Source organism: Tenrec ecaudatus, chromosome 5 (genome assembly GCF_050624435.1).
Source record: "Tenrec ecaudatus isolate mTenEca1 chromosome 5, mTenEca1.hap1, whole genome shotgun sequence".
Lineage (NCBI taxonomy): Eukaryota > Metazoa > Chordata > Mammalia > Afrosoricida > Tenrecidae > Tenrec > Tenrec ecaudatus.
This window is the reverse complement of record NC_134534.1, coordinates 55,106,922-55,179,010: the sequence shown is the minus strand read 5'-3', so window position 1 is coordinate 55,179,010 and position 72,089 is coordinate 55,106,922. Positions and strand designations below refer to the sequence as shown.

The 72,089-nt window shown below is 37.3% G+C and overlaps 1 protein-coding gene across 1 annotated transcript; it reads right to left on the bottom strand.

Moving 5' to 3' along the window:
• Window positions 1–40,911: 40,911 nt before the first annotated feature.
• On the bottom strand, window positions 40,912–57,252 carry LOC142449093 (uncharacterized). The gene is given in 3 exon segments (XM_075550833.1): window positions 40,912–42,491; window positions 42,903–43,473; window positions 57,195–57,252. Coding segments are annotated over 3 exon segments (2,157 nt in total). The 3' UTR covers window positions 40,912–40,963.
• Between the last annotated feature and the right edge of the window lie 14,837 nt (window positions 57,253–72,089).

Sequence of the window (72,089 nt, the reverse complement as noted above, 5' to 3'; positions counted from 1 at the left end):
AATGTGTTTTTGATCACTGATAACCTTCAGGTTACCTAGAGCACTCTGTATGAGAAACTAATCTATTAATACAAATAATGAATGCAATTGATATCTCTGGTTACAATACAATATTTAAGTTCTTAAAAAACATCTTCTAATTTCCTGAAAATCATTTACAAAATGCCATATACCAAACCAACTACAACAAAAGATGAAAACAAAAACAAAAGAACCCCACAACATTCCAAACGTTGACTGGCAGTCAACCCATTCAAGAAATCTGGAGGGAATTTCCATTATCATAAGAAAAACGGACTTAGTGTGTGAAAAAAAACCTGAAGCGCATGCAGGCTGCACTGGCAAAAGTAAAGTTATTGAACTAAATTTATAAAGGAGCTGTGTGCATATCTTTTTGATACCATGCAGTTTAGAATCACAACATTGTACTATCCAGAAAACTGGCTTCACAAAAATGAAAATCAATCAGTATTTGTCATCTAGGAAAAAAGCAACTCTTTGATAATTTAAGTGATGTAGGAATATTTCAAGTTAAATTTTGGAACATGTATAATGGATATATCTATGCTGTTATTTGATTTATAAATAGTAATACAGCGTCTGTTTTGTCCCCTAAGATTTTATTTATAATTTTATGAATTATATTCAATATTCTATTCTGTGTCTGTCCTATTTATTTACAAATATTTCCTTTCACTTCCATTCTAAAATGTATAGTGTAAGAAGACATCAAATTATTGAAATTAGTAATCATCAACTTTTCATATTCAAAACTTTACTTGTTCCTACATGAGTACTTCTGATTACCACCTGCTACAACGTTCTGTAAGGGATGCTATTAAATGCCCAAAGGACACACCGTTCTTCTCTAAGCCTCAATCAAATGCTCAGTTCCAGATCCACAGAGCAGTGAATCCAGCTCCCAAAGTAAGTACTCAGATTCTCCACTCCACAAGCCCCCCTCCTGTCCCAAAGCACTCAGCTGTACTTTCTCTGTGGTCTGGGAAGTCCTCCACTCGCTCTCATGTTCTAGCTCTTGGTCTTGCTGCTGCTGCTCTTCTGTCACTACTCTGGTGTTAAAACTTTCTTCCTGATCAAAGATTCACGCAATAGAAATCTGTCCAGAGGATGGATTCCACTTCTGGCTCCTTTTGATAGTAAGATCCCCTTCCTGCTTCTCAGATGGCTAAATTTATACCCTGTAGGATGGCAAGCACTCATAGCTGAATTGTATATATAATCAGCCCCGCCCCCACCACTCCCACCCCGCTATCTTCTTAACATAGACCTGTCAGGGAAAATATTTGGTGGGAATAGCAAAGACCATGGCAAGAAGAATCATACCAAATTATTAATTACCTTTCATAAATAATTCCTTATATATAAAAATAATTCAAATTGTATCACAGACCTGAAATTTAAACTAAAAAATATGCAGCAACTGGAACATAACCTAAGAAAAAAAAATCTAGGTCATTTTGAGTTTGATGATGAAATTTTTATATAAAATTCCCCAAACATTCTACAAATAGCATTGTTTGGAGAATGAAAATACCAACTACAGCCTTGGAGAGATAATTTCCAAAGTATGTATTGAATACTTTATGCAATACTTTATGTATTGACTCTTATGCAAGATATGCAAGAATTTCAAAACTGAATAAAACAATAATAAGATCAACCTGATTAAAACGTGGAAAAAGATCTGAACAGACACCTCATCAAAGAAGATACATAGATGGAAAATAAACATATAAAAGGATACTCAATATTATTTCTCCTTAAGAAATAGCAAATTAAGACAACAATGACATACTAGTGCACATCGATCAGAATAGCTAAAATTCCAAGCTGTGAAATATCAAAAACTAATAAAAATTGGGATCAGTGGATGCCCTCATTTTCATTGCTGGTGGACAGCAGTATAGAACAACCATTATGAAAGAACAGCAGCAAAAAGCTGTGTCCACAAAGTTCCAACTGTCTGACATTCTGACAAAGGCCAAACTATAGAGATGGTCAACATATCAGTGGTTACAAGAGGTGAAGAGCAAGGGAGAAGCGTGCCCAGGGACAGCACAAACGTGTCAAGAGCAGCGACACCGTTCTCCGTGATCCGACAGTGGTGGGGGGATGCCACTGTATGTTAGTCCAAACCCAGTGAATCCCAAACAAAGAATGAAGAGGGATAGAAGCTAGAGACTTCAAGTAATAGCTCAATATTAGTCCATCGATTGTATCTACTGTACCGAGATTAAAATAAGATGTCGTTAATAGGAGAAATTACATACTAGGAGGCTGGTGTGCAGACGGCTGCCCTTCGCACCTTTAGAAGAGAGCTACTTGATCAGCAATGAAGGAGCTTCCTAGCACTTACCCTAACAAGGCAGTGGATAAGAGATTGAGTAGTTGAGAGACCAAGTACCAGAGAGAGACAAACCTGCCTGCCTGATTAAGAAGAAGGGTCATGGACAAAATAATTGTATTCTTAAGTTTTTGTAATTTGGTAGCTCTGTTATGATCACAGCCTGGGAGTTCTGTCCGCCATGGCAATGGGGAATCAAACTCTCGAGAGAAGTAGAGTGCTGGGCCAGAGCGTTGGGGCCAGAATAAGGTCAAGAGGCTGGCACAGAGGTCCTCCTTGGACAGATATGGAGGTGAATTCTCCCCCCTTCTGAAGTTGGTTTTGGTTTTTAAACCACTTCTTCATTTTGCATAATAAAATACCACCAAAAACTCAATGTCCCCTCACCCATCATTTGTGTGTCAGAGCACTGTGAGCAGTAGTTAACTGTGGCAGGTAGATCTTTCCTATGTATATTTGGGATAGGAATATTTAATATACATTGTAAGGATCAAAGGAAATGATATAAAGATACAGAAAATGAACTTCCCATGGGGTGAACTTTTAATAAAATTACCATGTATCTTTGCTGATATCTCACGATAATTTGATACACTACATCATTATGAGATGTTTTTAATGCTGATTAAAAATTATCTTGATTTTGATGGGGTTAAAATATCACTTGAATATCTAGTAATGTTTCAATTCATTGTTTTCCAGGAAAATCACAGGAATGGTTTAAAGTCCATTGAATACATGGGCACAATCACAATCTATATTATCAAGTAATTTGTATATTGTTTATTAATTTTACTTTGCTTTCAATGTATCTTCTGACCCTCACAGTAAAACATTAATATTCTTTTCCCCAAAGTATGCTCTATCTTACTCTTTGCATTTTCTTAGAAAGATCAGATAGCTAAAGCAGTAAGAGAAATAAATTGCTAATATAGGAAAGGTTTCTTTTCACTTTAATTGCTGCATGACATTTCTGTTTTCAGGTAATACATATCTTTAATCTGAATAGCACAGCCTTTAACTTGCTAGAGTTAAATGCTCAAAAAATGAATGACCTCACATTTACAAACGGTAACCAGGGGAGAGAATCTCAAAGCTGAAACATTCATCTTGATAATAGCCAGGAAGTCGATTGAATTTCTTTTCTGAAGAAGAACTGAGTTACACTAAGCTAGTTTTAATGAACTTTAGATTTGTTCACTCAAGTCAAGGCCTCATAAAGTATTGTGTACATACTGAAAATCGTTACCGTACTTTGGTCTTTGTGGTTATTAGGTTCCATCAAGTTGGTTCTGCCTCATAGCAACCCTGGATCTACACCACAATGAAATGGCACGGTGCTAAGCTCTCCTCAAAGCTGTTATAGTTGAGCCCGTGTTTGTAGCCATGGTGTCCGTCTGTCCGCTGAAAGGCTTCTTTTTCGCTCCCCCTCCAGTTTCCCAGAGGAGCTCTGGTTGCATTGTGGGTCGTGAATTGGGCTGTTGAACTCAAAGTTAACAACTCAACCACCCCCCCCACCCCCCACACACACAGTGCTCCTCTGGAGAAAGACCAGGTTTTCTATTCCTGTAGAGACTAGAAACCCACAAGGACAGGTCTATTCTGTCTGTCTGTCTGTTTGTTTGTTTTCAGATGCAGTGGCAGTGGGATTCTGAGTACTTACTTTCCTAAGGCTGAGGTCCCCCTCCAGGAGGGGCATAATGTGTCCAAACTATGTGAGACAGATTCTCACCATTCTTACTTCTAAGGAGCACATGACCCTACTTCCTTCAAGATATATTTGTTTCTTCCGTAAGCAGTCCCTAGTATTTTCAATGTCTTTCATCAACAACATAATATAAATGCACCAATTGTCATGTGATTATCCTTATTAATGGCATTTTCAATCACCTTACAGGCATGTGAAAGTTGGCAATTGCATAAAGAAGAATATCGAAGAATCAATGCATTTGAATTAAGGTGGTGGTGAAAATATTGAAAGCGTGCATAGCCAAACAAACGCGCAGAATCGTCTTGAAAGCAGTACAGGCAGAATGTTTCTTAGAGGCAAGGATGGTGAGAATGATCTCAAACACTTTGCACATGTTCACGGCGGGGGGACCAGGACTGGACTAAGACACGACGCTTCGTGAGGCAGAGAGCAGCGAAAAGGGAAGGCCCTTGGCAAGATGTACTGACCTCGGGACTGCACCGATGGACGCAAACATAAGAAACAGCGTGAGGACAGCGCAGCTCAGGGTGGTGCTTCTCTCTGAGGAGGACCTGACTCGGGGCGCCTCCCAACAGCATAGCAGCATCCTTACTCACTGGGTAGCTTTCCCCGGCATCTGAGCCCACTGAAAGATCATGGCTGGAGCCAGGCACACACTAGTCTTCCAAGTGACTTTCTACTCTGCAACCCTTTAAAAGCCATCTTGTGCACATTTGCCCAGCGCAAGACATCCTTTGATTTATTGAATGCTGCTTCCATGAATGTTGATTCAGGAAGTGTTAATACATTCTAAAAAAGAAAGTAAGAAATGCTGGATAGCTTCAATCATTTTTCTCTATCGTTCTGTTTTCTACTGGGACAGTGGTGAAGTTTCCCCCCCCCCAATCCCTCTCCCCCTTTGTTACACTGAGTTGTAATCCACATTGAAGTGTATAAATGTTCTTATTTGTCAGTAAGTATTTCAGGTTTCTTTGCTTTCAGCTAGGCTGTGTCAACTGAATAGCAGAGGTTGTTAGTAATCCTGATAGGGACTTATCTTTCATATAGGTCAACTTCTTAAGACTATTTGCTTAGCAAACAGATTAAATAAATTTGTTGAGAGCATAAAACTTTGACTCATGTATTTCCCGTGTTTTATCCCTACACTATTCTCTTATTATCTTCTAAGGGCCTTTTCAGCTACGTAAAGATGTCTCAGAAATGCAATTAAGTGTTCTGAAAGTCCCATCTTTGAAATGCTATCTGTAGTTTCAGTTGAATACCTTTTTATAGTAAATAAAATACAAGTAAACATTTCGGATAGTCTTTGCAGTCAGCAAAACGTCATCTGGCCTGAGCAATGATATCCTTTTTTTCATTGCCCTCTGCTAACTTTGACTTGAAAGCTCTTTATCAACCAGTATGGAATTAGCTTCAGTGAAATTTTACTGGTGTGTGATACTAATAACAGAACTCACTATTTTCTACATTTTACTGAGAACTTCTGCTGCATCAGTTTTTTGTATCCTTTCTAATGATATTCTGTCAAATTCTGGAGACATTTCCACTTCAAATGCCTTCATTGCAGCTTGGACTTGTTTCTTCAATGTCATTGGGATCATACGTTGCCTCTTGAAAAAGTTGAATGTCAACCTATTCTTTTTTGGCACAGTGATTCTATGCCTCTGTATTCATTCCATCTTAAAAGATATTCTTCCTATATTATTTAATTTTTGCTTACAGAATCATTCAACATTGGATTTTTTTCTTAACATTTTTGAGCTTGAGATATGTTTATCATGTTCTTTCCTTTGGTTTTCTAACCCCAGATCACCACACGTTTTATAGTAATACTTGGTCTGCGCTGCATTTTGAAGTTTTCAGTTTAGCTCTAATACTTTCTCATTTCTTTAAGGTTTAGCTATTCCATGTTCAAGAGAAGTTCTATAATCCCCTCTGAAAATAGACTTAGTCTTTAAAAAATTTCATCACTACCCTTTTTAATGGCCGTTTGCTTTCTTCTAGTATGCTGTTCTTGATGTCATCCCATCGTGTGGTCATCAGTCATGAGTGTTCACCGCATGAAATTTGTTCTTGAGGTGGCCTCTAAATTCAGGTGGGGTATACTCAGGGCCATCTTTTGATCCTCATGGATATTTTCATTATCTTCAACTTCAACCTGAACTTCAATATGAGTAGTTACATAATTTGGTGTCAATTTGGGACTTGGGAGTATAAAGAGTGAGGGGGTGGAGTTTAGTTTGTCAATTGGATCATAGTCAATAAGGATTCTGGGTGGGGATGGTGTTCTCCTGAGAATTCTGGGAATTCCTGTGTTTTCCTCCTTGGAGGCGGGAAACACTGTCTCTCTCAGCTCAGAGTCTTGGAGAAGCTCTACTGACAAAACACATGGCCCTACGCTGATAAACCCCATGCCCTTGGAACTGGAGGAACCACATGGAGACCCCTGCCAGCACTGAGATGCTTCCACCACCACTGAATCCAAAGACTTCCTACCCCCTGTCCTGTGATCATTCTGCATTCTGCATCATCGCATGTGTTTCATGAGTCTGAAGAGGACTTTATAGATTGGTATCAGATATCTGGGCTAATATCAGACTTATGGACTTGATTTGGACTGGGCTGGAATGTTTTCTTAATATCCCATTACTCTTGTATATAAACCTCTTTCTTATATACATGCGAGAGTGTCTATGAATTCATTTCCCTGGTCTACACAGACTAACACAATGGGCAATTGAAGATATGTTCCATAGCTGTCTTTTGCTCTTCATCTGACAGATGATAGTGAGCTACTCCCTTGTCACTTCCCACTGCTGTTGAAACATATTTGCAATAAAGAAGACATTCTTGATTTTGCAAAATCTTGTCATGTGCTATACAGCTTTGCTTCACCAAGACTGTATTTTCAAACTACGTTTCCTTTCCTATTGTTTCCAACTTTTAATTTCCAATCACCAGTAATTATTACTACATCTTGGCTACATGTCTATAAGTTTTAGATGGAAGGAATCGATATGATTCTTCAATTACTTCTTCATTGGCTGTAGTGTTTGATGCATAAATTTGAATATTTATTTTAATAACTATTCTTTGTGTGTGTATATATAGATAGATAGATAGTATTCTATAACTGATAGAATTCTACTTCATTAGAGATCTTGAATTGTTTCTTGTTTAGTGATGAAGGTAATAATATTCCTCTTAAGTTTATCATTCCTGGCATAATAGGTCACATGATTGTCTAGTTCAAAACTTTTAGTAGCAATCCATTTCAGTTAACGAATGCCTGAAATATCAATCTTTATGGATTACATTTAATTTTATTAGATTCATATTTCACACATACCTCATTTGATTATTTATTGCTGTAGTTGTTTTCTCTCCTTCTGAATCTTGCTGCATCAACAATAAAGGTCCTGAAAGTTTGGCTCCATCTATGGCATTAAATTGGACTCTGAGAAGGCAGTTCTTCCCTAATCATATGTTAGTGCCTCAGTCTGAGAAGCCGATCACCTGACATTATATCAGACAATGTTTTGATACTATTCCTAAGTTTTCAGTGGCTAATCCCTCAGGTTGAGCCACCTTTTCCTTTCCTTGGTCTGTTCTTCGTCTGTAAACTCATTTGAAACCTGTTCACCATAGGCCTCTAAGGTAACTAGAGTCCAGGCATGCTGGCTTCTGAATCACTGGTGGCACGGCTTCCGGGATCACAGTGACACACAAACAAAGTGTGGCAAACTGACAGAAGAGTGGTGTAAGATGATGTCAGAGTTGCTCATATTGCTTAAGTTCTAGTGATACCTAAGAAAAGCATAATATTTTTATAGTGAAAACTTTTAAAGCAGAAAAATACAAGCTGACATACAGATAAGAAAATCCCCTCTGTTCTTGCTCCTGGATGCATATTTCTTGTTCGTTATTGTCCAAGGTAGTTCTCAAGGAAGGAGCTTGATGCTGTCACTCCTGCCGCTCAGGGTGTCTGCTGCCTCCATTGGTTCACTGCAAAATGAGTGTTGATTCACCTCTTACGTTTATTTTCATGAAAGGGAAAGTTCGTCCTAGATCCTTTAGTTTGTCCTTACATGTCTTCCATATAAGTGAAGTGGCAAACAACGTGGACTTTGGAAAAGCAAGGAATAGCCCTTATTGGATCCTTTAACAAAAATACAGAATTAAAAATATCTTACAATCACTAATAATTAAAGAAAAACAACCAGGAATGCATAGAAGAGTAACATATGATCCAGGTCGAGGATAAAAATTACTCACAACTGCCATTTCTGTCACTAGACACTGTTTTGATGACTTAGTGCTCAACCACTACATTATGCTTGAATCTAGCCTTATTCCACTGAGAGAAACACAGCTTCCCACCCAAACACATCCACTTCAAAAAGTGCTGCTGTTCACATGGCTACATCTATCTTCTGTGTGCCTCTTCTACCACAGGTCCTCGTGTTTTTATTGGCAAATAGACATCATTTGGATTTTTTATGCATTCATCTTGGATTGTTGATCCTATAGTTTCCCTTCACCCAGTATTTTAAGTATCTCAGTTTATAATTGATAGCTGAAAGTCTATAGGGTAATAAGAGACTTTGTGGATTTTGTCAGTGAAAATAAATTTTTAGTAATGATATGCTGAATGTGATTTTATACAACAGTTTGTCAAAATAAAAACAACAGCAGCTTTGAACATGAATCTAAAAGTAACACATGGTTAATAACCAGAGAATGAGTCATTTGGAAGAAAGAGGTAAATTTAATCGACATATTACAAGAAAGAACACATTTGCAATGGTAAGTGCTTGAGTAATGTGTGGGTAAGTGGCAATACTCAAAATTATCTTTATGAGGTGTACTTTACATCTTTGGTGTGCTGCAGTTAACTTAGATTTGTGTCATGCTTCATATTTGTAGTACATTTCAACCATGAAATATAAATACCATTTCCAATCATCAGAAAGACTATCATCTTTTCTTCATTTGGTAAATATTTCTTACAATTAAGGAAATTGCTTTCAAAATTAATTTAATATTCATATTGGAATAAAGCATCTGTTGTGGCAGATGGGGGCAAATGACATCAAGTTCAGCTGTTAAAATAACCCTTAAGGATCAACGTGTAGTTTGTAAAAATAATTTGTAATTCATTTTGGATTAATTTGAATTTATGGTGTTCCATAAAGGCAGCCTACAGCTGGTCCCAGTACTGAATTGATTTTATTAAACAGATTTCTCCTCTTAAAACATGCATCATGCATGTGGATAGAGAGAAGATAATTATTCCCAATATTTGTTTTTTCTCTTTTCCAAGATGTGTTTATTGGTTATTGGTTGAAGATTGTGGTATCTACAAAACACTGACAAAATAAGTTACCTGAACATGAAAACACATTTGCATAATTATGCAGAGATTTACATTTCCGTACTGAAATTTATTCAATTTCAATGTAATATAAATATACAGAAATACAAGTGTTTTATTCAAATTTCCTTTGAATACACATTTCTACATTTCCAACTGACCTCTACTCTTCTACAAGATTTAGAGAAAAATAGATGTGTATTTTGTACTTGTAATGAGGAGATCTGAGGCAATTTAATTCTATTTTAAGATAAGTTTTAACAGAAATGATAGCTATAATTTAGCTCCAAATTTAAAAAATACAAATGCAATCATATATAACATGATACTTCATTGCCTCTTGTAAGAATTTATTAAGTATTAGAGCCATGTTTCAGTCTTCCTTGGCAGATATTTTTATATTTAGAAAAATTATTGAAAAATATACTTAGAAATATAGCCCTTAAAAAAGTTTCAGTATATAAAATTGATAACATGAATTTTGTTAAACTTTTTATCATACTAGATGTACTTTGCAATAAACCTTTTTAACATTGTTTGGTAGTTACATAATCTGGTAACAATTTGGGACTTGAGAGGATTAAGATGAAGGGGTGGAGTCTAGTCTGTCAAGCAGGCCATAGCCAATGAGGCCTCTGTGTGGACATGGCCTTCTCCTGAGAAGTCTGGGAAATCTTGTTTTTGCTCCTTGGAGGTGAGAGAGAGTCTTTCTCTACTCCCTCCCTGAGGGATGCTTTACTGACAAGACACGTGGCGCTATCCCGTGGGAACTGGAAGAGCCACATGGACTTTCCCGGATGAAACCAGGACCTCTGGCCAGAGAAGCCATGTAGAGACCCCTGCTAGCGCTGAGATGCTTACAGAGCCACTGGATCCAGAAGACATGCAACCCACTAGCCTGTGATCTTCCAGCGTTCTGTGTCATTGCATGTGCTCAGTGAGTCTAAAGAGGATTTTATTAATTGCTATTGGACGTAGGGGCTAATATCAGATTCATGGACTTGATCTGGACTGGGCTGGGATGTTTTCTCAATATTCAATTGCTCTTATATATAAATGCATTTCTTATAGACATAGTAGTGTGTCTATGAATTTGTTTCTCTAGTCTACCTGGACTAACACGCATCGTTAGCTCAGATTTTCTGCAATGTACTCTTCTGCTTTCTTCGTCACCTAAGATCTTGCATTTCAGAGACTAACTCTTTTTAAGAGCAGGTAACATCATCGTCCTCCCATGGAGTCATGGGTCTGAACAGCCCCTCTGGGAGCTGGTTGTATTGTCTTAATTGGTGTTCTCTGTGTATCTCTGGGTTCTGCTATCATTATAATGACTACACAGAACTCACAGACAAAATTATTGATTAAGTTATATATTAAGCAAATTTAACAAGGTAAAAAAAATGGCGAAATGTTCAGGGACATGTTTCAAAGTTCTTTCAGTTTTCTAATGAATGTCTGAAAGGGCGTACTAACCCACCGGAAAGCCTGAACCCAATCTAAAGACATTCAGCTCAAGCTCCATAGGTTAGCACCACCAGCTCCCTGAATCAGGCTTTCAGAGTAACCCCACTCCAGTGAACTTCAGCCTACAAGCACTCAGCTACATTTCCACATGAGGAAGCCCAACATCTTCAATTAAGTGCTCAGAAGTACCTCACTCTGCCTGCTAGCCTCCTGCGTAAAAACGCTCAGTTCTACTGGCTCTGTGGGTTGGCACATCCATCACTTTGTGCCAGGCTCCTGGCTCTGCTGCTGCTTCTCTGAGTTATCGCTTACTCTGGATCCAAAGGTTCTCTGTGCGGGGATCTCAGGTCCAAAGAACACACAGCCCTCCTAGATCTTGCTGGTAAAGAAATCCCTCCTCCGTTTGCTCAAAGAGCTCATTTTATGTGACAGGAGGAATTGCAGGTTACCCTGCTCACAATGACTCACAGGTGGATCAGTACCTTCTCCCACCTTCTTAAGAGACCCATGTAGGAAAAAGTCCTTCAGTGGGAGTTAGAGGTTTGGGCTAGAAGAGCCACAGTAAAAAATCCTCTGTCCTTCCAATAGTAACCCAAGACCTCACTTGCAGCACCCCCGGCTTCCTTATTTGCCACATATTTTTATTTATTTGCAATAAATATAGATGCTTGAAAGTACCACACACTGTCAGACCAATAAATTGGTCTTGGAAATAATATAATCAGAATGCCCTTTAGGGGAGCAGTTGGTGAGACTTTGTCTTGCTAGTTTTGACATGTCATCAAGAGAGAATCGCAATGCGAAGGACAGCAAACTCGGTAAAGTGGAAGGTGAGCAAGAAGTCGGACCCTCACTTTGTCGGACTGCCATCGTTGAGAGGCCTGCAGTGATGGGCTCAAATACCACAGCAACTGTGAGGATGGCACAGGGTTGGGTGCTACTTTGTCTGTTGTGCATAGGATTGCTAAGAGTTGGAATTGACTCAACATCACTTGAAGAACTACATAATGACTGTCCAGGATTGTAAAAAAATGAATATCACCACAAGCTATATTATTTCAGCAGAAAGATGATGAGTTTTAGTACATTTTTCAATGACAGTATTATAGGTCAGCTAACTCTGAGCACCTTAAAATCACCACTGTTGAGTTGATTAGTCATCTTCCTATTTGTCAAAGAAGTTTTAATGGTACTGTGATTTAAGCATTTAGCTGCTAACCACAAGGTCAATGGTTCAAAACCACCATCTATTCTGCAGGAGAAAAATGATGCTGTTTGCACCAATAAAGATTGATAATTTCAGAAAAATAAAGTGGCAATTCTATTTTGTCTTCTGTTCATAATCCATAATGTTTCTATGATACAAAGTCAACTGGATAACAGTGGGGTTTCTACTGTTTTGTCACAAAAGCTTCAATTACCTCATATCTATATATATATCAAGATATTTAGCCTTCAATGTAATATATTAAAGTATGAGGGGGTGCCCCCAAAACTCAATTTTTTCAAAGCTATACATTTAAAAATTCTTACAAAACAGTCTTACCATCTTCAAAGTATTCTCTATTACACTTAATAGATTTGTCAAATCTGCGATTCCGTTCTTGGAAACATTTTTCAAACTCATGTTTGGATGGCTGACAGCACCTTCCTCGTTTTTTTCTTCACCTTTTGTATGCTGTCAATTCCTGTCCTTTCATGTCCCTTTTCATTTGCAGAAACCAAAAGAAGTTTCACGGATTAAGGTCAGGTGAGTAAGGTGCATGGGGCAAGACAATCATGCAGCTTTTTCCAAGACCGGGTGCACTGAAATGGGTGCGTGAGCAGGTGCTTTGTGGTGGCAAAATCAGTCCCCTGTCTGCCACAAATCAGGCCTTTTTGGTCTCACATTTTTATGCAATCTTTTCTGAACTTCTAAATAAAAAGCTTGATTAGTATTCTCACCTGGTGGAATAGATTCTAAATGCACTATCCTCCTCACATCAACAAAACAAATGAGCATTGTCTTGATCTTTGATTTCACTGGAGGGGCTTTATTTGGGGTGAGGTGAGGATGGCTTCTTCCAAGGACATGACTGATGTTTGCTTCCTGAGTCAGATAGCACTACTTCCCATCACCAGTAGTGACTTTGGAAAAAGTCAATTTGGAGCTGTTCTTTCCAAGCACCATGGCATGGCATGTTTCCACTCAGCTCTCTCTTTCCTGGTCAGCCAGAACCCGAGGCACAAAATTCACAGGGCACCTTCTTATTCCTTAATCTTTCACTAAAATTCACTGAATCGAGCTTGAAAATAGTCCAGATAACTTTCCCATCTCTTCATGGTCGGTCTTGAGCCCAAGTGCACAGATGTTGTCAACATTTTCATCCATTTGGGAAGTTGATGGCCATCCAGAAAGATGTTTGTCAACAACCAACATTTAACCTTTTCAAAATGAGAATATCACTCAGACACTTGAATTTTTCTCATAGTGCTGTCCTGGTAAGCTGTGTTCAACATCACAACAGTTTCTGTGGAATTTTTTCCCAAGCAGGAAACAAAATCTCCCAGTCACACAGTGTTCTCTTAAATTGGCCATCACAAAAAAAACAAGGTTCCAGCAAAACTGCTTTTACAAGGAAATTCACTGTGACCAGAGAGAACCTTCCCAGGCAATGCCACTGGGTGCACTAACTCAGAGCGAGTTGCTTGATGCTCTCCAACAGGGAAAATGTATACTACGAAACCTCTGACAGGGGGATCCTTTTCTGTTCTTGGGGGGTACCCCCTTGTATTCTATGAAAATGCTGAATCTGATTAACATTTTTTTCATCATGTGTCTTTATTTGTTACTGTTTTTATATGAAACCATTATTGGGTCAATATTGCCTTTTTAATTTGGAGAAAATAATTTAATTTTCTGAGAAAGTAACTTATTTAGATGTATCCTTTCTTGCTCCATTAGTGGAAAGTAAATTGGAGTGTTCCTTTTAATTTACATTGTGTCTTTCAGTCCCTCAGCTATTCTTAATCTTATTTTAGATTTCCACCATAGATAATCTCTTAAAATGTTGAGATAGGATAGGTATTTTAAAATATGTAATTTAAATTACATATTTATGTAATTAAAATTATCCAGTATGGTGCAGTTGCAGAAATACTCATGCCTCAATTCAGATTTGTTCCCAATGGGAAAAAAAGAGACCAAACTTCCATTTCATTGCCTAGCAAAGACTTAAGTGTAAAAATTCTACATAGGTTAAAGTATTAATACATGACTTACTACTTAATACACTGAATGAGAAGCACCATAAAAGAGATAATTTGTTTTGCTTCTTTCAACACATTTAAAGTATATTCCATAAACTCAATATTAAAAAATATTCTTGGAAAACATTCTACATATTCAAATAGTTTAATGACATAACACCTTTTAAATAATTATTTTATTTTAAAAGAGCTCCTAAAATTCTTGTTAACACATAAAAAAATAGTGTTGATTAATTTGGTTTTGATTTTTTATAGTGCTTTATATATGTGTATTGAAAATTGAAATATAAACTAGTTATAAAGTAAAAAGTGTTTTATGTCTTTATAACCTGTTAATTATTCACTGACTTAATATTTGACAGAGATCCAATATATCTTCTGATAAACTAAAATTATAAGTGATTTTAAAAATGTTGTTTCAGAAAAAAAGTGTTGTTTCAGATTTTGAAACCCAGGAAAAGTTGACAGATGCAAATATGAATGAGATCAGGGCATTGAGACGGCCGAGTGTTTTTGTTTGTTTGCTTAAGTACATATACAGAGAACAGTAAGTAAAAATATTGCTATAAAATGATATAAACATATACAAAATATGAAAATGTAAATCTATTGTTTCCTACTATTTCTTATATCTAGATCTACACAGTCTGAAAACAGGGTTTCCTTCCCTTTCAAGAATTCTGTGATTTTGGATTTATAGCACATTATACTAGTTTTGACATCATCGAGGAATTCAAATCATATTCCTTTTAAGTTTTGGGAAACAACATTTTGAAGGGACAAGATCAGGGTTGTGGAATGGAAGGGATAAGGTTTCCCAGTGAAAGACATTCTTAAGGGACTGTGTTTGCTACACTTGAAGAATGAGGAGATGCATTCCCCCAATGGGAAAAGATTCCCTCAATACAACTTTTCTGGTCTTTCTACCACTGTAATATGCAGAGTTATCTTGTGCCTTTGGAGAAAATCTATCAAGATTAGCCATTTTAAGATGCCCTAAAACTGTCCAAATAAACTTCCGAGGTGACTTCTCTGCCTTTAGTTGGACAGGCTCAGTGAATCCTTTTGGAAGTCACTGTTTGGATTGGCCCCTTTTCTTTTACCATGCACCCTAATGAAACCAAGACAAGTGTACTGCTGAGAGGACTTACATGGAGGCATGCATCGGCATGAGATACGTTTCAATACCTTTTGATTGCATGAAACCTGTGCTTGTATGTACCAGAACCCCTGTAGCAATACTTTTTGACTCATCTAAATTATGAAATCAAAATCCGGAAATGACTATTCAATATTTAAGGCTAATTAACTATTTACACAGGTATTCTTGCCTGTGCCCATTATTTAGCCAGAAGAAGAATAATTTAATTCCTTTATAGTCTATGCATAATTGGTGCTTTTAATTCAGTAAAGAAGCATAGATGCTCATTAGCATCATGTGAGCGTAGCCCGTACAAAACGCATGACCTAAAGCCTCTTGCATTAAGTCAGCCAACGCATGCCATTCTCAAGGTTAAGTGTTCAGTATTCAATCTCAGTTACCTGATCAACTGTTCAAAAATAGCAACACAAATAAGTGTTTTTTTGCTATGTTTATTTCAACTTCTGCACAATGGATAGTTCTTTAGCTTATTGTGAGTATTGATCTTCGGTTAAATGATAACATTTATAAATATATTAATTCAGCGCTAGGTAATGATTGAGAAAACTGTTGACACCTATCCATTAAACTGCTTAGTGCTGCAGGGACATTATTTATCCAAAAGATGAGGATGCCTTTTTCGCACGCCCCTCCTCCCGAACATAGATCATAACATTTACACCTTAGTAAATAGAGTAACTGACAATATTCCATTGAAGAGAATGTTCAGTTGCATGTCTTAACATAATATCATGCATGAGACAAAAAGTACTTATATACAAAGTATCAGTATGATTATTATGATTAGCATGATTGACATTTACGCAGGTTGCACTTTTGTGATTAAATAGAATCATTCCTATTTGTGATTGAGACAGAAATTTGTCACAACTATTGCTTTGCTGTTTAATTTTTTCCCCTGATCAAACATTTGTGAAGTTGTTAAAAAATATACATTTGAGCCTGTGTTAGTCTGGGTTGACTAGAGAAACAAATTCATAGACACTCATATGTGTTTAAGAAAGAGGTTTAAATACAAGAGCAGGAGACGAGTCAGTCAGGATACAATGTAGCAATGATAAAACATACAACTTTCCTCTAGTTCCTAAGTACTTCCTACCCCTACCCCTACCCCACTATCATGATGATCCCAATTCTACCTTACAAATGTGGCTAGCCCAGAGGATGTACACTGGTACAGACAGGAACTCAAAACACTGGGAACCCAGGACGGATGAGCCCTTCAGGATTACTGGTGTGAGTGGGGATATGGGGAGGGTGGAGGAAGGGTAGGGTGGAAAGGAGGAACTGATAACAAGGATCTACATATAGCCTCCTCACTGGGGGATGGACAACAGAAATGTGGGTGAAGGGAAACATCGGACAGTGTAAGTTATGACAAAATAATAACAATTTATAAATTATCAAGGAGGGGGAGCAGAGAGGGAGGGGAAAAGTGAGGAGCTGATATCAAGGGCTCAAGTAGAAAGCAAATGTTTTGAGAATGATGATGGCAACAAATGTACAATATGCTTGACACAATATATGTACGTATGAATTGTGATAAGAGTTGTATAAGCCCCTAATAAAAAGTATTTTTTTAAAAAACAAGGAATAAATAACCCTATTACTTTCTTGCTTCAAAAAAAACAAAAAAACAAGAGCAATTGAATATTGAGAAAACATCCCAGTCCAGATCAAGTCCATAAGTGTGATATTAGCCCATATGTCCAATACCAATCTCTAAAGTCCTCTTCAGACTCACTGAACACATGCAATGACATCGAATGCAAGAAGATCACAGGAAGTGGGTGGAAGGTCTTATGGATCCAGTGGCGGTATAAACATCTCAGCACTGGCAATGGTCTCTACGGGGCTCCTCCAGCTTAGGACACTAGTGTAGCTCCATGTGTTTTCTCAGCTGGAATGTCTTGCAGGGAGTAAGCATATGTCCTACCTCCAAAGAGCTATTTAATGCCTCCAAATGAGTTCATCAAACTGTGACCTGATTGACAGGCTAAACTCCACCCCTTCTCTCTTAATCCTCTCAAATTGACAACCAATTCTATAACTACCACTCTATCTTTAGCATCCTGTCTCATGTACATTGGACATCTTATCAGGATCGGCCAGTCCTTGAAAACGGGCTTCATGCCTGGTGAAGTGGAGGGCCAGGGAAAGAGAAAGGCACTCAGAAACATGGGTTGACACAGTGGTGTTAGCAATGGGCTCGAACATAGTTGTGAGGATGATGTAGAGCTAGGTAATATTTTGTTCAGTTGTACATAGGGTTGCTTTGAAGAAGAACTGGCAACAGCACCCCTCCAAAATAAACAACCCCCAAACATCATGATGTCCACACAGCACCTCTTTCAGAGTCACTAGGAAAGCACCTGAATGTTGTATAAATGCATCGAGTGATTATTATGATCTGAAACCACTGGCTGGTGCTGGCTTACCTGTCCCTGGGCTTATCTTAGAGTGAGCCGCTCCAGGTGCCAGGCACCAAGGAAAGGCAGAGCCTGGAGGGTACACGCATATTTCTAGAGTTGGTTTTCAGATATAGACAGCTGCCTTCAAAATTATACTCTTAGCCTCTGGGCCTTGTAGCCCTCTGAGCATCAAATGTCTTGTTTATACTCAGAAATGAAATAATAGCTTCTACCATCCAAGATTAGAGTCAGCATTTAAAAATATCTTTTCTCCCCAGAAATTCTAGAATGGTGTTAAATACTTTGAAAACGAATGTTAATCAACTCCGAGTTTGCTTTTTGTTACAAAAAAACCATGGTATTTTCAAGACATTGTATTACTAGAGCCTTCCCCATTGTAAGTAGGCTTCATTCAAGCTGAATAGCTGCAAAAAATCACAGTATTCCGGGACGCCAAGGAAACTGGAGGACATATCTGACCTCCTCCACCTCTACAGGCTAATTGCAAAAGGCAGAGGACAGACATGCTTCATCCCATTACACCCTTATCCTGACACCAACCAACCCTCTCCTTTGCACGTGGGTTAGGAAATCCATTGCAATGAATGGTGACACAGAACTCACAGATGATGCTCATGTTGCGGTTGTTCAGTCCAGACAGTTTCTTCTGTCATGACTGTAGGCAGGCTGCTCTCTGGCCCATAGCCACTTGACCTAGTCTCTGCCCTGCCCAGATACAGTTTCAAAGTACTTTAAGTGATGCCAATAAATCAATAAATATCCAAAGGGCACACTGCTCTGCTATAAGCCTCCACTAGAAGTTATTCAACTCCAACTCTGTGGTTCAGAAATTCAGCTCTCCCAATTAATTTCCCAGAGGAATCCCAGTCCACCAGCCAGCCTCTGGCCCTAAAGAACTCATCTTTACTTGCTCTGTGGGTTGGAAACTCCACAGCTCTGTCTGATGCTTTGGTTCCTCAGCTGCCCCTGTAATGTCAAAGATTTCTCTTGGGTTAAGAAGGTCAGTGAACAGGAATCTTGGCATCCAAAGGGTACATTTCACTCCTGATTCTTCTCTTTTGCTGGCAGTAAGGTCTGCTTTCCAACTTCTGAGATAGTTCATTTTATACTCAGCAGAGTGGCAATTACAATTAACCTTGTTGACAACCAGGGCCGAATCCTATAATTGTAATAGTTTCGACCTTTTAAATCTAGATTCCATGATCTTTTCTAACAGCTGCACAAACTCAGAACTCATGATGTCCATTAGTAAAGGGTTTATTAAGGAAGTCCACCGGTTGTTATTCAGGTGAGGAGTGCTCCGAGTAAGTTGTTTTTCAGGACATGTAACCAAGGCTTGGCAAACCCAATGAAATCACATCTGAACCTGAGCATTTGCTGTTGATAAAACATGCTCCGCATTGTATGTAGCTACCGCAGTTCTAATCAAGACTGTCACCTCTCTGGAAACAGAACTAGTATGGTGTATTGTGCTAGTTTCTTATGCACAGAATCCAGAAGAATATTAATAACACAACACTTGCTGAAACTGAATTGATTCCAACTCTCCCACCAAACAGATTGCATAAAATAATAATGAATTGAGGAAAAGAGTTGATTGAAGACATTAGTTTCAAGTGAAATAATAGGTATTATATAAGTTATTTCTAAAAAGTTACCATTAGAAATAATCAATACTTTTTTCCCCCAACAGGCAGACATCAGTTCTATGTAGTATACAGCATGGGAAATCCTTAACTATTTTGAATATATTTATAATTCAGTTAGCTCATCATATTTATATAATGTTTTATACTTACTGGAATGAGCATTGTTTAAAGTAAATATATTATGACCAGATGGACACTTTACAATTTTACAATATTATGTGAGAGATTAAGCCATCTGGCATGTAAATTCATGTGTTCATAATGCACACATACCAATACACAACACCACCTATTTAAAAAAAGATCTATCATCTATCTATTTATCAATCCCCCATCTTTCTACCAATTAATCAGTATCAACCGTCATTCTTGTCAGAAGAAACCTTTTAAAAGGCAAAAATATCAAATATACTTTTATCAAAGTAAGGATGCTTTAAATAAGATATTAACATAAGAAATTAAGCCTGAGTTTCTGAATAAAATATATCCAAATAGGCTATGAGCTAAAATAATTAATACCTGTTTATGCATTGACTTAAAATATTTTTGTGCACTAAAGTAATATATTTGAAAGTATAGCTTCCTCTAATAACTTTTGTCAAACAAAATTCTTATATTTTATCAGACCTTAGCTCACTTATTTCTTGTGTGCTGTTGTTGAATTATGAATTCACACATGAATGATTAAACAACATATTTAATAAAACAAATGCTGTAGGATATCTGGTTGGTCAAGATAGCGCAAGCTGACTACAATTTAATACAATCTGAATAAATTCGTTTAAATAAAATACGAAAATTAGCTACCTGAGAAATCTTCAGAATAAACAAAGAGATGCATGGGATGTTGCTGGGTTGGAAATGAATGACTGGCACTTGCAGCCTTTCCTGATTTGTTCATTTGTTTCTCTCCTTTGCCTTCTAGCTTTGACCAATTGGTTGCATGCTACAGCTCAATTTCTGGTGGGATCTCATGTTATCATTCACTGCCACTGAGTTGATTCTGACCCATTGTGAGCCAATAGGATAGAGTAGAATCCATCTGTAGGTTTTGTATTTATGACATTTTACATGAGCAGAAATCCTCATCTTTCTGCCATGGAGCTGCTGCTGGCTTCCAACTGCTGACCCTACAGTTAACAAACAGCCCGACTAATAACCGTATGCCACAAGGATTGTTAACACCTGGGTATAGAATACTGGGGGAAGGATGTCCCATAAGATAGGGATTGTGAGAGGAATTTTCAATATATTTATTAGTTTGACAGTGTTGTTAACAGACACACCAAGAAAATACCATTCCAGAGGTACTTCTATTCAATATTTTAGTTAGTAAAAACTTTTAAAGAAAATTCAGTGAAGGAAGCATACTTTGAAAGATTGTAGCTAAAACCAATGGGCTCACATATGTATAAAAATGTGTCTCCAATTAAACTTCAGGCCACTTAAATTTCCCCCACATAACTTCAACCTTCATTTGGTAAATAATATGATCAACACTTGAAACACGATGTTGGTGAATTCTTTCCTCCAATTTTACCTTATATTTTTTCCAATTCTGGATTTCAGATCAAAGTATTGCTGCAATGATAATATCTACACGTATTGATGTTGTTGAGCATTGTGTGAAGTACTGTGTGCTTTCTCTACATTAAGTCATTTAATACAGATTAAAATATATCAACTCAGTTTTCCCCTTTTAAAGTGAGGTTGGAGGAGTAAATAGTCAAAGGTCACACAATCAGTTAGTGTTTTAGTCTATGGTCAAAGGTGTTTGTGTCCTACACCAGAGCTTATGCTCTTAAAAAATGGTGCATGCTGTCTCCTAAGCTTAGTATCAAAGCAGCCATTCTCTGTTTTCCTTTTCACGGATAATTTTGCCAATTTTGTTGCTGTGAAGCTAACATTTGATCAAGTTCCCATTCATTAATTAAAGAGCATGGCTTGCTTTAGAAAATTGCAGAAGCACTTTAACTTTATGTTTTTCTTATTTGGTGCAGTCCAGTGGGATCGCACTGGCAGCGACCCTGCGTACCACAGAGTGAAACCGTGTCCTTTTTATCATCATCCTTGCAATTGTTCCTATGTTTGAGGCTCATTGATGTAGTCACTGTGTCAATCCATGTTTTCAAGGTCTTCCTCTTTTTTGTTGTTCTTCTATGTTACCAAGAATGATATATTTTTCCAGGGAATGGACGCACCCGATAACATTTCCAAACTACCTGAGATGAAGTCCTGCCACCCTTATCTGGTTGTACTTCTTCCCAGACAGATTTGTTTGTTCTTTTGCCCGTCCGTAGTACTTTCAATATTTTTGACCAGTATTACAGTTCAAGTGCAGCAGTTTTCTGTGGTCTTCTTTATTCAGTGTCCAGCTTGCAGTGTATATTAAGGGATTGAAAATGCCATTGGGTCAGGCACACCTTCATTCTCAAAGTATCATTCTTCCTTTTTAACATGGGGGTTGGACAACAGAAACATGGGTGAAGGGAGACAGCGGATGATGTAAGATATGAAAATAGTAATGCTTTATAATTTATCAATGGTTCAAGGGGAGGTGGTGTGGGAAGGGGGGGGGGAAGAGGAGCTGATACCAAGGGCTCAGGTAGAAAGACAATGTTTTGAAGATGATGATGGCAGCATATGTACAAATATGCTTAATACAACTGATATATGGCTTTTGTAAGAGCTATAAGAGGCCTCAATACAATGATCTTTTAAGACACAAATAGAGAGAGAGAGAGAGATCTTTTGCAGCAGATTTACCCAATAAAATGTGTCCTTTGATCTCTTGACTGCTGCTTCCATGAGCATTGCTTTTAGATCCAAGCAAGAAGAAATCCTTGACAACTTCTTTTTTTGTCTCTAACTTTATAATTGAGTTCTATTTTTGTACAGTGTCAAATAATGTAGCTTTATATTTAGAGGATAGTGCTAAAGATATTGTAGTCATGCTGTCTTAATCATCTAAAGTTGTTATTACAGAAAAAACACAAGTGGGTGATTTTAATGAATAGAAATATATTTTCTCACAGTTGTCATTTTTATTGTCACAAGTCATGCAGTCAATTCCTACTTAACAACTTGTTGAGTGGATTAGACCTACCCCATCCATCTTCCTAGGTTGTAATCTTCAAAGGAGCAAATCTCCGGGAATTTATTCCTACTGCAGAACCACTGGAGGGTGGAAGTTGCAGACCTTTTGATTACAAGCTGAATGCCCAACCATTGCACCACTAGCTCTTCTTTCTCACAGTTTAATAAACTTAAGCCTCAATTCAGAGTGCTGCTCTTTCCCCCATTACAAAAAATATGAGACTCTTGTATATTGTGCGTATCTGCTTTTGAAATCCTCCCTGTTCCAGATCATTCTAGCATCCCTCAGGGAAACGCTTTGGGAAACAGGGCTCTCTAGAAAGTCTCACTCTCTCTGTCTTCTCTGGAGAAATTCCCTGGTCTTTTTAAGCTTCTATTCCTAGCTTTTCGGTGATTGTGTGGTGTGCAAGTTCTCTTTGTTTGCACTTTTACTTTTGCTTCATCTTTTCTTCTGTATCTCAGAGATGGAGAAAAAGAAGCACCCTTGCTTACTGTTATAGTCTCACTAACATTACCAGGAACATCCAATCTCAAATGGCAGGGATAGATTGAGGTTAGGGTTTACCAAACATTTTTGGAGTATTCAGTTCAATCCATGACACCCTATGTGAAGAAATGTATGTCATGCTATGACAGAACTTCATTTCTATTTATAAAATGATTTGAACTTGGAGCAGATTTTTCAACAAAGTGATTTGAATAAGAATTTCTAAGAAAGACACATAATAATATTACCGGAATATTGGTTGCTGCTTTTAAAGAGGCTATTTCAATTAGACTTAAGATAGAAGTAATATAAAATGTAGAAAAATATATTATCAACAGAAAAATATGGATTTCCTTGGCTTGATAAGGAACACGCAATGAGCAGCTTAACCTGCTCATTCTCCTAGTTTTATTGAAGAAAATAAAACCCAGAATTGATTGACTATTTCAATGTGAGTTTTGGTCCTAAGGACTTTATACCAATGGTGTTTCTTAAGGTACATTTTCTTAAAACCAGAACTTTTGTCCTTTAACCACTCTCAGCTCTGTTATTGTCACCATCATAGCAAGAAATCAATAGGTGATATCTAATGAGAGATGATAAAGTTTTGGCTTCATTTAAAGATCATTACATTGACAAGCAGGAATGCTACATTTTCATCAAGAGGTCAGCTTTAGGATCATTCTATTTTTTTAATGTGGATATCAAATGGAATATTCCTCTATTTAAGTGAGCAACCAATGTAGATAAGCATAGTTAATTATGGATTTAATTTGTGTCTCTTTCATGGTTTTAGCTTCTTTTATGTGTTTGCAGGCCATTTCAATTTCAAGGAGCTTTCTTTCATTTTTAAATTCTTTAATGTAGGGAATTTTTTGACTCATTATATTCTGATTATATATGATATCTTACAATTCTTAATACATTTCCTTTGCCAAGTCAAATAATTTCCACATTCAGTTCCTATTGCTTTGAATTCTTGATGCCCTTGATTCTGACTAACTCATTTGCTTAGCTTTATTTTTAATAAGATATAAAAAATGAAAATTTGATTATCTGTGAATTGGGACAGGGCAAATTTAACCCATCCAGCTTCCATGTGTCAGTCAAATACAACAGTAAAGTGCTAGAGAGTTAATCTTATTTTATTACTTAAACATAAACCAATTTTAAGGAATTAACCAAGTGGTTAATGAAATTATAAATGTCTGATTCTCTAATTCATTACACATTACTGTGTATTATTTTGCCTTTTCCTTTCAAACAGAAATGTTCATGTCTGATTTAGATTGAGGACAGCTGACTGCAACTCTATAATTCTTATAATGTCTTATATCAGAACCAGTGACTGATCAGCCTTTCTTAGTGCAGAACTGAAGGTGTGTTAGGAACTTCGGTGTGGTTTGGCCCAGCATAACTTGCAGCCTTGCTTAGGATATTTAGTTTAGCTGTATAACAGAAACCAGATTTCACATGGGGTACTGTGCAAATGTGATGCCCAGGAAGTGTCTAGTGTCTTTTGGAGGTTTTACTGGGCCATGGATTAATGAATGCTTTGTGCACAATAAGAGGTAAAAAGTAACTAATGCATCACATAGTTAATTAGCAGGTTCGTATGTGTCTTATATTGGCTAATACCAGTGAAGAAATGTTTGACTCAATAGACAATGCTTTTTTTTTATCTCACACCTATAAGGAATGATAATTCCCTTTCTATTCAGAATAAAGCAACAGATAGATTCCTTTTAAGACAGCCTCTATGAGAGACCATGTAGTCACTTTTCTGTGCTTAAAGGGCTGGGAAATCAATGAACTGAAAATAAGTCTGGTAGGATCTACTTCTTTCTTTCCCTCTATAGAGAATTGTGTTTAAAGTATAAAAGCCTAACCCATGTCTTCTTTTCTATAATGGGTGACTACACTAAAAGATAAGACTTACCATATACCTGAGTTAAATTAATCCATGTTCTATATTCAAATGCCCTCTGTGTGGGTCTTCCAGACTGGCTTATTCAGTGTGAGAAATTGCATTACTTAACCATGTGCCAAGAAAAACTTTCATATGGACAACCAAATTTACCCATCTGCTTTACTCTGGGTCATCCCCAAAGGTGTCAAATCCATTATATGTATGCCAAATATTTCACGGGATCCAGAACCTTCTAGAAATCAGTATCTAGAAATTAAGTCCAAAATTAATATTACACAAATTTACTTTCTAAAATATATGTATATCATTGAATGGAATATAACCTAGAAGAAAGGATGAAAACATATAGGCACAATTCTGCGTTCAACCTAGAACCCTGGTGATATCATTAAACCTCATGAATAAATTTTACTTACAAAGAATTTACAAAGAATATAGATTGCAAGATGAAATATTTTCTCTTCTAAAGAATCTTAATTATTCCTCTATTGTCAAAATCACCTTCAGGAAAGCTAAAAGTATAAGAAATTAATCTTGTCATTTAAAATAATCATTAAGAATTAATTAGTGTTGATGATTTTCATAATACATTATTTCACTTTAATTACTGAGGTAGTTCAAGTTTATTGTGCCAACCTGGCCAATAAACACATGTGAGGTTAATTGAAAGGCGGAGGGATAAAGGGCTCGGTGAGCCATGCTTTTTGAGTTCTTTGGTCTCTTGCTTCACCAGGGTGAAGCTGCCTTAGTTAGTTCCTTGCTTCACCTGGCAAGGCTCACTTCCTGCAGGATATCCCTGAGGAGAAGCCACATGAACCTACTCCAATGCAGCCCTGTGTTCTGGAGCAGCCGTGTGGAGACTGCTGCCAGGGCTGAGATGCTTAAACAATCACTGACTCGGCTTTCCTCCTGCAGTCGGTGTCATTGCGTGTGTTTTGTGAGAAGGAGAAGGACTTTGTGGATTGGTGTCAGACAAATGGGCTAATGTTGGACTTGTGAGCTTGGGCAGCACTGGGTTGGGATGTTTTCTTGATGTGCACTAATATAAAACTTGCTGTTATACATTTGAATTTCTGTGGATTTGTTTCTCTAATGTACTGGGACCAAAACAATTACTTTATTTAATTTATTTGTGGTTTTACCAAATCTCTCTGGATTACTATATAGATTCTGTTCTCTCTATGCCAACTCAGTTATATTTAAGCAAATCATAACTACACTTTAAATTCCTGTTGCTCAAAACTGCATTATTATTGGATGATAGTATCTGTACTTTTTACTAAGGTAATTATGTTGTACAAATTATTTGTACTCTGCTGTTAATCTAATTTTTCAAATCTCTCTCAATGGATCCATGGAAGAAAAGTCTGGCAATCTGCTTCCATAAGCATTATAGCCAAGAAACATGATGGGGCATTTCTGCTCGGCAGCACACTCCCTCGTCCACTGCTTTGGAGTCCATGCTGCCATGCTGATTCCGCAGGACGGAGTACAGCTGCCCCCTACGTCTCCAAGACTGTAAATCCTTATGGGAGTAGAACGCCTCATCTTTCTCCCGCATTCTGTAACACATGGGTTATCTAAGGTCCAAATCAACTCCACCGCTTTGGATTTATTTTCTTCATATTGTTGCTATTTTGTTTATACTTCCAGCTTTTAATCTATCTACTGGCATCTCCTTTGCAATATACGGCAAGTATTTTTAACATTCCTTTAAGTTTTTACAGAGTGGTTATCTCAGGACTATTTTGTTCCTTCTTCCTGGATGCTGTTCTTTCTTCCTACATGGTAGCATGGGACATTTCTGCCCATGGGATACATATCAGCTACAACTATTTTCTCCAGGAGTACAAGGTGTTCCTTTGAATTCACTTTACCTATCTTTTGCTAGATTTTTATATTAGAAATGATTTCTTCCTTGGTCTTCATATGTTCATTGAGATAGTTCTTATTTGTCAAATCAGTGGGAAAAATGGGAAGTCTGATGGTCTGCTCCTATTTTCTATCAATGTAGTCCAATGTTTTGCAAATAAGCAAGCAACACACACACAAAAATAGGTGAATATTAAGTAAGTTAAACTTCCAAACAGAATTCCTTTTTTCTTACTCAACTCGACTGCTATTTTAGCCCTTTTTATGTTAAGAAGTTAAATTAACACTGCCCTAGAGATTTGAGATTACAATTAATTCACCTTTGTTTTCTATGCCAGAGTTAGTGGAAACTGAATTAACAGTTTTGTATAAATGATAAAAAAAATAATTAACCTCATCAAGGGAATTATAATGTAATTGTAATCACATGATTAAACAAGAACCCTGTGATTTCTAATAAGATCATTCTGATTAGATGGCCACATGGATGACATAGTCATGTGTCATGCATACCATTCTGGATATACATTATTATAATTATTGAGCCCTGTGTCAATCAATCTCCTGAGAACCAACCTCTTTCTGCCAACACTCTACTTGACCACGCATGCTGTGCTTTGCAGTGACTGGTCTCTCCTGATAATCTGACCAAAGTGAGACAAAACCTTACCATCATCCATGCTAAGGAGCATTCTGTCTGAACTTCCTCAAACACAGATTTATTTGTTTCGCCGGAAGTCCACAGTAGTTTCAATATTCTTCACCAACACCACAATTCCAATAGATGCATTCTTGGGTGGTCTTCCTTATCCACTCTTCTGCTTTACCATGGATTTAGCCAGATGCAACCTGATCTCTTCTCAATACAAATCTATTGTCCGGTTTCTAGACTGTTGCTTTCATGAACATTGATTGTGGATCCAAGTAAAACGAAACCCTTGCAGCTTCACTCTTTTCTGCATCTATTATAATGCTGATAATGTTTTTTTTTTCCTTTAGATTGAATTGCAATCCATAGTGAAGGATTACATCAAGGATCTTGATCAAGTTCTCTTCGCTTTCAGTACAGGCTGGTTTTTGTTCTTTTGGAAGTTCACAGAACAAATTAGTTTTGCTTCAGTCCTGCTGCCTGATGCTACTTCAGGTAGTCCAGTTTCTCAGATTATCTGCTCTGCACACAGACTGAATAAGTGTGGTGAAAGGATACCACGCTGGCACCCACATTTCCTGATGTTAAACAGTGCACTATCTGCCGGCTCTATTCAAATGATTATTTTTTATTCCATGTACAGGTTTCTCATGAACACAATGAAATGTTCTGGAAATCCCATTCTTTGCAATTTTATCCATAGTTTTTTGTGCTTGTTTGTTTTGTCTTTATCATCCACACAACCAAATGTCTTTGTGTCATCAATAAAACACAAATGAAAATTTTTCTAATATTTTCTGCATTCAGCCAAGATGTATTTGATGTCAGCAATCATATAAGGTACAAGAGTAGATAGTACCTTTTACAGTTAATATAATCAATATCATTACTTTTCATAATCTATATAAACAATAAATGTCAGTGAAATAGCCCATGCTATAGTTTGATAATCAAGCTTCACTACGTATTTTTTAAAAAGAGTTCCAAGATCAAAACTCATGGCTGAGACATTTGATAATTACACATTAACTAACCCAGAGTAACATGTAGAAAAGCAAGAGGACATGTACTAACTAAAAGAAATGCTCATTTTCCTCCAGGTAGTATTTTCTGCTGATGTAAGTAATCTGCAAAATAAGGAAGCTTGACTACTGAGGTAAACTAAGCAAAGACATTGCCACTCCTCTGCCCTTCAGTCATACATTGGTATTCCCTTGGCAACTGAAAATATATATTGTCATGAGAGCCAAACTTTGACCTTGAGTGTATCTCACTTGAAGTTAGAAACCATCTCATGAATACATTTGATTCACGGACGACTAATGATTGCAGACCCGATGGCTTATGGGATATCAAGGACATCATATGTGAAGAAAGCAAAGAGCATGGGGGTGGGGGAAACAGGATAGAAAGAAAATATCAAGATGAATGTTTGAGGAGACTCTGAAAAATGCTTTTAAATGTAGAGTAGCTAACACAAAAGATACGAATGATGAAATTAAAGAGCCAAATAAAACGTTTCAAAAGGTGACGAGATGACAAAGTAAAACATTGGTATGGAATTTGTCAACATCTTGATTTAGACTATAAAAGGGGTAGGTCTTCATATTTTTCAAGCTGAAAGAATTTAAGAAAAAAATAAGCCTCTACTAGTAATACTGAACGATTCTGGGGGTAAAAATAATGAATAATTCAGGAAGCATCAAAAAAGGTGGACGGAATCCACTGAACAAGAATTGGTTTACATTTGATTTGTGGGTCCAAAAGAATGTGCTTGTTCAAGAAATGAAAGATTATAAATGCACATCACACCACAGCAGCTTCCTAAATGTGACTCTCTCCTCACGTTGCGCAATGAAACCTTACACCAAGGAAAGCATCTAATAGCATCACTCACAGCCTCAACATAGCATAGGACAGAGAATGGCACAACCTCCAACTAAACCTGTAAGTAGAAAACCCAATTCCAAATCTCGCAGTGCAGCACCAGAAACCTGTGAATGATTCAGGGCAATTGATTATTTTCTACACTCTCAAATTCTAGTGAAATAAGAGGAACAAATAAATACAACCCAAATCCACTGTCATTTGGGTTGATTGCAACTCATAGAAACCCTTCATAGCATTTTTGGGAGTCCTACTCTCTATAGGAACAGACAGCAACATCGTTCTGCATATCAGCTGGTCTGGTGGATCAACCTCTAGTTAGCAAACCAGTTCGTAACCTCCAACAAATTGTTGTTATTCTTAGTTGTCTTGCCATTTAATTGGTTCCAGCGCATAGTGATGCTCTCTACAACACAACAAAACAGCACACAGTCTTGTGCAATCCCCAAGATTGTTGTTAGGTTTGAGCCCCTTGTTGCAGCCACTAGGTCAATCCAGCTTGTTGAGGAAGGTTTTCCTGGTTTACACTGACCCTCTCTCTGCTTTACCCATCATAATGTCCTTTGCTAGGGTCACAGAGGGGAACTGAAGGGCCAACATGCGCTGAGAAGTTTCATTTGGTTATACTCTTTCTATTTGCTAGCTCACTTTTGTTTGCTAAATTACTCTTACGTGATGTGATGCACTCTGGTGTGGCTTTAAAGATCCAAAGTCTTGGCACGGAGTTTCCTTTGTTCTCCACGACTATAGAACACTTGCCTCCCACTGGGGTCAAGGAGAATTGAACCAATTTGACTAATGCCCAATACAGTTCTTTCTGTCACCTATGCAGTTTTCTATCTCCTTTAGTCTTACTGTTACTTAGGGATATTTCAAGTTACTATTTCATGCCAAGATAACACAAAAGTAAGAACAAATGTTTGAGCACATGTGGAGGAGTATATTTACATTGATTTATGGGTAGGTACATATGTGTATATCACTCACATGCACTCACTACCATCAAGTTGACTCATAGTGACCAGATAAGATAAGGTAGAGCCACCCCCAGGGGTTTCTGAGATAGTGATTCTTCCCTGGGAGGAGAAAGCCCTATCTTTCTCCCTCGGGGCAAGGGGTGGTTTCAAAGTTCTGACCTTGCTATTGGCAGCCCAACACAAAGATGAAGCAAATAGAAGCACCTATAAAACCAACACTAAGCCTACTGCCATTTAGTCCATTCTGATTCATAGTGACACTGTGGATATAAGGCTTCTGAAGCTGTGAACCTTTTGGGGTGCAAATACCTCCACTTTCTACGACAAAGTAGCTGGTGGGATTGAACTGGCAAGATACCAGTGCCACCAGGGATCATTGAAGTGTCTGTAGTTAAATTTATTTACCACTGTATGCTTGCAGTACCATACATTCATTAAAGACACACATGCTGATCCTGTACAGACACCATCCTGGACTGGTTTTGAAGGCCCGAGACCCAAATTTCATGGAACAACTCAGTCAAGGAACCATACAGTTCACAAAAATATGCCATCAGTTTTTGAGAGAAGTAATTAGTGTCTTAAGTCTTTCAAACTTGAGACAATTATAAGTCAGCATTTTTCCATAAGCAAAGCAACAGCTTAGGAAAGAAGGAAGAGAGGAAATGGGAAAAGAGAAAAAAGAGGTAAGTGATTTGCATTGTAGGAGTTGCAATCAATTATATGAAACAAAATGGGTATGAATTATTGAATGTTAAACTGATTTGCTTTGTAAACTTTCACTCAACTCACAATATAAAGTTAAAAAGAAAAGAGGAAAAAGGGAAAAGTATGAAATATAGTCTTCGTGGACAGCTACTTCCTTTTCCATGAGACTGGAAGCACTGCAGGTTCCCAGCTACAATTTCTGAATGTAATGTATCAAAAACTCTTGAGAAAATTCCTGATCTAAAGGCATAAAATTCAGGACATAATTCAAAATGTTCTTGATAGCCAGCCTTTTGGGAGCAACAGAACCTGGAAAAACCCATGAAACTATTCCCTGAAATAATCTTTAAACTTTAAAACCAAATACTCATATATTCAGAGATCCTCTTAAGATCAAACGTTATTTTATCTTAATTAGGTAAGGATGCCTGCCTTAAACATTGTGCCATTTTAAGTGCTGTCATTATGTATTCAAATTGACAATAGCAAATCAAAATACTAGATAGACCATTGAGAGAGAAGTTAACTTTTTTTAATGGGATAGGAAAATTTCAACAATGGAGTGTGAGATTTCTGCACAGTTAAATTAATGTAACTGTGTTTGTGAAATTCACATGTAGAAAATGTTGAGTTAATATATGTTCTACTGTGAATATTCTCCATAGTAACAGCAAATAATTTATTAAAAATAAAATAGGAAAAGTTAACAGAATCTCCTGATTAAAAGACCAAGCCATTTGCAATAGGAAAATAATCCAATAGATTAGGAAGAGATGTCTCAAAAGCAACAAATGAATACAAAGACAACGTAGTAAGACTTATTTTTTAATTTCAGCAAAGAAAATTAGAGCCAAGTGATTTTTGTCTTACAATACCTTTGTTTGTATGCCAAATTAATAGCAACATTATTTTAAAAACAAAGTAAACAAAATTTAGGCATTCTTGAATTTTCAATTCTTTCTTGTGCAATCCAACAAGCTTCGTCCATTTACATTTTCTAAAATTGTAATATCACAAACAAGTTGATGTTAATATTTTAATTAAATACTAGAGTAAAAAGAAATTCTAAGACAATAAACAGCAAAACTATCGGCATTCTCTCATATATTTTATTAGAAAAATTTTAAAATGATATAATCACTTTAAAATAAAGTTGAATAATTCCTTTAAAAAGTTAACTAAGGTACAACTCAGTCATTTCACTTCTAGTTAACTAAGGTACAACTCGGTCATTTCACTTCTAGCTATTTAACAAAGAATGATGAAAGAAAAACTATATATATATCCCAAAACTGTTTGTTTTTTTTATGTGAGTGGGGTAATGCATTTAGAGTTTGTTCCACCAGCTCAGACTGTTAATCAAGCTTTCTATTTAGAGGTTTTGAAAATATTGCATAACAATGTGTGACAAAAAAGGCCTGATTTGTGCCAGATGAGGGATGTTTTTTTCATCATGACACTGCACCTGTTCACGTGCATAGCCATCACAGTGCATCAGTTTTTGCCAAAAAACAGCATACATCTCTTGCCCCCATGCACCTGACTCACCTGAGTCCTTTGCTTATGACTTGTTTTTGTTTCTGCAAATGATGATGGACTTGAAATGACAGTGATTTGGTGGCATGGAAGTGAAGAAATAGACAAGGGAGGTGCTGTTAGTCATCCAAACACAGGAGCTTGAAAAATAATTCCAAGAATAGAATCGCATTAAGTGTAATAGAGAGTACTTTGAAGGTCAAAGGTTTGCTTTGTAAAAATTTAAATGCTTTGTTTGAAAAAATCAATTCTTTGTGTGTGGTGGTGGTGGGGCAGACTTCTACACACACACACACACACACACACACACACACAACTGCAAACCTCCAAACATTATCGTTGAGTTGCTTCTGACTCATAGGAACCATATAGAACAGCGTAGAACTGTCCCTTTGAGATTCCAAGATTGTAACTTCGTATGGGAGTAGAAAGCCTTGTCTTTCTCCCACTGAGCTTCTGCTGGTTTCTAACTGTTGATCTGGAGGTTAGCAGCTCAAGTTGGAATGGACTCAGTGTCAGATAACGATGCATTGTATCTAAGTGCTTTTCATGTGCACAAAGACTAGTATGGGAATATTCATCTTACCTTTATTCATAATATCAAGACTCTGGACATCATCCAAATGTCCATCAACAGGTAAATAGATGATTAGCTATTGAGACATTAATAGAATGGTGAGCTCTTAAAATAGTGCTATTGAATTTACAAAGCTAAACAAAAAGCAATAGATAAAATTCTTTTTATATCAAATTCTAGAACATTCAGACTAATCCTTGCAAACATCAATATTTGCCTTGAATGAGGAATTGGAGTATCAGAACGGCTACAGGGATATTTTAGAGGTTATAAGCATGTGCATAGACATATTCATTTTATTGATTCTAGGGGTAAGTACAGATTACATCTACTCCTACTTTTTATGGTATGAGCTTATGTCAACTGCAGCTCTGTAGCTGCTGAGAAAGCAACTAAGAAGTGATTGATATCACAATCATATTTGAACTTCAATAATTTGCTTTCTAAAGACAAAAAGATATTTTTTGAAAATTTTTATTGATTGCAATTCAATTTAGAGATGTTTCATTTGCACATGTTTAAAGTGAAGTTTATTGATTTTTAAGGTCATTGATTAAACCACATGTTGTTAGTAACGTCTAATAAAAATAAATATAAGAATATTATTTGTATGTGCAACTAACTAATGGTAGGGACATTTCAGGAGATTGAAAGATATTTTCTATCTTATGTGTAACTCTCTAATTATTCTAACCATGCAGAATTAAGTTTAGCGTCTGAGTTTTAAATATAAAGTATATAAATGCCAAATTACGGGTAGAACCGCCAACCAATATGTGTAATTAATTATGTACTTAGGACCTGATTAATATTTTAGCATTGGAATATGAGAAAAGTATTGACTTTTATTCAATCTGCCAACTAGGTAATTGATCAATCCTTGTGGAGATGTAATTTAGTGATGTGAAGCCATTATTATAATAATACATTTTTATTTAATTTTAATTTTAAAAATCAGATGCAAAAAATTTTAAATTGTTTTACCTAAGTGAATGACTAAGGAAACACTTTTATTTAAAGAAATAAGTTTATGTATGCATGAAAATGGCTATTTATTACAACAATACTTACTTATTACAATGGCACCTATTTTCAAAGATTTTAACTTTAGTTGTCCTATGTTGACTTCATTGATCCGTATTTTCAACCTTTTCTTGTTGCTGTAGCAACAATCAGCAGCTGTCTAAGAAATGAGAGCCTGTACTTGTAAGGTTTCTTATTTGAGAGATAATGGAACTATAAATGAATCCTTGACCCTTAGCATAAACAAAATAGATTCAGTTAAATATTGACATGTATATTACTTAGTATTCTCTTGATTAATTTACTTGGAAGTTACTAAAGTCTAGACATTCATTTTCAATATTATTTCACACATCTTAAAATTTTATGCATCTTCAAGTTTAAATATAGTATTTCAACATATTTTTTGTGAATGCAAGAAGTCACAATGATTTTTAAAACACCTTCAAAACTGAAACTAAAACACTGCCATGATCATTGGAATTTCATATTTCTTTCCTAGTTATATACACATTTTGATTTAACACTTTCACAGTGGTTTCTTCCATGAACGAGTATACATATGATTTTGAAACTCATTTAGATTAAATTTGTATTCAACCTAACCCGTATTGACCAAGTAATTGAACAATTGCTTCTAAGTACACTGATATGACTCAATTGTGCATTTAATTTTTCTTATTGAATCAAACAGAGCAAAGATACTTCACAACCTCAATTATTTGTGTTCCATAATATTAAATAATATCAAACCTTCTTTCTCTCCTTTCATCTCTGCTACTTCTCTCCCTTCCTTCCTGTTTGTTTTACTCACCGGTAATCTAATATATTTAGAAATATATTTACTCATGTTCTAGGTAGATGTTTACCCCAAAACATTAGTTTCCAAATGAGCAACTTTTCTGTAGCATTGGTCACTATTTCAATAATATATCAACACTCTTCCCCCTTTTACCTAACCTTCTTTGTTTTGTTCCCTCCAATTCCCCTGCTCCTCCTTGCTTCCCTTTCTTTGATTTTGGCAAAAATGTACATTTTTGTACTAAAACATTAGTACTAGTACTAATTAGTGCTAGAGCACAAACTATATGAGACACCTAATGGTTGTCAACAAAATTCTCCACTTTCAAGAGGCTAAGCTTCAAATACTGATATATGAAGGGATACAAACAAACAAGCAAACAAACCCCAAACCAAAACCCAGCACCAAACCACTAGGTTATGTTTTCAAAGCTAAATATTTAATTTAAAAAAAATTTTTACAAAGCAAATTTATCACCTTCAAAGTACTCTCCATGACACTTAATACATTTGTTAATCTACAATTCCATACTTGGAAACATTTTTCAAACTCATGTTTGGATGGCTGACATCACCTCCCTCATTTTTTCCTTCACCTCTTGTGCGTCGTCAAATTGCTGTCCTTTCATGTCCCTCTTCATTTGCAGAAACAAAAAGAAGTTGCATAGGGCAAGGTCACGTGAGTAAAGTGCATGGGGCATGAAAAGCGTGCTGTTTTTGCCCAAAACTGGTTCACTGAGATGGCTGTGAGAGCAGGTGCATTGTTATGGTGGTAAGATCAGTCCCCTATCTGCCACAAATCAGGCCTTTTTTTGCTTCATACTGTTAAGCATTCTTTTCAGAACCTCTAAGTAGAAAGCTTGATTAACAGTCTGACCTAGTGGAATGAACTCTAAATGCACTACAAATGCACATTGTTGTCCATTTGGGAAGTTTATGGACATCCAGAACAAGCAATCCAGAACAAGATTTGTCATCAATCAGCATTTCACCATTCTGAAATGAGAAAATCATTCGTATACTTGAGTTTTTCCCATATCCATGTCCTTTTAAGCTGTGTTCAACATCACAACAGTTTCTGCAGTATTTTTCCTGGCAGGAAATAAAATCTCACAGCTGCACGCCGTTCTCTTAAATTGACCGTCATGAAAAAACAAGGTTGAGTGAAACTGCTTTTACAAAAAAATTCACTGTGACAAGAGAGAACCTTTCCAGGCAAAGCCACTCAAAATCCCAGTCAGTTTATTGATGCTTGCCTACCAGGGAAGAATGTGTACTACCTAAACTCTGAAAAATTAAGCTTTTTTAATTTTGGCGGGGTGCTGGAGGATACCCTTTGTATGTACTCTACAATAATGTCTGGCCACTCATCTGTCATTTTGTCATAATCTGGCGACGTGTGTTCCTATTGTACTGGAAGGCATGCCATTTAGATTTCATATTCTAGCAATACCTTTCTTTGGGTATAGATTTCAGGAAAGCTTCCAAACTAACACAGATTAGGAGGAAAATTGTAGATGCATTTCTGAAAAATAAAAAGGAAGGGCCCTAAAACTCTTCTGAAATTTAACAACCATGTCATCAAAATGCATTTGATAGATACTGGTGAATGGAATATCAACTTAGAAGCAAAAAATTATTGACAGTTGAAAAATATGCCTTTGGTTATAGGAATCACTTTGGAAATCATATAATTGTGCAAGACCACTGACTTATATGCATTTTGATCACAATGGAAGGGATACACTGGAATCAAATAGACATATGTGGAAGGACTCAATATTATTAGTCAGAAAAAAACTAGGGCTAACTGCAAAACAGTTCATCAGCTACTGATATAATACAAGTTCAAGTTTAAGCTGAAAAAAATAAAACAAATTTACAAGAACTAAAATATGACTTTGTGTATATTCCACTGGAACTTAGAGACTAGCTCAAGAATAATTTTGATTCACACACAGATCAGATTTAGAAACTCCAGAAAAGGAGTAAGTTAAGCATTTCTCAAACTGAAATAACTGAAGAAAAGAATCATTTAGCCTTGAGTTGCTATCTTGACGTATTCCATGGGTAAAATATTATACGCTGTGTGGGCACCAAAAGGAAATACATGCAATTCACAGAGACAGAGGATCACAAAGGGTTCATCAACATTTAACCATTTGGAAGCTGGTGAATGAGCACAAACCAATGTTATTAAAGGAGGGATTTCAAGCTCCACTATAGACAGCAGCCAAAAAAAGAAGGCTATAGCTCTGATGGAAAGCCAAAATACACATGCCAACAAAGGATGGAGAGTTGGCGTGTCCACTTGTCTGTGTAAAGAAAATTGGAAGGCACTTACTAGGTCAACTAATTGGAAGAAATCCATATTTGTACCCATTTCAAGTAAAAGTAGCCCAACCAATTGTAAAAATTATTGCACAAATACCTTAATACCACACACAAAAATAATTTGCTGAAGATGATTCAAAGCGGTTCTGGCAGTGTATCTACAGAAAATTGTCAGAAGTTCAAGTTAGTTTCTGTAGAGAAGGTGGGACCAAGGAAATCATTGCTAACATCAGGAGGATCTTGATTGAAAGCAAAGAAAGATATTTTATTATGTTTTCTTATTTATTCAAAAGTGTTAGAGTCTGTGGATAATAACCAATTATGGATAATATTGACAAGAATAGAAATTCTGGGCCACATATGCTTGTGCGCATGCGGAACTCATACATAGACAAATCATTTGAACAAAATAAGGAGATACTGTGTTTAAAATCAGTAAAGGTGTGCATCAGCTTTGTCACCATACGAATTTTAGCAGCCATCAGGAAATCAAAATGATGTATTGTGTTGGGAAATTTTGCAGGAAATACCTCTTCAAAGTGTTATAAAGCAAAGGTGTCACGTTGAAGACTAAGGTGTACCTGACCCAAACCATGTGTAATAGTTAGGTTTTCTGTACCAACCTGGCTACCAGAGAAACGTGGGTGGAATTTAATCAGGTTATCAACTTGATTTGAAGGTGACTGCGATAAATGTCCCTTGGAGACTGGGTTCATTCTCTTTTATCCTTGGTGATTGGATGAGCACACTGCTGCCTGAGCTAGTCCTTTGTTTCAACTCCATTCTGCACTATAATTGGGCTGAGCTAACCTGTGGATCTTGTCACCATGCTGTGCAGCACTAGGGCTCGAGGCCCCGTCAAGACCTGGTTCACAATGCTTCTGGTTGGCGATTGTGATCGTGTCACCGTGCTTTGCCTTGCTAGAGCTTGTGGCTCCATCAGGACCTGCTACACTACGCTGCTACTGCTGCCTGCTCTACTCATCTTGCCTGAGGGCAAATTCCACTTGATTTTGGACCAGCACTGATGTGAGTTGAAGGACCTCCAGTATATTAACTCTCCCACGAAAATGAGTTGAACTGCTGCGTGGACTATTTAGCTGTTGTAGTCCATATTGCTATATAAACCTGTCTATCTATCTATCTATCTATCTATCTATCTATCTATCTATCTATCGATCTACCTAACATCTATCTATCATCATAAGTGTCTTGGTATTATTTCTGTAGAAATAATTTCTCTCATGTGTTTAAAAGTTGCACAATCAATAAAGAAGACCAAAATAGAATAGAAGGTTTTGCATTATAGTGTTGGAGAAGAATATTGGACTTCCATAGAAGAAGCAAGTCTCTCTTGGAAGAAGTATAGCCAGAATGTCCCTTCAAAGAGGAGACATAATGACTTCATCTCATGAGCTTTTTTCATGTATTCAGGAGAGAGCAGTTTCAACAAAAGGACATCATGCTTGGTAAAGTAGAAACACTCAAGTAGGTGGATGACACAGTGATTGCATAATTGTGAGGAGGATACTGATTAGTCAGTGTTCTTTGGTTTATACTGTCACTATGCTGTATCAACCCAGAGGTTCCTCATAGCAATATATTCACACCATTTTGCCCCTAACACAATTAATTATTAAGGGAAGTTGCCAATCTATATTTATCAGTTTAGGAAGACACCCCTGCAGACTGAATCTGGGAACATGACCTATGACCTGCCTATGTTGTAGAGGACAAAATTTAACTTGTCATTGCTTTCACTGTTCTCCGATATGCTTGTCTCCACTACTTCGGCTGTGTTGTGCACTGTGCAAGCAGAGAATGTGGTTTTTTTTTAATAACTGCACTAAATTTTTTTTCTTTATACATTTTTTTTTACATTTTATTAGGGGCTCATACAACTCTTATCACAATCCATACATATACATATACATACATCAATTGTATAAAGTACATCCGTACATTCTTTGCCCTAATCATTTTCTTTCTTTTTTTTTAATCTTTTTATAGGGGCTCATAAGGCTCTTATCACAATCTGTACATACATCAAATGAGCAAAGCACCCTTATACATTCGTTGCACTCGTCACTCTCATAATTCACCTTCCACTTGAGTTCCTGGAATCAGCTCGGTTTCCCTTTTTTTTCCCCCATCCCCCTCCCTCCCCGATCCCACCCCTGGTCCCTTGATAGTTTATAAATAATTATTATATCTTATCTTACACTCCCCGGCATCTCCCCTCACCCGCCTCCCCCTAGACAATCTACCAGAGAGGAGGTTACACCTAGATCTCCTAGATCGGTTCTCCCTTTCTACATGCCCTTCCCTCCTGGTGTCGCCTCTCCCACCGCTGGTGTTGAAGGGTTCGTCTGTCCTATATTCCCTGTGCCTCCAGATCCCCACTGCACCGCTGTACATCCTCTGGTACAACCAGGTCCACAAGGCAAGGTAGGATTGGGGTCATGATGATTGGGAGGGGAGGAAGCATTCAGGAACTAGAGGAAGGTTTTGAGTTTATACATTTTTATGATATAAAATTTTACAGAGTAAATTGGTTTTACATTCAACAATTCATACATTGATTGCAGTGCCCAAGATATACCAGCACTCTTCCCACTTCCGCCCTCCCTGTTTTCCCCTCATTATTATTCATCCTTTCCTGTCCTTCTTGCTTTCAAGAGTTTTATCCATTAGCAAATGCAGTCCTTTTGATTTTGTACACTTGGTAATTTTGTGGAGTGTGTACCTCTCGAATGTTATTCTTCCCCTCCATGCCTGTATGTTTTTTGGCTGAAATGAGAGTCAGAGGAGGAAGTCCAGTTCCGGGAGTGAAGCTGCTAAGGGCCATTGTTGGGATTGCAAGTATCCATCAGAGCAGTAAGCCTAGTCTATGATTTGGGGTTTTGTTCCATTTTGGGCTCCCACTCTACTCAGGTCCCTCTTTTGTGATCCCTTTCAAGTAATTAGTAGTGGTAGCTGGGCACCATCTAGTTCTTCTGGTCTCAGGGTTGTGGAGGCTGAGGTTCACTGTGGTCCATTCATCGTCTGGACTGTTTCCAAACGTCTTCTATCTTCTTCATTCTTCTTTTTTGTTATTTTTTTGCTGTCTGGGGGGAGGAGGAGTAACAAAGAGCATGAAGGTGGGGCAGGCACACTGGCATCTGGGTGGGCACTCTACTGCTTGGTATAGCTGTGATCCAGAAACAGGAGATCTAGCTCTCTTTCGGGCACTGGAAGCTAGAAGAGAAATGAGGTGCCTATGTGTCCTGGGAAGGTCTGGACACTCCTCTCCCTCACCCCACAATGGTGGGTCGTCAGTAAAGGAAAGCAATTCAGAAATTGGGTAGCCACATTGTAAGTCACAATCGTTTGGTACCACACAAAGCCTGGGCCAAACCCTATCGCCTCTTCCTGTTTTTTGAAAGCTTTGTTACACTTATACCATTGAAAGATTTTCTCACTAAGAATTTTCTCATGTTGAATGATACCTGAATTCCAGATATGATTTTCCACATTTATGTCATGCAAAAGGCGTCTTTCCTGTGTGAAATGTCTGATGTGCTATGAAGAATCGTTTCTGGCTGAAAGCTTTACCACATTCACCACATTCATGTGCTTTTGACCCAGTATGAGTTGGCTGATTAACTGAGTTCATTCTTCAAGATAAAGGTGTTCCCACATTAACCACATACATGAGGTTTCATTCCTGTGTGAAATTTCTGATGTGCTGTAAGGGATCGCTCTCGGCTGAAAGCTTTACCACCCTCACTGCACATATAGGGTTTCTCTCCAGTATGAATTTGCTGATGAGCAGTGAGAACATCCTTCCTGATAAAGGCTTTACCACACTCAGCACATACATGGGGTTTCTCTCCAGTATGAATTCGCTGATGAGCAGTGAGACCATCCTTCCTGATAAAGGCTTTTCCACAGTCACCGCATACATAGGGTTTCTCTCCAGTATGAGTTCGTAGATGAAAAGTGAGGTCCTTCTTCAAGGAAAAGGCTTTTCCACATTCACCACATACATGAGGTTTATCTCCACTATGGGTTCGCTGGTGAACAGTGAGGTTATTCTTTCCGCTAAAGGCTTTTCCACATTCACCACATACATGGGGTTTCTCCCCAGTATGAGTTCGCTTATGAACAGTGAGGTCAGTCTTTGAGATAAAGGCTTTTCCACATTCACTACATACATAGGGTTTATTTCCTGTGTGAAATTTCTGATGTGCTGTTAGGGATCTCTTCCAGCTGAAAGCTTTACCACACTCACTGCATACTTAAGGTTTTTCTCCAGTATGAGTTCACTGGTGAGTAGCGAGTTCATTCTTTGTGATAAAGGCTTTTCCACATTCACCACATACATGGGGTTTATCCCCAGTATGAGTTCGCTGATGAGCAGTGAGAACATTCTTCCAGCTATAGGCTTTTCCACATTCACCACATACATGGGGTTTCATTCCTGTGTGAAATGTCTGATGTGCTATAAGAGATTGTTTACAGCTTAAGGCTTTACCACACTCACCACATACATACCGTTTTTCTCCAGTATGACTTTGCTGATGAGCAGTGAGTTCATTCTTCCTGATAAAGGCTTTTCCACATTCACCACATACATGGGGTTTCTCTCCAGTATGAGTTCGCTGATGAACAGTTAGAGCATACTTCCAGGTAAAGGCTTTTCCACATTCACCACATACATGGGGTTTCTCACCAGTATGAGTTCGTTGATGAAGAGTGAGAGCATCCTTTGTGATAAAGGCTTTTCCACATTCACCACATACATGGGGTTTCTCCCCACTATGAGTTCGCTGATGAGCAGTGAGAACTGTCTTCCTGATAAAGGCTTTTCCACAGTCACCGCATACATGAGGTTTCTCCCCCGTATGAGTTCGTTCATGATCAATGAGGGTATTCTTCCTGCTAAAGGCTTTTCCACATTCACCACATACGTGGGGTTTCTTTCCTGTGTGAAATGTCTGATGGTCTGTAAGGCATCGTTTCCAGGTGAAAGCTTTACTACACTCACCGCATACATATGGTTTTTCTCCGGTAAGAATTCGCTGATGAACAGTGAGAACTTTCTTCGTAACAAATGCTTTTCCACATTTACCACATTCATAGGGTTTCTCTCCAGTATGAGTTCGCTGATGAATAGTGAGAGCATGCTTCTTGATAAAGGCTTTTCCACATTCACCACATACATGGAGTTTCTTTCTTGTGTGAAATGTCTGCTGTGCTTTAAGGCATTGCTTCCGGCTGAAAGCTTTACCACAATTACCACGTACATGGGCTTTCTCTCCACTATGAGTTCGCTGATGAGCAGTGGGATCACTGTTCCTGGTGAAGCCTTTCCCACATTCACTGCATACACAGGGCATCCCTGCCACATGAGTTTTCTGATGTTCCTGGAGGTATGATTTACTGTGACAAGCTTTGCTGCATTCTAAGCATGTATATGGTTTTTGTCCTTTATGAGCTGTTCGACAATGTGCAGTGACTTTGAATACATGGTCGAATTCCTGCCCACACAGACTGCATTCATAGCTCTTATCTTGTACATCCTCACAGAGGAACCACTCCTTGATGAAGTTTTTCCCACATTTATTACCTATGCCTGGTTTCTCAACTTTGTCAGGTTCCTGATGCTGAATGCTTTGTGACTTCATCCTACTGGATTTTTCACACACAGAGAATTTCACTTCAGTGCAAAATTGGACTTCTTCAACATTCGAAAAAGTTTTTTCATCTCCATTGAGTACAATTGACTTCTTTATTTGGCTACTACTCTTTTGATTTAATACTGGAATGATTAAATCTGGTTTTACTATATTTTCATGTATGCCAAATATCTCATAGTTTTCCTTTAGAGGAAAATTGTTTTTGTGTTGATGAAGAATATTTTCCAATGTTTTAAATTTATAGAACTGTTCGGTTTTGTCGATGTTCCTTCCATGTTGCGACTGATCGAGCAAATGATCATCAACTTTTGGGATCTCAATGGAAACCAGGTTGCGATAGTTCTCCAACATCACATCCTGATATAGGGTCTTCTGAGCAGGGTTCAGGAGCTGCCATTCTTCTGAGGTGAACTTTACAGCCACATCATTGAATGTCAGTGAATCCTGAGTCTTGGTCATTTTCTTTGGTCTTTAGGACACAGCCGGCAACTGGGATGCTCTATGTTTGTCTTATCTCGATCAGCTCGAATGATGTTCACAAACTTCAATCGCTCATGAGGATATCCCAGAAATAATAACACCCAATCCAGGCACGTCTTCCTCCTCCATCACAGCTGCTGGTGATTCAAAACCTGAAGGCCGTAGAAACACGTGGGACGCTCCTGCATAAAATTTTTATCAGGCAACCAGATGTAATCATAGGCAGAAATGATATAAATGCAGAAATATAGAATGTTTGTATCACAAGCAGTTCTTGCCCTAATGTTATTCCAACCAGCAGTGCGCTTTTTAGCGTGACCATTAACACATATAATAATAGTGATAAAATAATATGACATTATGACAATAAATATACATATTATGTTTCAGAAAGGATCAATTGCAGGTACAGACTATGTGATATTTACAAAGCACTTTAAGAGTTATCATTTCTATTTACTTAAAATTGAATTGGAGTGAAGACTTATTTCATGGTGTAGGTTGAAATATAATTTGTATGAGACATTTAAGAACTTTCCACTGATTTGCTCTTGGTAGAGCATCATAAATGATTATACCACCAGAAATTCTTCCATTATAATGTGAGATAATGAGAGCTGAGGAAATGGTGTGTAAGTGAGGATGACGGTCATGGAAAGAAGAGGAGTGTCAACTCATTCCTTTGTTCGGTTTACAACGTGGGTGTTTAAAAGAATGAAGAAGTCAAGATAAGATAATTCCTGTTTACACTTTTTAAGTTGATTGAACTTAAAAAAATTTTTTATATCAACCTTTCTTTTAACAAAAGGCATCCTCAGGTCAATGAAGGCAAATATAAAACTAGTAATTTATTTCCAATTTATTAATTACTAGCAGTGATCTCTGAATGTCTAGTCTACAACAATATATCTGGTAAATGCAAATTTATTTATGGTAGTATTTAATTAGTAGATGTTTCCCAGAGGTTCATGATCTCAATCCAGGTAAAGGTTTCTTGTTTGTTTAATTCATCATTTACTTTAAAATTAATGAGTGAGTGAAAAGAAATCAGACACAAAGAAACAATTAGAATTCATTAAATATTCAAACACAATTTACATATTATAGTCTCTAAAATACCAAAAAAACATGCCTTTTGTAAGACAGTAGGAATTATCTCTAATGAAGAAAAGTATTCCAAAGAGCATAAGAATAAAAAGTAATCAAAGTATACTGGAAATATCTATATTTTTAGTTCTGCATAAGAATCAATACCCTTATTTAAAATATCTTATTACTATTTTTAACTGCATTTAATATTTTATTAACTGTAATTTATTTAATAATCAAGGTCAAGCAATAGTTTTAATAAATGAAAGGATTTTAATTTATGGCAGTCTTAGATAAATTTCAATGTCTGTATTTACTGAAGTATATTTCACTGACCATAAATGGAAATAAAATGGCTATTTTCAGGGCTATATTTGCCTGCTCTAATCTACACTAAATCATTTCCCCAGGTGTCACCTGCAAGACAGTGATTAACGACCTACTAATAAAACTCACTTGAGCATTCTGAAACTAAAATGTCATTTCGATGGATAAAAATATATTTCTATGAAATAGAGATTTTTGTCAGTAATGAGATGATCAATGATGTATTTTAAATTCTTAAAAAGCATACAAAATATGTATTGAAAATATGCAGATGATAGAATAATGATTTTGTTGATTATGTCTTATCTTCTTCTTGGTTTAGAAGTGTCAAGAGAAATTGCTGTTATCAATCACTATCTATAATCAGATTTATACATTGCTAGAGGGCAGCCAAGCAATCATTTTGGTGAGTATGTATATCTCAGAGGATCTATTTTCTTCTTTATTTTCCTGTAATAAAAACTGTAAGAAAGCCTCTGTGTAAACCAAGTTCTTTTTAGCACAATAGGTGTTTTCTGTCTAATGGAATGAAATGGATTTTATTCATGTTGTGATGAATACTTTAATTGAAATAATTTGTATTGTCTTATATTTAAATAAAACAAAAATACGGTATTCAATTTGAACTGTGTTCTTTGTTTGAAAATCTTATTATGAATATCAACCCTTATCACATAGAATGCTTAGTTAATTTGTAACAAATGATAGAAATTATGGTTTATATTATAAAACCAAAGTTCAAAACCGGTCATTTGCTCACATTATCATTTTGTTTTGTTGTTTGTTTCATTGGTTGCTTATTGAAAAGCTTTATGAAAACAAAACAAAAAATTATCAGGAAAAAGACACCACAGACACACAGACAGCTCAAGCAGTTCAATTTAGCTTTAAAAGCAATGTTGGTTCAGTTGTCAAATAAAATATTTTCACTTTATATCTCTACCATTTGTATCAATCATTTTTTTAGTGTATGAAATATTTAAGACAAGTTAGTCTCTCTGATCCATCCAGAATCAATATCATCTAGGTTTAATGTCATCCTGACTAAACTTTTGGACAAAATTAGCTTTAACTTTACTGTTATCTAAACAAACTGTTTAAAGTGGAGTGTTTAATATCTTTTTATAACTAGTTTATTTAACCTGTCTTGTCATTGACTGGGTTCTTCAATTCTTCCACTTTGAAATATAACCGATTTATTTTAAACAAATAGCTACCAATTCCGATAGACCCGCTGCCGTTAAGTCAATTTCAACTCGCAGTATTCCTGTCTTAAAGTTTGTGAGCATGCACCTAAAATTCCAGTACTCATCTGCCGTTCCGGCAGAAAGAACGACGGAAGGTAAGAGACATAGAGTCACAATGAGTCAAATTAGTAAATTTCATTCTCCACCATTCTAAGACCAGAAGAAATTGATGGTGCCCACCTACTACTACCAATTGCTGAACAGGATCGTATTCGAAGGTTCTGGATACAGTGGGAAAAGAATGTGAAACCGAACTCACAATGATGAAAACAGTCAGTATTATTGGTGTGATAAGACTGGTGGGAACCCCGAGGCGCTGGCCCTTAGTCTCCCTTTAGATATAGAACTGACCTCACTTTCACGTGAGAATAATCAGTCATTTGAATCCAAAAGAGAAGTATTTCCTCAAGGATAGAGTTAGTATAGAAGAAATGGAAAGAGGAAACCCTGGGAGCAAGTAGGAAAAGCAATGACATATCAATGGGATTGAAATGGATGATTTTAAACCAAATGTGTATAAATTGTTGAATGTAAAACCGATTATCTGCTTTGTAAACTTTCACCTGAATCCGAATCAAAAGTTTAGGAAAAAAAATTGGATAACACCTTGGGTCATTAAGTTCTCCACTCAGTAATATAATTGAAAAATATATGATTTTTAAGCCTGGCTAAAATATTATTTGAAGCTGAAGATGTTTTGGGATCTCTATCTCTATTATCTCTATATCTATATATTACCAAACCAGCTACCACTGAGAGATTTCCTAAAGGAGTTTCTAAGGAAGAATGAAAGTAAATTGAATTTGTGAGATTCACAGAAAAATATATGTTCATTCATATACACTGATAAATGTGTAAGCTAATTTATTGTTATTAAAATAACCAATGTATGATTAAAACACAACACCCCACATCCAGTGGACAAGTATACAAATATATTATTTATAAACATAAATAATATTATATATATTAAAAATTAAATAGCCTTAGATAATATATTCATGTAAAAACTACTACATGGAGGGTGAGATATTTTCTGTATGAAATTTTCAAAGAGTTTGAAATTTGGAGTGAATTGAAACAATTTTAATCTGAAATAAAATACACCATGAAATGGCATTAATAAATGGAATAAAATAAAAGTAAAATATGCATTTTATCCGAATTCTCAAGGATTTATGGGATATGTACAGCTCAATAAATTATCACCTAAAATTATTAAGCTAAACCAAGTAGCGATTTGAAACTTCTAAACATCATGAAAATTCCTTTTTGAAATTTATCAAAAATATTCTTGTTAAAAATACTGTCTTTTACAGCAATACTTTTAAAATTATTGTATCTTGAAAAAAGTTTAAGTGATTCATAAATTGGGCAAGTAGCTTCCATTGCATGATCCCGCTCCCTTTGTTCTCTCGAGTCACTTCATATTTCAGCGTTCACAGCACTGACTTTCTGGCTTGGGGATATAGATCCACAGTAGCTCTTTCTTTTTTTCATTACCAGTAAACTACTCTATCGCTCTATACTTTTAACCTGAAAAATTAATGAGTCACACATGTCAGAACTGCATGCTTCTCACCCAAATACAGTCATTTGTTATAAGCCAATACACAGTCTTTACAAAACCCCTGAAGGAAAGCTATATATTTGAAACTCATTAGCTTAGCACAAAGATAAATGAGTTGAAATGTAGATGCTTTAGTTTCCATGACTACTTTGCACAACTCTTTCTAAATGATCTTATAAAAAATGTATTAGTTAACATATATTGATTTTCCCAAATGCCAGAAACTGTCCCAAATATTTTACACCGTTAATAAACTCACAATGCAGTGACATGACGGCATGGCTTTCCCAATGGTGAAGGTAGAATTTTGGCACAGGTTTGTCATCCCTCTTATGTAAGGTTGCTGAGGTTGGAACTGTGGATTCGAGGAGCCTGGATGGTGTTGTGGTCACCAGTTAGGGTGGTGATCATGAAGTGAGCTGTCCTAAACCAATAGTCATTCTGGGTGGAAAAATGAGGCTTCCATCCCTGTAAAAGGTTACACGGTGGTAATCCCACAGGGGCAGTTCTGCCCTGTTAAATAGGGTCACCATGTGTCAAATTGACCTAATGGTTTAGTTTTTATGGGTTGAGAGTAACTCAATGATAGTTGGGTATTTTGAGTTTCAAATCTACAGTTTTTCCATTTAACTGAAAAACTGTGGAAGAAAAACTATGAAGTACCGCGAGAAAATATTGTCTTGAGATGTGTTTTCTAAATACCTCTGGCCCACTTTCATTCCATTTGGAATTGAGCTCATCGGTCTTCTCCCCCAAGTGTAATTGAAGTAGAGTGTCCCACTTTATCCATAGAGATCAATTTAATAAACAAAAATGCGGGTGCGTGCACACACATGGAAGTACACGTGTGTGCATGCACTAAGTTACTGAAATTTTGAGGTGATTGTGTTGCAGAAATATTTTATAAAAACATAATTGCATACCTAGAAGTGAACTATTGTCTTTATAGAAATCTGAAACCTGTGAGAGTATACCTGAGTTGAGTAGCAGGCCCCTGGAAAACATCAATAAACTATTAGATAGCATTGCAACATTTATAAAACTGTCATCTGAAGCAGCTTGGAATATAAAATTTTATTCTCATACCTTAGTTTAGTTAATAACACGTTAACTATTCACCAAACAAAGTAGAATCTCAGTCATAAAATACCTGAACAAATTAAAAAATAAAAAGCATACAAGGTAGGATCTGAGAACATAATGGAATTCATTTAGAAATTTATCTTAAGAGAACTGGAAAATCCCAGAAAAATTGGGATTAAAAAAAAAAAACAAAAAAGTCACTGCCCTGGAGTCAATGCGGACTTGCAGTGACCCTGCCAAATGACAGTAAAGAAATGTCATGATCAATTAAAAATATTGGGAACTAAATGAACATAAAAGTACAGGTTATCAAAATGTTTAGGATACAGTTGGTGTAGTACTTAAAAGGAAATTTACAAATATTCTATATATATCTGCAAGGAAGAAAAAGACAAAGGTAAATGACCCTTGCTTCTACTTTAGTAAACTAGAAAAAGTAAAGAAGTTGAAGATGAAAGAACACAGAAAATTAATAATAATTAGTAAAGCAGACACAAATGAAATTGAAATTAGTGGAACACACACCAAGTCCTGAGGATGACGTCCCTACTCAAAGCAGCTAAGGCGCAGAGAGGACTGTAGTGCTGACAACAGCTTGAGACATGATGGCACCGTAGGGGAGCATTGCACTACAGAGGACAATACTGGGGACATAGCATGGGAAGTGAGTCTGGTCTGTAACACCACCTCCCAAACACACTCACACATGCAGGGGAGGTGGCACAAGAATGAAACCAATAATGGGAGTTAAGTCACAAAGCCCCGGAGGACTTCTGAAAATAGACTTCAGACTCAGAAGGGCAGTGCCCAGAGCTCTGCTGGACCAGTGGAGAAATAGTTTAAAAGTTAGTGGACTGACCGGGAACTATGTATAGGGTTTGTTGTAGATGTTTGTTTGCTTATTGATTTTTCTTTCTTTCTTGTTGCTTTCGTTTGTTGGTGTTTTGTCTATCTATATAAGATAGGTATGAGAAGCAAATCCAAGGAGAAAGCAACAGGATGGATAGGGGTGTGAGGGAGTGTGAGGGGTGTGAGGGAGGCGGTCTAGGGGGAGAAGGAGCCGGGGGAAGACAGTGGCGAGAGTACAAGATCACAGACAGGGGAACAACTAGGCATCTAAAATCAATGGCGAGGGGGCCGAAAAATCCCGGTAGAGGTGAAGCAGCTATAATCTAGCCAGAGGAAATACTGAAAGCCCAATGAGGAGTGAACATGATAGTGGCACAGGAGGAAGGTAAAAGGAAACAGAGGAAATAACTAGGAAGTAAAACTATTTATAGAAGTACAAACTTAGAGTTTTACATATGTAAATATATTAATGAATAAATAGAGGTATTGGCTATGTACATATATTTATATGACAATACATTGGAGGCAGTAGATGGACTCTGGACCTCCACTGAAGTATTCCCTCAACCCAAAAACCATTTGTTATAATAATGTGGCATTGGGCAATGTCCACCATCCCTATATGAACAACTGGGTGCATAAACAAGCATGTTGAAGAAAGCAGATGGTGCCCGGCTACTAAAAGATATAGTGTCTGTGGTCTTAAAAGGCTTGAAGTCAAACAAACAACCATCTAGCAGGGAAGCAACAAAGCACACATGGCAGTAAGGTGTTGATGGGAACAGACATCAGAATTCCAAAAACAAACAACCTCATGGCAGTGATGGAGAGGCGTCAAGCTAGAGACTCGGGGATCATCTGGGGATGATTGGACATGCCCACGCAGAAGGGCTACACAGAGAAAATGCATTCAGGGGACAGTTTAGCACCAAGGATAAACACAACACTGCTCTACTTCTTTAATCCTTCCTCCCCGCTCCTGTCCCCAGCCCCCATTATGATCTCAGGCCAATCTCACAATTCCTACTTGACCAGGGTGCGCAAAGTGGCACAGATGGGAGCTTTCAATATACAGAATTCAGGAAAGCAGTGAATCCAGGATCTAGGGGAAGCGAAGGGGGTAGGGAGGGACAGAGAGGGAAGGGAGGGAAGGGGGTAGGATAGGACAGAGAGGGAAGGGAGGGAAGGGAGGGAAGGGGGTAGGGAGGGACAGGGAGGGAAGGGAAGGAAGGGAGGGAAGGGGGTAGGGAGGGACAGGGAGGGAAGGGAGGGAAGGGGGTAGGGAGGGACAGGGAGGGAAGGGAGGGAAGGGGGTAGGGAGGGACAGGGAGGGAAGGGAGGGAAGGGGGTAGGGAGGGACAGGGAGGGAAGGGAGGGAAGGGAGGGAAGGGGGTAGGGAGGGACAGGGAGGGAAGGGGGTATGCATAGTTATGGTGGCAGATTAAATAATCTCCTCAGGAGAAGAATACCAGGAGTGTAGGTAAAGGAATAGGATGGTCAGTGTAAGATATGTATAAATAATAATACCAATACGTAATATATTAAGGATTCGCGGGGGTAGCTGGGTGGGGGAGGGAAGGGGAAAAAAGAGGAGCTGATGGCAAAGGGCCTAAGAAGAAAGATAATGTTTAGAAATTGTTGAAGCCGATAATTATACTTCTCCACTTGAGGTAACAGATGTATGGTTTGTTGTACCATATGGAAGAGCCCCCAATAAAATAATTCATTTAGAAAATTAAGTATAGGAATAATTTTTAAGATATGATTCTTTAAAAGCTAGATTAAAATGAATATCTGTACAGGTTAAGATGAAGGAATGGAGAGAAAGAAAGAAGGAAGGAATGGATGAAGGAAGAAACCAACGACTGATTTTAGAAATAATATTAATGCAAGAAGGATAAGAGGATAATATAAACAATACTATGTCCACAAATGTGATGATTTACATGAAGTGGATAAAATCCTTAAAAGATGCCACTCGCCAACATTCATCTACGGAGAAATGTATAACAGGGACTGACACCGTCATTGAGTGCAAAAACACAAGTTCTCTGTCACACTGTATATGCAATCTATTACATTTTTCTGCTGGAATTGCCTCTGTTCTGTTTCCAGGATTTGATTATTTTTAATAGCATTGCTGTTAGAATCCAAGTAACCCACTAGTCTCACCTGGGTTATTGCAATCCCTAAGAAGAAACTCCAAGAATATAGAGAGCAATGAACTGGGGACCTGCTGCCCAGGGAGGAATAATATGGTCTAATTGTTTTCTACTTCAAGGACAAGGGGTGCCCCTTCGTGGTATTTCTCCAAAGGAACTTCAGAACGCTCAGGAAACACTAACTGTAATATGCTTCCCATGTTTCCTCTGTGCCATTGGAGTTTTTATTTTGCTGTTATCTTGACTTTTTCTGGATGGCTTATTGTCTATGTGGAATATCTGTTTACTGTGATTCATAGACTTTTGTACTAAAGGGAACTCTATGGGGATCTAATAGAAGTAATAAGATCAAGTACTGTGAATTCAATGGCATTCTTTGATGATATTTTGGATAAGGATGGTAGAGTAGGATGCATTATTGACCATAATTATTTTACCCATTTTTGTACCCATGCCCTTTGATGAGTAACTTTGCAGTCTCTTCCACAAAAACCACGGCTTACTTTGCTTTCTTTGAGTTTGAGTTAGAATATGTGAAATCCATGAGCTAATGAATTTTGGAAGGAGCCCTAGTAGCTGAGTGGGTTACATAACGGGCAGTGACCACAAGGTCAGTTGTTCTCTCCTTACAAGAAAGATGAAGTTTTCTGTTTATGTAAAGGTTTACAACCTCAGAAGCCCACAGGAGATCTCTTTTGACTTCTAGGGTTGTTATGTGTTGAAATCAACTCAATGAAAGTTAGTTTGGGACAAGTTAGTACAGTTTGGAGATATATCTGACAGTGGGGCAGTTTCAGTCCTAGAACTTAGCAGCATCGACTGCCTGCCCAATTACAGCTTGCCTACCTCCTCGTGTCCCTGCAATTATGATGAAGAGCTCTCCGTGGGTAGTTGTCTTTCTCCAGAGAGAACGTGCACAAAGCAGTGCTGTGCCAGCCTCCTGGATCTCTAAGTGGAGAAGTCTGGGCATGATAAACATAAGGTCCACAGTTCAGACCAGCAGCCGACTCATCAGAGAGAGGCAAATTGACAGCTTCCCTAAAGATTTCCAGTCTCAGGAACTCTGGAGGTCATAATGAGTCAGAATTGACTAGATGCCAGGTGGGGTTATGGAAGATGCTACTCTAAACAGCTAAATAGTTGTGCTTACCTGTATATGTATTAAAATTTGTACTCATGCCATCTTTTCCCTTTTATCCTTCCTTCCTGCTTTATTCTCTAAATGAATATATTTTGTTAATGCATGATAAGATCTAGGATGTTGGTTAAAACACAGTAAGAATCAGGATTTTGAAATATTGAAAGAGCTGTAACTAGAATTCAGGCCCTTTGCCCAGAAGCCACAGCTTGCTAGGACTCGGGACTGTAGCATTAATGCTTAGTCCTCCAGGGCACTGTCACCTCTCTCTTTCAGTACGCAAGGACCGAGCTTGGGTAGTGAAAACAGGTTTGCACTTATGCTATTCCAGGGCCTTCTACTGGCAATCCAGTCTAAGCCAGGAGATCTTGGTAGAGGGACAGCAGGAAGGTCTTTTTGCCTCTGCTTGCCATCCCACTTAGATTCCCCTGGGATCGCTCCGATGCGTGAATTGCCCCAGCAATGGTATACTTAGACTTTAGAGGGCACTGTGGCACAGCTGGTGCTGGCAGAGGCACCTCTAGGTAATTACCTGTTTCTATATGTATATCATTTAGTATTTTAAATATAATTTCTGACATATCATCGCTACTCACACAAACTAGTCATGACACTCTGACATTTCACCACTTTGTGACATGATTTTCAATAGATTTCATATATTTGCACATGTCTTCCAAGCTAAACAATAGCTGACTTTTGTTCTGGATTATCTTTCTAGGAATACTCGTATAGTAAATATATTGGGAAGATGGAAACACTGGGTCAAAGGGAAAGAATGTTTTTGTTATAAATAATGTGACTTTTGTAATCTCTAGGTTACTCTTCTAAACAAAACCTCCTGCATGGGTAAGTTGTTAGTTGGTCCTTTTTCTCTCACCCTCTGAGAGTTGAGGCTCTGGTGGTGGTGGTGGCTTGTGTGTGTGTGATTTTTGCTTATATGGTTTGTTTGTCTCCTTGTTCTACTGTTTCTCAAAGAGACCAAGAAGGCACAGGATGGTCTAAGACGTGGATGTGCGCAGCAGCTTGCATTGTTTCACCTTCCTTTTTCAACAGGCACGCTGAACATATAATCAGAATATTTGATGAATGGAAGAACACTTATTTCTTACCTGTGATATGCAGATGGACAATTTACTCACCCAAAATAGATGATTTAAAGCACTCAATGAAGTAGGTCAAAGCATACAGAATTTAGATGATTACACCTGGACATGAAGAAATGAAAATTTTCACCACTGGACCTAAAAACAACTTCATAATAAAACTCGCTGCCTTCATGTTGACTCTAACTCATGGAAACCTTGTAGGACAGAGTAGAACTGGGTTTCCCAGACTTGAACTCTTTACAGGAATATGAAATCCCATCTTTCTCATTCAGACTGACTCATGGTTTTGAACTGCTGACCCTGAGGATTGAAATCCAGAGCAAAACCACTATGCCAAAGAAAGCATTAAAGAAGAGAGTTATCATTCAATTCAATTTGTATCAACCAGCGAAGTCCGTGGAAATGGCAGACAAGAAATTAAACCAGGTTTTTAATTTGGCAAATATGCTGCACAATCTTTCCTTAAGGATTTTGTGGATTAAGGTGTTCTTGAGCAAAACCATAGTATTTTCAAAAGTCTGTGAAAGTTGAATAGTGTAAAAAGACAGAAAAAGAAGAAATGCTTTTGAATTGTGATGTTGGTGAAAAATACTGAATACAGTGTGAACTTGCAGAAGAACAAGCAAATCAGTTTTAGAAAAAAAGGAGACATATAATCACAACCCTACTTAGAGTCAAAGATAGTGAGACTTCAATTGGTTTACTTTGGACAAGTCAGCAGGAAGATGTACCTCGAGGACAGGACACCGTGTCTGGTAGCATCGCTAGTCAGCAGAAATGAGGTTTACATTTATTAAGAGGGATCGGCACAATGACCACAGCAATCTATTAAAACATGGTAGCTATCATGAAGATAGTGCAAGATTGAGTCCTGTGTTGTTGTCTTAGAGAAAAGAGTTTCGCTATTCAGAGCTGACTTGACAGCAGTGGTTGTCATTAGATGTCACCGAGAGACCCCTCGCACAGCAGAAGAAACTGCCCCCAGGGCCGTGCTTTGACCATTGTCACAGCCATGGCATCGATCAGTCTAGCTGACTTTCCTCCTCTTTGTTGCTGACCCTGCTTCACCAAGCAACACATGGAGCAGAACTCTCCCATGCACGAGTAAGAATATTGTCAGGCAATCTCAAAACTTAGAGTGGCTTTCACTAGAAAGAAACCATAGAATCACCTTGCTACAGAATTCCCACTTACTAATCTTCACTCATGTACATCAGGTAGGAGTTAAGAATATCAGTGGCAGTTCTTGATCTGTGGTTTTGCTCATTTTATGTTCAAGAAGCATGTGCTACTATTATTTTCTCTCAGTAATTACAGCTGCATTTTGACACCCCCTTAGGAAGCAGTTAAGTTTGGAATATTAAATGTTGTTTTAAAAGTATCTGATTAAAATGAAAACATCTATGATCTTAATTACAATTTTGAATTATTGACATTCCATGAATGAAACGTCACTATGATGCTTACATTAAAATAAAAATATATGGATATATAATATCACACATAGGCTATTTTTAAAATGTGATTGTCTAAATTCTTCCTATTTTTCTTAGACTATCAATAATGATATCTCTTGAATCCTGTTCTAGAGTCAATTATTGGCACCATTTATTTCAGTGTTCATAAGTTACACATGACTAATATTATTCAGCATCATGACTGGAGGCATTGTTATTATGGAGTATATGCTCAAATTTATTGTTCTATTTTCTGATACATTCAATACAATGATAGTCAAGTTGGCAGAGATTACATTATTTATGGTAAAAAATAGTCTCAACTCATTTCTTATAAGATTAAAAACATAATTCTGAACATTAGCTTAATATACTTGCCATATCTATAATTTTTCTTAGAAGGAACTAAAGCTGTGCTTTCAACTCTGCTATAAAAGGTTTAGTTCATGCTTGATTCTGCTCATCCATAGAAGAACTATAAACACTCCACATAAAGTAGTTATGACATTTTTATGCAGCACAGACTTGTAAGAACGTTTAGGACATCTTAAAAAACATTCCAATGAATTGTCCACTTCTTTTTTGAAACCGTAACACTCAGATTTTGAATCGGGTATTTGTTAAAACATTGTCCCCTGGGTAAATTACATATACACATGGTTTCCTGCATTTATTGATAACTTACTACATACAAACAAACCGACCTTGCAATGACCCAACGGAGCAGACCAGACCCACCCTGGGTTTCTGTAACTGTAACTCTTTCCGGGAGTAGAAAGCCCCATCTTTCTCCCACGGGGAGCAGGTAGTGGCTTCTAACCGCTACACTCTTGGTTAGCAGGCAAATTCAGACCCCAATGGGCCACTGCAGTGCCCTTTGTGGTACACTCAAAGGTATGTGGCCATACTGGTGGAAAACCCCAAGTTTATGGCCCTTCGTTACCCTTTAGGTCTGCAACTGAACTCACCCCCGTCACTCATCATTCTGCCACACAACAGGCCTATCCGAAGCTGGTTATTGCTTCGCTGAATATTGAACAGCAGCAGTGAGTAATGTTAATGCACAACATTCAGAAGAGTTAGGAGAGGAGATGCAGTGGACCCAGGAGACACATTTTGTAGAAGGCAGGGGTGGAGTTGCCTCGAAAGCATTGCAATGAAGGAGCTGAAGTCAAATGTGTTTGCATTGTTGGTTATAAAACTGATTATCTGCTCTGTAAGTCTTCACCCAATTCACAATTAAAAAAATCTTAAAAAAAAATCCTTGCTGATGTAGTGGGCTGTGCGCTGAGCCGCTAACTACAAGTTCAGTGATTCGGACCCATCAGTCCCTCTGTGTGAGAAAGATGAAGCTGCCTATGCCTGTAAAGATTTACAGTCTCTGAAACCCGAAGGGGCAGTTCTACTCTGTCCCAGGTGGTAACTCTGAATCAAAATCAACTGGACAGTAACTTGTGTTTTGGTGTCAAATTGAGAAATTTATATAACGTTTTGTGAATTTTGACCCGTTTATAAGTTGGTTGGATCCTATTTCCCACTCTCTAACTTGGAACCTAGTTCCTCCTTCACTTGCTTCCCAGGGACCCACATTCTCCTTTGGCTCTACTGTTTAAGCCTTCTTACCTCACTTCCTGTACTCCTCCTATGTTGCTAATTTAGTGTGTCCTTGAAATTTCCTTGTGTGGCCTATCTTTCCCTCATTTTATTGTCTCTACTCACTTTTTTGATTATCTGATTCAACATCATCAGCTTTATATCCAAAACCTAATGGATTCATCGCCATTGAGTTGATTTCAATTTATGGGAGCAGCATGTGCAACAGATTAGAATTCCCTTTTAGGATTCCTAACTTTCATCTTTATGGAAGTCAATCACCAGGGCTCTCTTCAGTAGGGTTGCTGTAAGGGTTATAACCACTGAATTTTAAATTAATACTCTAGAAAAAATAAATAGTTGCAAGGCCCATGTAGCTCTCATGAACTTTAAATACAATTTTTCCTTCAATGGAAACATTGCTGTTCTTTAATCTCTGCTATAAAGTGCTTGAGGTCATGCTTAACTCTATTCATCCTTGGAAGAACTGCTGACAACTCTTAAATTTGTAACTTTATGTAATACTTTGCTTCTGACCCTTAAGCTAATTTATCCAACTGTTTCTTTTTCAACATCTTAATTTGTATAATTTTACATATATAACCCCAGAAAACCTGATTAGTCTTCAAAATACTCAGCATAGCTCACATCCATCCTTCAAAGAAAAGGCAATTCCAAATTGTCCCCACATGCACACGGAAGACATTTCTTCACCACTCAGACAGCTTCAGGTCCCTCCATAACAAAGCATGTCATAACTAGTCTCTGTGATGATATATGTCTTGTCTCCCTTTTTATCTTTTATGTTAGTAGTTTTTTCCAAAGGATACCATAAACACTTGCCTCAGTAAATGAATACCTGATGTATAATAACCGAATTAATGATATATGTATACACCGGTAATTCATTTCATTTTCTATATTGCTTTAAAATATGTCTTATTTGATGATTGTTTTCTGGTGCATTTTTTTCCTTCTTAAAAATATTATTGTCAATTAGGTGGAAATTTACATTTCAGATCATCACTCTTGTATTCAACAATTTAAACTATTTATAAAATCCCTCCAATAGTATACTACATTCTTTTGATTACTTTTCTCCCTCCTTCGGAATGCTAACTTCCACTTAACCCAAGTTAACACTTGTCTCCCCTCTAACCTCACCACTTGTGTGTGTTTCATAATGTGATATGATGTGTTACTGTGTTGTTGGAAGATCTGTTAGTGACATTTACAATGCCATAAGAGTCATGCAAAGTGAATAAGCTGGAGTGGGATTTCCAAACTAAGGACAACCTGTGTAGAAGGAAATCAATTGCTCATTTTTGAGAAAGTAGCCACTGAAAATCTTATGCACAACACCGAAACATTGGACAGACCCTGAAAACCGAATAAATTGTCATTAGAAATTGTCAGAAAGAGTGCTAGGGGATGGAACTCTTAGGTTGGAAGCAACCACCATGGACCAAAGGAGGAGTTGCTATCTAAAAATTGAACTGACTGTGGTGACATGAGTAGTGTGAAGCCTGTGGAAAGACAGCCTTTGACATCTTCATTTGATGGTAGGGTACACCTCAAAAAGAGAATAACTAACTGCAAAAATCTACTAATAATCAGAATTTGAATGTATAAAATTTGGATTTAGGAAAATTGGAACCTGTCAAAATAAATGCATAATGAATGATACCTTAGATAATTATGAGGTAAGAGAGACTTATTGGCGATCTTGAATTAGAAAATCAGGTCTTTACTATGCCAGGAATGACACAATCAAGAGGAATGGCATTGCATTAATCATGAAAAGGGACATTTCAAAGTCTTTCTTGAACTACAAGGCTTTGTGTTATAGGATTAAATTGATCTCTTCAAGGAAATTAAATCAATACAATTACTTGTTCAAATTTATGCACCCGTGACCAAAGCTAGTGGTTCAGACATGGAAGAATGTTATTAATGTCTTCAGTCTGAAATTGATCAAACAAGCTATTAAGATGTACTGAGAATTATTGGCAATTGGAAAGCCAATGATGGAATGAAAGAGGAAATAATAGTAGTAGGAAAATATGATACTGATAATAAAAATGAAGCTGTAGATCAAATGAAAGAACTTTGCAAGACAAAAAACTGGCTCATAAAATATACCATTTTTGAGCAACACAAACAGAAACTATACACATGAACTTCTCCTGATGGAATATGCAGAAATCAAATTGACCAAATTTATGATAAGAGAAAATAGAGAAGCTCAATCTCAGCGGCTGAAATCAGGCCAGGGACTGACTGTGGAAAATTGCATCAATTGCACAAATGTAAGCTCAGCATAAAGTTGAAGAAAATTAAAACAGTCCACGAAAGCCAAAATGCAGCCTTGAGTTTATTCCACCTGAATTTTGAGAAAATCTCAAGAACGGGCTTGACACATTCAACACTAATGACAGAAGACTTGACAGGCTATGGAAGGATATCAAGGACATGATTCATAAAGAAAGGAAAAGAGCATTTCAGAGATAAGAAAGAGGAGACCAAGGGGGTGCCAGAAGAGACTCCAGAGCTGTCTCTTAATCATAAAGTAGCTAAAACAAATGAAGAAATGATGAAGTCAAAAACTGAACAGGAAATTTCTAAGGGAAGCTACAGAAGAAAAAGTAAAATATGATGAGATGTGCAAAGACCTAGAGTTATAAAATCAAAAAGGAAGTACACACTCAGCATATCTTAAGCCGAAAGAACTAAAGAAAACAATCTAGCCTTCAGTTGCACTATTGAAAGATTTCATGAGCACAATATTGAATGATACCGGAAGCATCCAAAGAACAAAAGGCATATAGAGAGCAGTATACCAACAACAGCTAGCTGACATTCTACCATTTCAAGAGGCAGCATATGACCTCGAACCAATAGTACTGAAGGAAGTATTCCAAGCTACACTGACAGCAGTAGCTAAAAACAAAGACCCAAGCATTGATGGGATACCATCTGAAATGCTACAGCAAGCTGCTGAAGCAGTGGGAACACTGACTGGTTTATGTCAGGAAACTTGGACGAAAGCTACTTGACCAACTGGCTGTAAGAGATCCATGTTTGTACCCATTCCAAAGAAAGGTGACCACACAGAACAGTATTATTTATATTGCATGCAAGTACCATGGAAGGGAGATGCCAGAGGTCAGGCCAGAGTCAGATTAGGACATGGAACAAGGGATATTACTTTTGATGTCAGAGGAATCTTGACTGAAAACAAAAGATACCACAAAGATGTTTCCTTGTGTTTTATTGAATATGACAAAGCATTTGACTCTGTGGATCATAAACCATGGATAGCCTTGGGAAGAACGGGAATTCCAGAACTTCATCGTGTTCACACAAAATTTGTACATGGATCGAGGTACAGTGATGTGAACAGAACAGCTGAACACTGTGTGGTTTAAAATCAGGGAAAGATGCGGCATGCTTATATCCTTTCATCATAACCATTCCATCTCTGTTCAGAGCAGGTCATCAGAGAAACTGGATTATATGGAGAAGAATGTGACATGTGGATTGGAGGAAAGCTTACTAACAATCTGAGGTGTGCAGATGAAACAACATTGATTTCTGAAAGTGAGAACCACTTGAAGCACTTGCCGATGAAGATCAAGGATTGCAGGGTTCAGTACGGATTACAGCTCAATGTAAATGTGAACAAACTCCTCAGAACTGGACCAGTAGATAACATCAATGGAGAAGAGTTTGATGCTGTCCAAAATATTGCCTTCCTTGGATTCACAATCAATGCTAAGAGAAGCAGCAGTTAAGAGATCAAAGATGCATTGAATGGTGTAAATCTGCTGCACAAGTGTTCTTAAGAGGATTCAAATGCAAGCATGTTTATTTTGAGGACTAAGGTGGACCCGACCTAAGCCATGGTATTTTCAATAACCTCACAGGGATATGAAATGTGCACATTGAATAAGGAGACTGAAGAAGAGCTGTGCTTGAATTTTGATACTGGAAAAATAGATAGAAAGTACCCTGGACTGCCAGAGGGACAGGCGCATTTTCTTGGAAGAAGTGTATCCAGAATGCTCTGTAGAGGCCAGGGTGGCGATATTTTGTCTCAAGGTCTTTGAAGATCCCAGGAGAAACCAGTCCCCCGAGAAGAACATCAAACTTGGTAAATTAGCAGGGCAGTGAAAAGAAGGGACGTCCTCAAGATGGACGGAGACGGTGGCTGCCACAACAGTCTTCGGTCTCGGGACAGGGGTGAGGATTGCGCAGGACCCTACAGGATGTCATTCTGCTGTGTTAGCGTCTCCATGGATCAGAACTGACTGGCAGGCACGTGACAGCAATTCTCTCTCTCAAGAGTGGGAAAACATAAAAGACAGAAAAGCCAATTCTCTCCCTCACAATTTTAAAAGTATTTGAGAGCCATAAATATATTTGTACAAACAAATGAAATCACCATTATCTGAATGATATCCTTTACAATTTCTCAATTTTACTTTGGAGCCATATGTACATACTGAAAGAGCACCACAAGGCCTGCGGGCTACTGTCGCTTATATGTTCCCAAACTTAGTTTACTTACTACACCATTTTCAGCACAAAAAAGGGGGGGGGGTGAAGAGAAATGCTTCTGTGCTCTATCTGCATTGCAGCCCATAATCTAGAATGAAGTACATTTATCTCCTTTTGCAACACCTGGATCATCCCAGCATCCCCAGGAGTGGTACTGTACACTCTGAGGAACACCTGGAGCCTATTGTTTCATCTTCCTTCTTTTATCTTATCTCCATGGTAACCATCAAAGTCAGTTTCTTTTGTCTGAAAACATCTGTTTTGATCGTTTAATACAATCTTTTCCTTTTGTTATTGACCGATTTCCCTCAGCATTATTTTCTCCATGTCTATCCATGCCATGGGGAGTTTAAATTTCATCATTGTGCTGCAGTATTGCATAGAATTTCATTGTGTGAATGGACCAAAGTTCATATGCCCATTCTTCCACTCGTGGACACTTCAGTTGCTTCCATCTCCCTGATGCTGTAAACAGTGCTGTGATGAACATGAATATGCATATGTCCCTTCGGGTGCTGGCTCTTATATCTGTAGGGTATATACTCAGCAAAAAGATTGTTGGGTCATATTAAACTTTTATTCTCAGTTGTTTAAGAAAGCACCATAATATTTTCCACTGTATTTACATATTTCTTACAGTTCAACCAGCAGGGTATTAGCATTCAAATTTCTCCACAATCTGTACAGCATTTGTTATTTTATGCTTTTAAAAAATTACTGTCAATACCAGTGTAGAGTGGTGTCACATCATTGTTTTGATTTGCATCTCTCAGATGTCTAGTGGCCATGAGCACTTCTTAATATTTTTGCTGACTTCCTGGATGTCTTATTTGATAAACTACCTGTTTATGACCGTTGCCCATTTTAGCTGGATTATTTGGCTTTTCTTTGTGGTATATTGCAGGAGATTTTAGAGATTATGCCTTTCTTTTATGCGTCATTGCCAAAATGCCTCTGAGTGTTTGTGTTCCCTTTTGATGAAGCATTTTGATACATATAAGTGTGTTACTTTTAGTAAGTCCCAGTCATCTATTTTTCTGTTTATTGTATGTGTGTAAGCACACATCCAATGAGTCATCAATTATTTTTAATTTAAGAATAAGATTAAGATGTGGTATGTTCAAGGTGACTCTAGAAATATTGCCTGTAAAAATAACTGCCATTCAAATTAAGCCTTATTTGTGTCAGTATTCAGATGTGGCAATGTTAAAATTCAGAAGTTTTCAATGCTTTCTATCTGTATTCATTAAACATACATTGCAAAGAAATTTAATTTCCAAAATTAATAGCTGATGGGAGTCTAAAAGGCCCTTTTTTATGCCACTGCAACTTTCATTTAGAGGGAAACTAGGTCTACATGAGCTGTGGCAAGGATGGGGGACTTTGTTTTCTAGTGTTGACTGCAAAACACCAAGAAAATAGTTTCATCCTTCCATAGACTATTATTAAACCTAAAAATTCCCCCCAAATCTAATAATCAATCATCTCCTCCATCACATGATATTAATATTTGAGCCTTTCCTTTTCTGGTGTTTGTAAGGAGATCAGAGAAGGGATCATGTATTTGGATTACATTGGTCAGGAATATTGAATATACCATGCCTGGCCATAAGAATGAACAAGTTTGTCTTGAAAGAAGTATAGCTAACACGCTCTTTAAAAGCAAGGCTGTCTAGACTTCATCTAATGTTCTTCGGATATATCAGGAGAGAGCAGTACCTGGAGAAAGACATTCCGGTACATAAAGTTGTTGTTAGTGAGAAAAATATAAATAATTAACGAGGAAGACTCTCAATGAGATGGACTGACACAGTAACTGCAACAATGTCTCAAACGTGCAATAAGTGATGATAGTGCAGGGCAGGAAAGTGTTTTGTTCTGTTGTACATGGTGTTACTATGAGTCAGAGCCCACTTGGGAGCATGGAATAATGACCAACAGTAGTGCTTAAAAAGGCTCCTATGGGGGGAAGTTTTCCAAATTAAATAGTTTACAAGTTAACAACTTGTTATTACTATATACAATTAGAGCCCCTTCATTTGTATAATTGCAAAGAAGGATTGTGAAATAAAGGGCATGGGTGTCATGTCTGCCCTCCACTGGCTACACTAGAGGAAGACGAATCCAATGTGACTGAAGCCTAAGGACAAGTGAAACAAGATAAAGTTCAGAAATGCCTCCATCTCCCATCCCTAGTCCAAATCCAACCACTCTTCCCATAATATTCTAAATTTCTGCTGGGTGCCTTATTCCATTGCAATGGCTACACAGAATTTACTGACAGTCCTTTCCATTAAGGGAGTTCTTTAGGCCTCTGTCTTTGTGAGCGATAAGCCAAGTGGCTGCTCTGCCCCGCAGTCTCATAGTTTTAACAGCGCTCCTGTGTTCTATTTCATGGTCTCAAGTTTGAATCAGAAAATCATATGAATTACTATGCTGGGAAGAACACACTCAAGAGAAATGGTGTTGCATTCATTATCAAAAAGGACACTTCAAAATCAATAATGAAGTACAATGCTGTCTGTGATAAAATAATGTCTATCTGCCATCAAAGAAAGTGAATCAATGCAACTATTTTTCAAATTTATGCACCAACCACAAAACCTAATGATGAAGAAATTGAAGAATTCTACCAACTTCAGTCTGAAATTGACCGCATGTGCAAGCAAGATGTGCTGATAATTATTGGCTACTTAGAATGGAAAAATCAGAAACAATGAGAGGATATAGTAGTTGGAAAATAGGGAGTTGGTGATAGAAATGAGATAGAAAAGATCTCATGTCCCCTCACAGAGGGGTCTAGTGAAGGAGACGAGTCAGTCAGGGTGGGATGTATCACCGATGAAGAATACAGCTTTCCTCCAGTTCCTAAATGCTTCCTCCCACCGCCAACTGCCATGATCAGAATTCTACATTGCAAGTAGAGCAGAGGGTGTAGACTGGTGAAGATAGGAGCGGGAGGCACAGGGAATCCAGGGCGGATGATACCTCCAGGAGCAGGGGTGTGAGGGGCGATACTGGGAGAGTAGACGGTGAGTGAGTTGGAAAGGGGGAACTGATTACAAGGATCCACATGTGACCTCCTCCCTGGGGGGTGGACAACAGAAAAGGGGGTGAAGAGAGACGCCGGACAGGGCAAGATATGACAAAATAATAATTTATAAATTATCAAGGGCTCATGAGGGAGAGGGGAGCGGGGAGGGAGGGGAAAAAAGAGGACTTGATGCAAAGGCCTTAAGTGGAGAGCAAATGCTTTGAAAATGATGAGGGCAAATAATGTACAGATGTGCTTTATACAATTGATGTATATATGGATTGTGATAAGAGTTGTATGAGTCCCTAATAAAATGTTTTAAAAAATTTAAAGCAAAAAAAAAGATCTCATGATAGAATTTTGAAAGACCAACAAATTGTGCATGGAAAATACCCTTTTCAATGACAGATAAAGCAACTGCGCACATGGATTTTTTTCCAGACAGAATCACCTGAAATCAAATTGACTACATCTTTGGAAAGAGAGGATGGAGAAGCAGGAAAAAAACAGGTCAGGACCTTGACTGGTACAGTCCATCAATTGCTCATATGTAAGTTCAAGTTGAAGAGGAAGAAAATGAAAACAAATCCACAAGAGCTACACTATTACCTTGACTTTATCCCACCTGAATTTCAAGAACATATGTGAGCCATTGAACACTAATGACAGAAGAGCTGATGAGTTATGGGGAGACATTAAGATAATAATACATGAAGAAAGCAAAAGGTCATTAAAAAGACAGGGAAGAAAGAAAAGTTCAAAGTGAATGTCAGAAGATACTCTGGAACTTTTTCTTAATTGTAGAGTAGTTAAAAAGGATGAAATCAAAGAGCTGAACAAAAAATTTGAAAGAGCAGGTTGAAAATAGAGTCAAATACTATAATGATATGTGCAAAGACCTAGAGTTGGAAGACCAAAAGGGAAGAACACACCCAGCATACCTCAAACTTAAAAAAAAAAAACAAGCCTTCAGCTGAAATATTGAACTATTCTTTGTACAAACTGTTGAATGATGTAGGAAGCATGAAAAGAAGATGGAAAGAATGTAAAAACACTGTATTTACAAACAAACAAACAAACCAAAGTAGATATTCCATTTCAGGAGATAGTATACGGGCAAGAACCAATGGTGCTGAAGGCAGAGAATAAGATATTTACTTGTCTTTTATTGACTATCCCTAGGCATTAAATTGTGTGGCGTATAGCAAACTCTGGATGACCTTGAGAAAAATGGGAATTCTGGAACACTTCATTGGGCTCATGAAGAACTTATACATGGATCAAGAGGCATTTGTGTGAATAAACCAAGGGAATACTGAACAATTAAAAATCAGGAAAGGAGTGCATTGAGGTTGCATCCTGTCACAATAATTATTCAGTCTTTATGCTGGGAAAATTATCAAGGAATTTGTATTATATGAAGAAGGATTCGGCATCAGGATTGGAGCAAGGCTTATTAACAGCCTGTTATTTTCAGATGACCCAAGAAAATTTGAAGCTGATTTGAAGCTTGAAATTTCAAGAATTGCAGCCTTCACGATGTAAGGAAGCTCAACATTCTCTACCTGAACCCGTAGGTACGTCATGAAAAATGAAGAAGAGGGTCAAGTTGTCCAGGGTGTTGTCCTGCTTGGAGCACAAGGAATGCTCATGAAAGCAGTAGTCAGGAGACCAAACAATGGGTTGCATTGGATAAGTCAGCTGCATAAGACTTTTTTAGAATATTGAAAATCAAGGATGTTATTTTGAAGTCTAAGGTGTGCCTGATTCAAGCCCTGGTATTTTCAGTCATCTCCCATGTACATGAAAGCTGAACATTGATTAAGGAAGGAAGAAGAAGAATTGGTACATTTGAATTGTGGTGGTGGAGAAGAACAGTGAAAGCACCAGGGACTGCCAAAAGGACAAACAAATCTGTCTTGCAAGTATGGCCATCATGAGCCTTAAAGGCAAGGTTGGCCAGATTCTATCTTACATATTTTGGACATGTTGTCAGGGAAGACCAGTCCCTGGAGAAACACATAATGTCGGGAAGGTAGAGGGACAGGCAAAAAGAGGAAGACCCTCAATGAGATGGCATGACACAATGGTTGCAATAACAGGTTCAGGTGTATGAACGATTGTGAGGATGGGACAGTACTGCACGGAGAAAAGCCGAGGATCACTATGGGTAGGGGTTGATCCCAAGACACGTAAGAACAGCAGCAGTTTGCATGAGTCCATGTAATCTTCCGTTTGGAGTTACTAAGACATGAACCCATTTTTTAAAAGTTTTCATCTCACTATAAGGCCCTTTCCTTTTTTCCCACTTAAATGTATTTTTAAGGAAGATACTAAAATTTGAGAATTTATCAATAGTTTGAAAATCATTAAAGGCTACTCAGGAAAAAATGAAACTTGGACAAAACGTTCAGTGTTGCTTGCTAACGCTTTATTTCACTGATATTTATGAGGAATATGTACCATATAAGTGCTTTAGATTTCTTGCAATCATGTGTGAACATACAATCTTTTTATGTTTTCCAACATGTGTAAAAGTTTGATAGCATATAGTATCTCCTGGCACAATGTATTCCACATGAATAGAATAGCAAATCCTATCTTAGAAGGTAACTTCATGCCCCAAAGTGGCTATACTAATGAACAAAGCACAATTTTAACTTTGAAAAGACTCATTATAATTTTGTGGGGGAGATTATCTAATGAAAAGTTCTAATAATATTTGATAAATGGTATATGTAATAGTTTCCACTTTATTCAAAATATTGAATACTTAAATTCTATATCCTCTTGCAATTCTACACTTAGTATTTCTTCCAAAATGATAAACTATAATACATGGTAGTCTTGCACATTTTGTATTACTTTTAAGACACTTTATTCAAATCCCTTTATTCAAATCAGTTTTATATCTCAATATTTCAAGATGACATGATACAATGTTAGTATTTAACCCTAGTTTACATACCAGAAATGGACAGTTGGTCCTCTGAAGCGTTTCAAACATTAAAAAATAAAATATTACCCATATATAGATATTTTGCTTGAAGGTGACAAAAGCTAAAAGGCTGGAATATATAATATCTTTTCATTTCCTAAACCTTAAGATACAGTTCTCTTTCCTTCATGAACTCCTTTGTACATTTCAAAGCCCAAGCAGAAGTTGAAATATGCATATTTCTCCCTGTGTTATCATAGCAGATGGGCAGTGGACCTCCACTCAAGTACTCCCTCAGTGCAAGAATATTTTGCTCTATTAAATTGGCATTCCATGATGCTCACCTTCCCAACACAATCTCTGAAGACAAAGCGGGTTCATAAGCAAATGTGGTGAAGAAAGCTGATGGTGCCCATCTATCAAAATATACAACGTCTGGGATCTTAAAGGCTTGAAGGTAAATAAGTGGCCATTTAGCTCAGAAGTAATAAAGCCCACATGGAAGAAGTACACCAGCCTGTGTGATCATGAGGTGTAGAAGGGATCAAGTATCAGGCATCATCAAACAAAAATTCTATCATTGTGAATTAGGGGAATGCAGAGTGGAGACCCAAAGCCCATTTGTAGGCAAATGGAATATCCTTTATAGAAGGGTCACAGGGAGCAGACGAGCGGTCAGGGTGCAGTGTAGCAACAATGAAACATACAACTTTCCTCTAGGTCCTAAATGCTTCCTCCTTGCTGCCCTCCCCTGGCCCCACCTATCATGATTCCAAATATACCTTATAAATCTGGCTAGACCAGATGATGTACACTGGTACAGACAGGCACTGGAAATATAGGGAATCCAGGACAGATGAGAGTAGAGATATCAGGAGGGAGAAGAAAGGGTGTGGTGGAAAGGGGGAATCTATCACTAGGCTCTACATATAACCTCCTCCCTGAGAGAAGGACAAAAAAAGTGGGTAAAAGGAGATGTCGGACAGTACAAGATATGACAAAATAATAATTTATAAATTATCAAGTGTTGATGAGGGATGGGAGAGCAGGGTTGGAGGGGGAAAAACGAGGAGCTGATGCCAGAGGCTTAGGTGGAGAGCAAATGTTTTGAGAATGATGAGGGCAATTAATGTACCAATTTGTTTTACACAATTGGTGTATGTATGTATTGTGATAAGATGCGTATGAGTCCCTAATAAAATTATTAAAAAATAAAATTAAAAAATAAAACTCTTATTAAAAATAGTACTACTGGATATCTTTTATTTGTATAAAAGATTGGATTATTGTCAGTTTTCTTAATGATATGGTTAAAAAGTCTTTTTTTTCAGTATCAGAAAAGAAATTAAAATTTAGCGAAAGAAATTTTCTCAGGTCTTTTAGGTAACTTGATAATATTGGACAGAGTATAATTGCAAGAGAAAATTAATGGCAGGCAAAGGTGAGTTTTTGAATACAGAAGCTAAAACTTAGCAATTAAGTTGTGGGTTAAATTCAATATTCAACAGTACATAAAATTAGTAACACTTTTCTTCAATTCTTTGAAGTAAAAATCAATAGAAATTAAGTTGAGGAGGTGAGCTAATGAGGAAATGCTGCACAATTTTAATTACCACAAAATGATAAATGACTTTCATTGTAATTTACCATTACCACCTGCGACTTTTTCTTTCAATGTATAAACTCTGCTTAAAGATGCTAAAAATAAGTAAATGGTTTAGGTAAAACAACTATTTGACATAGCAAACTAACAAAACAAAGAGAAACCTTGAGTTTAAGCATAATAACATGCTAGAAGTATTTTTAATTTACCGAAAATTACAGCAAAGCATTCAGAGAATCAGTCACTACAGTCAACACTGTGAAATCTTACCTAAGTCAGTGTGGGGTAGATAGAAAAAAATGGGCTCAATATATGGCCCTTCTACTTATTTTGTGTCTGTACTCATATATGTAGTACTTTCATGCCTCTGAGCTTAAATTTCCTCATAAAATATTGGTATTAACTCCTGTCTCAGTTGCTGTGAAGATTGAATGTAATAAAAAATATCAATCATGTATCACACAAGTGTTTTCCAAAGATTATTTATTTATTTCAACAAACAAGATTTTTTTTTTTATCTCAGTATGCAGGGTACATTCTGCTCAAGAATCAACAACATATTAAACTAATTTTTCCTAATGAGAGGTAAAATTGCTCTTCTTCAAAGTCGTCTATGTATTTTAACTTACAGAATAATAAACTAGGCGACAAATGATAAACAGGAAGTTGATTACCTAGCATCAGATGAGAACTAAGAAGAGTTTGATCCGTTTAATCATTGTTATGGCAGCCAGATATACAAATTTTACTAAAATGTCTAAAATGAGAAAGGGGAAATTCCTTAAATGCTCTCTTTAGAGCAGCGCTTCTCTACCTGTGGGTCGCTACCCCTTCGGGGGTGGTCAAGCGACCCTTTCGCAGGGGTCGCCTACGACCATCGGAAAACACATATTTCCGATGGTCTTAGCAACCTAGACACCACTCCTCTGTCTCCAGACGGACCGCCCACATGCAGATACGCCCACATACGAGTACCTGGTGTGAAGGCTGTTATACATGCTACACCATGCTTCAAGACAAAACGCCATTTGTCATTACAAATAACTATTTCACAATATATAATTACTTATTGTTTCTGTGATTAACCATGATGCTTTAATGATGTTCCATTTGTAACAATGAAAATCCATCCTGCATATCAGATATTTACACGAAGATTCACAGCACTGGCAAAATGACAGTTATGAAGTAGCAACAAAAATAATGTTATGGTTGTGGGTCACCACAACAGAAGGTACTGTAGGAAAGGGTGGAGGCTTTAGGAAGGTGGAGAACCACTGCCTTAGAGAAACTACTCTTGGTGATTGTGGCGACAAAAACAAACAAACAAACAAGCAAAAGGCAGTTTTTGATCTTTAATCTTTACATTTATTGCCTATATGATTACTTATTCCAATCTTTTTGTTCTTTAGAAATTATTATTTCTTATAGAGAAGGCTTTAGTCACCCTCATTCTCTCTTAAGGTAGCGTCTTGGGTAGCCACTGCCATTGAGTCTGTTCAGACACACCGCCTTTCCCCAGAACCGAGCAGAACGGCTCCAAACCCACCTTCGGGTTAACGCTGTGTTCAGCCCATTGCTCCACCATCCCTGATTTGTGTCTTTGACACTAGGTGCCTTCTAGCTTGTTCCAACTCAGAGGGAAACACATCCTACAGAACTAAATATAGAATCTGCATATGCATAATACTGCTTGATCCCGCAGCATGCTCACTATTGGTACGTTTGATTTAGCATCATATTGATGAACTTGAGTTGCACTGGTTTGGAATGCCTTCTTGATTTATAATTACTTCTTGACATAAAGCTCTTTCTTATGTAGAGATGAGTGTCACTGAATCTGTCTCTCTAGACAACCTGGCCTAACATAGTACATAAAGATGAAATCCTTGGTTTACGTGGCTTTACCAAATAAAACTCATCTAGATCTTTTTTATAAAAGAACTTTGTAAACTTCCAGTATGTACTAATGACATAAATTAACAATATAGAAAATTTACTAACTTGAACTTAAAGCTCTTTCCTAAAATGATTGATTAATTCAGTGATTCAGAAAATACTAATGGATGGTCAAAAGTTTGTAGAATAAGTGAAATTAAAAGATAATGGAACTTTTTCAGAAATCTTTTGAAACTCTCTTATATATTATATATAATGTATGTTGTACTATATATTATATATACACCATATAGTATATATGGCACAATATATAATATTCAAGGGGCTTCAAAATGTTTATGAGAATTTATATACATATATTTATATACATGATATATAAGAGGATTTCCAAAGGAATTGTGAGAAAATGCATGATCTTTTAATGATGTATATATAATATACAAGGGGACTTCAAAAATTTATGAAAAAATTTCACTATATGTGTATAAATAGATGAATATGATACAAGGATATTTTTAAAGGTTTGTGAAAAATAGATACACATGGTAGCTATGAATTGGAATCAACTCGATAGTAGTAAGTTCACATGTACCAGGCATGTTGCGTTGTTAGGAGATGAGTGGATAAAAAATATTTACATCTATGAGATCAAAATCTTGGGAAAATGGGAAGATCAATAAAAGGAAAACAAGAAACAGTTCTGTGAAGCGGTCACTGTTGCTGACCCATTCACAGATCAGAACAGAGTCAGAATACAGAGCCGGTACACGACTAGTTCAAAGTCAGACAGTGTCACAGTAGATGTGTCTATCTTTTATGGACGGACTCTTAAAGGTCTCTTTGAGGTTTATATCACTTAAAATGAACTTATTTTCGAATTCTCTGAAAAGCTAGGTGTCCTCTTACAGTCGTGGCAAGTTGGTGGCATTATCTAATTCCCAACATGGAATGCTGATCATGTTCATGTTTTTTTTTTTTCCCTCTACC